Source organism: Ptychodera flava (genome assembly GCF_041260155.1).
Source record: "Ptychodera flava strain L36383 chromosome 23 unlocalized genomic scaffold, AS_Pfla_20210202 Scaffold_23__1_contigs__length_28996876_pilon, whole genome shotgun sequence".
Lineage (NCBI taxonomy): Eukaryota > Metazoa > Hemichordata > Enteropneusta > Ptychoderidae > Ptychodera > Ptychodera flava.
In genome coordinates this window covers 4,056,021-4,119,284 of record NW_027248277.1, presented here as the reverse complement: position 1 = coordinate 4,119,284, position 63,264 = coordinate 4,056,021, and the positions used below count along the sequence as shown (strand labels likewise).

General features: G+C 37.1%; 1 protein-coding gene and 1 long non-coding RNA gene across 2 annotated transcripts; both read left to right on the top strand.

The window, feature by feature from the left end:
- The first annotated feature begins 3,327 nt into the window (after window positions 1-3,327).
- LOC139123982 (uncharacterized) lies at window positions 3,328-8,465 on the top strand. Its single transcript, XR_011549814.1, has 3 exons — window positions 3,328-3,421; window positions 4,136-4,258; window positions 8,365-8,465. It is a non-coding gene; the product is annotated as an uncharacterized lncRNA (long non-coding RNA).
- Window positions 8,466-8,470: 5 nt separating this feature from the next.
- LOC139123981 (uncharacterized) lies at window positions 8,471-38,322 on the top strand. Its single transcript, XM_070690120.1, has 3 exons — window positions 8,471-9,515; window positions 22,373-22,686; window positions 37,224-38,322. Exons 1-3 carry the CDS (start codon window positions 9,137-9,139, stop codon window positions 37,926-37,928), a joined length of 1,398 nt encoding a protein of 465 aa, XP_070546221.1. The 5' UTR covers window positions 8,471-9,136; the 3' UTR covers window positions 37,929-38,322.
- The last annotated feature ends 24,942 nt before the right edge of the window (window positions 38,323-63,264 follow it).

Below are 63,264 nucleotides of genomic sequence, written 5' to 3'. Positions count from 1 at the left end.
AAGACACACACACACACACACACACACAAAAAAAAAAAAAACCCCAAGAGGCAAAATGTTCCCTGGACTAGCAAGAAGCACGGCAAACAAAACATTGCAATAACAATGAAGAACATGACGTATAACATCTTGGCAAAGAAAAACAAACAAACAAACAAAAAAAACATTTAACAAGGAGACAAAACACACAAAGACAAAACAAAACATTCACTAAAAATCAAAGTTAAACAGAAAAGAAAGAACCTGCGCAAAACAAAAGTAAATCTGTATAATACAGATGAACGTATGGATGGGTTGGTAAATGTACATTATACAATGCTATTTAGTAGTTGCACTTTTGGAAGAAGACAATATTGAAGCCTCACACCATGATGGTTCATCTTTGGCATGAAATAGGCAATAGCTTGAGATAAGGCATGGTTTACTTATATCACGTATCACGGTTTTATGCTGTTTACTTAATTTCAGTGCCTTAAGAAGTTGTAGAAGTCTGAGTTTATTGTCTGTTGTTATTTGGCCTCTCGACCCGACTACAAAACAAATGAGTTCAATCGAATAACCTTGAGCTTGTAAAGAGTTAACAAGATGTGAATATTTCATGCATTTGTCATTGTGATGTCTCTCGATATTAAATTCAAATGGTACTGTCAGTTCAAAAATGATTATTCTTTTTACATTACTGAACAGAATAACAAGATCAGGACGGTCAGGTGTACTTAAAACATTGCGCGGGATGGTACCTTTTGTATGACCTGGTAAATCGGCGTAAATAGATAATGTGTCCATAACTGATGACGAAGGACAAGTTTGAAAAATATAATTCAGAATATTATTATGTCGCAAAGTGTATCTATTCTGATCAAGCATGACTTTGCAGCCATTCAGAACATTATGAAGGGTTTGGGTATTACCGCAAAGTTTACACTTTGAGGAAATTTTCTTACCCCATCTCATTGAACGTTGGAAGACAGTCAATGGCTGCCATGACTGCGAAGCTGAGGATTTTTTTATAATGCTTCTCAATGTAATGTCAGACTTTTCTTCAGCAAGAAGCGCCAGGAATTTTCCCTGAACAACCAGAGATTTTATTTTATCCATCCAATGACACTGATATTTTGTTGTAACGATTTGTTTGATGTTTTCCTTCACATGGTCCCACTTACTACCTGTTGCTGCATTAACAGCATCTGCTATGGCAGCAGCTTCAATGTTGCCATATGATTTCCTACTATAAGATTCCTCCCGTGCTATTGTGACATTCATGGCTGCCATAACCCGGTCATCTGCCCTGATGTGACAGTGTGCTGCAGTATGTGCATGGCATTCATTGTACACTTGGGAGATGAGCAGAATGGCAAGCCCCTGTTGACTGTAAATAAAATTGCCGAAGTGGCACCATGAGAAGGAATATTTAACCACTTTTTGATATATTTAGTTGTAATACTATCTAGAAAGCTTCTTTGTGATTTTGTCAGATCATGTACAGTTAACATAAACCTAATTGAAGAAAGCATATACTTGGAATATACATGCAACTTATATTCAGGTCTTACTAATGAAGAATCAATATTGATAACATACTGGTAATTTTGTCTTTACTAAGGCGAAAGCCGCTTGTGATGTACCTGAATAAGTAATCCATGAACAAAGAAATTTTTCGGGAGCGTCTTTAACCAGATCTCGAGTTACTTGACTATCGTCAAATATGGCACATAATCTAAGTAATAATAATTTCCCCATGGTAAAGAGCTCTTTTTAGCCCTGCATGGTTACTTAACATGTTCTACTTTCGATGGTGACATACCTGCAAAGCTTCGAATTACAATTTGACGAACGCAGTTGTTAGCCATTATACATACACTTGAATTCTGAACCTTTGTCATGTCACTCTGGGCCAGGTAGCAGATAGAGAGTCAAGACACTCTTTTAAATCAGACTTGCAGTCATATTTTTAGCTAGACAGCGTATTTTTTTCTGTCATACTTGCAAGTTTTCACTGTTCCAAAATACGTACGGCCAGTTGTCATCATTGATTTTGCTTTGTCTATGTTTTGGTACAGGTACGTAGTCTGCGCCATGGACCAGACCTGATCGATAGTAGTCGTATAGTTCCCATGATATGGACGGTTTCCAGAATTACTCAAACGAATGCAATTATATCGCGGTAACAATGTTTGCTTTCAATCTCTAAAAAAAAATATTTATTTATTTACTCACGAACCAACAGGTTGCCCCAATAACGGGTTTGTTTGAAATAAAATATAAAAAAAAGTATATAACTAAATGAAACAAAAGACAAACAGGACATTCGGAACAAAAACAAATCAGCAGAGACATGACAAACAGACAAAGAAACATCCAGATAAAATTATTACTAGCCATTGTATATTTTTCTGGTGATGATGTTAAAAAACGTAGGCCTACGTAATGAGCAGTGAGCATCGTCCGCCCTCAACGCCCAGGACACTGCAAGACTTTCAAACTCTCCCAGAACGCACCTCGTCATAATAGGGTCAAAGTGCATTGCACGGATCACTCGTACTCGTGAGGTCCAGGCCAACTTAGTCTCACAGTACACCCATGTACCCATCGTGATCGCACAAAACCTGCAGAGATTCACAAAATGGACAGTCCCAGTGTGGTGTCATCGTTTGGGGGAAAAGACCACGGAGAACAATCAAGTTCCCGTATGCTGGCGCCCACTGCCGCCAAAGAAGTCGTACTGCTGTCAATGCCATCAAGTGCTGTGGAATCCCCCACACTTCCGAAGGCTTAGCTGCAAAATTGTAGCGCTACGGTGAGGCGGTCGGTGATTTTTGGTTTTTGCGACTTCGCTCACCAGTAGCGCTACAAGGCCGATGGCCCTGGAGAGTATCATATAAGCGCGTCGTACTCGACCAGGCGTTTTGATGTGGAATGCAACATATTTACTGCATTTGGTCGTACCGATTTATCACTACTGAAGACTAAACAGTATACTGCACTAACTTTGTCATTTATGGGGTTTGGAATTTGTTCAAACACGACGATCGCGTTCCGAAACATTTCTGGGAGCCGTCATTACCAACTTCCGGTAATGGCGGCTCCCACAAACACCGACGCCCCACGCTCAATGTTTTCAGAACGCGATCGTCGTGTTTGAACAAATTCCAAACCCCATAAATGACAAAGTTAGTGCAGTATACTGTTTAGTCTTCAGTAGTGATAAATCGGTACGACCAAATGCAGTAAATATGTTGCATTCCACATCAAAACGCCTGGTCGAGTACGACGCGCTTATATGATACTCTCCAGGGCCATCGGCTTGTAGCGCTACTGGTGAGCGAAGTCGCAAAAACCAAAAATCACCGACCGCCTCACCGTAGCGCTACAATTTTGCAGCTACCGAAGGCTGACCTGAAGACAATATGCACTCCACAAGGTACTGTGTCCCCTGTTTTCAATAATTGTATATCATCATTATATAGAATTTCTTTCTCCTCGTTGTCGACAGAATCATTAACAGTTGTCAATTTTGCCATGGCATAGGCGCTTGTGGTTCGATAAACAGCAATGTCTCCTGTAGTGTAAGCATACGGTAGCTCGCTGCATGGCAGGGCTGTGTGTTACCGGCGTTACACGGCCTCCCACCATAACGCCGGTAGCACACAGCCCTGCCATGCAGAGCTAGTGTAAGCATTGCTATATCTTTCTAACGTTGCGGGAGCCTGTGCCATTTCCTATGCTATGAAGCTCAGCTTTGTTCCCACCTATGGAATTGTAACCATGCTCAATATCACACAGGAGGGACTGTTCAATGTACGGTAATTATGTCATCAATCTGAGTAAAATCCGATGTGGCTATGGGGTTCAGTCTTGTACGAAATCGTGTTTTGGTCTTTGTTTCCGCTGTCCTCGCTTTATCTACATTTGATTATAATCTGATTCGGTAAACCTGCAGAACAGTGGACCCGGACGAAGAAAGTATCTGTCATTGCTACCATTGACATTGAACTTCCAATGCTACTTTCAGGATCATCTTTATCAGAAACAATATGATGCATGAGAATTTGTTCTGCTGTAAAAATATAGCTATTATACTACGGGCAGTAGTTTCTATGCTGTCTGTGCTGAAACATATTATGTCTGTTTTCAGAATGTAAGAAAATGTGGGCCACTCTTTCTAAAGGCAATAAACAGGAGATAATCGGAGAATGGTTTCAAAAGTCAACGCAGAAATTATATCATGGAGTGCTCAATGGAAATCTCTCTGAGAAAGGTGAGTTCTTTTCTTCACAAACTCTCTGTTATTGACACTACATGCAGTTATGAGAACTTGGCTTCAATCTAGAGAAGAGGACTGTGGATATACCTGCATAGTCACTGATTTCAAGATGGCTGCTGACAGATAAACAGCCTCTGCATGGTCAGCTTCAATTTCTTTCTTTGATAAAAAAGAAAAACCAACTGGGGGAATCTGACCAAAGAGCCAAATATCCTCTGGCAGTTCATATTTCTGTGCTCTCTGGATCTGGTCTGCAAAAAATTTTGTTTTGATTTTAGGTTGAATAGATGAGAACGTACAAAATCGCCCAGCACATTAATGCAGGGTTTTCACTACGATGTCTCTCAGGGGAGAATGGGCAAGAGGCCCAGGGGGAAAGCGTTAGATGTCCCCCCCTTGAATCGAAAAATTTTAAATCTTGATGTGTGCAATACTGCAATCTAGTACAATCTGAGAGGTGTTTTCAATTTGATTGCAGTGGGTAAAACATTTGAAAATGACATACATAGGATAGCCAAGGGGGAGAGTGCAAGAGTGGGGTGTCCCCTCCTCTCACATCGTAAATTTTGAGAAATTGATGTCTTCACTAGTGCAATCTGAGAGGATTTCAGTTTGTTTTGCACTTAGTAAGACCATTTGAAAATTACATTCAACACATATTTTTATTACATTTTTTGCATGATCAGTGCCCAAGTAAACATATTAAACAATCAAAGAATGGCAATACATTTGTACCCAGTAAAAACCAGCTCTCAGCTTACCAGAACTTGCAGATCAAAGACTTCGTAAGAATGACAATTTTAAAAAGATTAAAAATCAATCATCAAAATCAGCCAAAATATCAGTCATTTTAATACTACTCTACTCCATGGAAAACACTACTCTACTTCATGGAAAACACTACTCTACTTCATGGAAAACACAGAAATCTAGAGGTCTGTTCTGGTCAAAATTATTTTACATTAATTTTTACGCTCCCATATATGCATATGTATATATGCAAATGGGAGGTATTCGTATAAGGTGGCAGAATGGCGTCAGTGTGTATGTATGTAAGTATGTATGTATGTCTGTTAGTCCGTCAACATCAAAAACTCCTAAACCGTAGCACCTACTGTCTTAGTATTTGGTGTACAGGTGCACCTAGGGGTGGAGATGTGAATTTGTTCAAATGAGCATGTCAGTGCCAAAAATATGCAAATGAGGGGGAAAAAGGAAAAATCCTGCAAATGGCTAAAACTCAGTAAGCATTGGTCAGATTTGGTTGAAACTTGGTATGCAGATTTCTTTAGGTATTCTAAATTATGTGTGCAAAAATTGGGATGAAATTTGCATGTTTGTATTTTTAGGGTATTTTTTCCGTTTTTAGTCAAAAAATCTTGTTCTCTGAAATCACTCGTCTGATTGCTATGAAACTTGATATTCATGTTCCTCAGAATGACCTCAGTCATGCTTGTACAAATTGTATTGATATTGTCATATTTGTAATTTTGGGGCAATTTTCCCAATTTTTGATAAAAAAATTTTGATCAAAAAAACTACTGATAGCTGTGATACATGTATTTGGTATACAGGTATCTAAGATTAATCTCAATATAATTTATTGAAGGTTTGTTGAAACTGGCAATTTTTTTTTTTATTTTGGGACATTTTTTGCCTTTTTTGGTCAAAAAATTTTTCTCCTAAATTTCTGATCTGGTAGCTTTGATATCTAGTGTACAGGTTCCTAGGGTTTATGTTATTAGATATATTTAAAATTAGGATGAAATCTGCAATTTTGTATTTTGGGGGGCAATTTTTCTCATTTTTGGTCAAAAAATTTGTTTCTCAAAATTTACCTGTCTGATTGCTTTGATATTTAGTAAACCAGTCCTTAGGGTTTTTGTTAATAAGATGTATTGAAATTAAGTTGAAATCGGAATTTTGAATTTTTGGGGCAATTTTACGAAACTTTCAGTTTTACTGGGATAGTTTTCATTTGAATTTTTAAGATTTTTTTGGTAATTTTATACCTACTGGAACTAAGAGTATATAATGTGGTGATTTAGTAAGCATTTGATATGGTAAACTGTATTTGTTTTGAAATGCGGTAAAAAAATCCTGGCAGATTTTGAAAAAATTCCAAAACAAATGCCAATAAAAAATTCAGCCAGAGAAGGTTTGACAAAAAAGAAAAGGTGGGAGAGTGGGGAAAAAAGAATGTACAATGGATTGGATAAAAAAGATAATGTACCTCATCGATCTTCCAGACACCATCCCTTATCAAATGGTCCACCCCGATGTATTTTTGTGCACATTTCAATTAACCATGCAGTGTATTTTAGTTTAAGATGTAAAATTCGGTAAGGCTTTGAAAGGAATAGTCAAGCTCACCACAGTTTAACTTTATCCCTTGTGTAATTGGTTAAATTTGTAAGTTGTTCCAGATGTGGATGCACCAGCTGTTCTGGAAGAAAACAATGTTTTCCCTGTAGGGTTTCTGAGTTGATGATTGTATGTTGAAATTTCTCCATGTATCTGGTATATGGGCAAAGTGTAAACATTGGTTGCATGTTATGTATTTCAGTCTATGTCAAATATTGTAAATGAAAAATCAAGAACAGTTTACTGTGTGCTTGTAAAAGATAACATATTGTCAATACATAAACTGCCTTGCAGATTGATTTCTTAAAGATTATCACAGAAGTAGAAAAGGAAAAGAAACTAATCAAATTGCTGTAAAATAATCGCAATCATACCAATCCATAATCCAATAACACTAGGTCAAAATTTGTAAGACAATAGTTGTAAACATAGACACAAAACAGCACAGAACAGACAGTAAATAGACGGTACACAAACAAAGTCAAATTCATTCAAGAAAGATATATGGACCTCTGGCCTAAAGACCAAGAAGTGATGTCAGGTGTTTCGAAATAGTACGCGCATCCTGCCCCACATGTGGCACCCACCATATATCAATCTGTAAGTCAGATAGGTAGTGGTCACTAACTAAGGCCCCATGTCACCGATGCCATCAGTGATCATTTGTCGAAGAGAGATATCGTATTTATCAACCAGCTTGCGATACCTGCCAGTGCCTGTATAGGCCTATACTTAACTATTTTATCGTTACATTCAGCTGTTTGTTATATCTTTATCTCTCTCCATGGGCCAAGGCACACTTTGGGTCAATGTCATCACTCTGTACCAGTCTGTGTATGTCAGTCTGTCAGTATATGTATGTCCATGTTTCATACAATTGTTGACTTGGTTGATAACTATATGGGAGCGAACAGGATGTTGTCACTATTTTAATGTGTTACAATCATTTTATGTAGTCTCAAACTAATTTTACTAGTACTGTCAATTAATTTTTATATTCCTTGATATAATTAACTTTTAGAGCACCAAAGTCTATTTTTCTACCCTTTATAAAATAAACCCCAGTCAAATTTTTCTAAATTTTTACCGAATTTTGAGAAAAAACTGTAACAAATCCAATGTAATGTCCATGTGGTCCACAATTATCAATAAATGACAGGAAAATTCATAAAAATTGGTAAAATTTCTCACTTAAATTTTTGCGGAAGAAAATTACAGTGCTCAAAGGGCTAACCATGCTGCTTGAATTAATTTTCTATTTCAAGGAAAAAATTTAATCTGTTAAAATAAATTTATGTGTTCGAATTAATTTTGTGTAGTGAAGTATTAAGTTTTATCAGTATATCAAAATGATTTTCCATTTTCTATCTAATTTAACATGCCGAACTAGTTAATGTAGCTAGAATTAATTTTACTAGTACCTTGAAATTAATTTTATGTTGTGGCAGAATGTTGTGTGATCGTAGAATGTGACAGCTAATCCCATAGTCCTTTGCGCACACCTTATTTAATTTGGCAGCCCATTGCTGCAGTTGCTGAGTTGTCATCAGAGAAAGGAATCAAGGAGGATTCTACTAATTTCTGCTCAAACTAAAGTCAGTAGTTCAACTTTTTTCTTTCTTCCCAGAATTTAGACTTCAATTCAGCAATTTAGCAGTTGTTCAAGTTCCTATTACCTGCTTTGTGTCCATTTGCTGAAAGTAAATGTAAATGATTCATACATTGCTCTGTTACAGATATGACACTGTTGGTAAACTATTTGTGTCAAAGTGGGCGCATTATAAGGCTAGCAGTCAATAGCAGCCAAATAGTGACGACATCACAGCCTACCAGACCTAGTGACGACATCACAGCCTACCAGACCTGAATGATGACATCACAACCCAATGCACCTGAATTGATGACATCACAGCCGACCACACCTGAATTGATGACATCACAACCCACCACACCTGAATCGATGACATCACAGCCGACCACACCTGAATTGATGACATCACATGGTAGCACAACTGAATCACCCAGTGTACCCTATCCATGTGGGATTATCGAAGTCAATCAGTTATTAGGATCAGTGACTGATAACCATCTCCTGACAGAAACTGATATTCTGTGCAAACTTCAGCGTAATGCCCAAGCCCATGGTAGATTCTTTGTTGGTTCCACACAATGCAGACGTACGTCCGTGAAAAAAAATACATTAGAACCGACTGTTAATAACTTTTTTGACCGTTTTGATGCAACATTTATGGTTCCTAGACACCTAACGCAACGATACGATTATGTCACTCAGCAAAGAAGAGAGAATGACACAAATCATTTATACACAGAAGATGACATGGATTTCCAGTCATCCCAACCCTCACTGTCATTTCACCAAGACAGCAATCAACCAAATGGTACAATACCACAGATTGGAGTAACCGTGAAAGAGGAAAACGATAGCGATGAGAGTGGATTGGAAGATACTCAGCAGAACAGTTTAGTAACCAGGTAGAAGGAAAGACAATGAGTGCAAATCAATGCATTCAAACTATTAAAAATGAAACTGATTCACATTCAAGTACAGACGGCATCTGTGCTGACAGTAGAGCTGACAGCATTGATTTTGATGACAATGTTGGGGAAGTGTACAAGTGTTTGAAAACTGCAACGGAAAGAGGTGAGGGTGGTACACAGGGAATACATGGAGACAAACAGAGTGAAGCAAACAGCGTAGCGCAAGATACCGTCATTCAAGACCAGAGAGATGAAAATGTTGAAATGGATGACAGCAATCAAGAGTTGGAAGGAAATGGAGATCATAGAGAGTCAGATGATGATGAGACACACGGACAGCACGCGTTTCTATCTGACAAAGATGATGATAATTCCATGGCAAAGGAAGGTGGGTAAACATGCAAATTGTAGGTTTCCGAAGAGTTCCATTCATTTCATAAAAGTTCAGATATCTCAGAACATGACGCTGCTAACATCCTGAACTACTACAATATTAAACCATGTGTTATTTTTTCAGTATTTTTGCTACATGTGTTATTTTTTCAGTATTTTTGCTACAATGTAACAATGTTGACATAATACATGTTTGCTTTGGGGGGGGGGTTATTTGAACATACCGGTACATGTACTGTATTTGTTCATGTAGAGGTGTGGGCTTTGAAATGCTTTTGAGAGTATTCACATGGCAATTTTAAGTTTCAGGGAATTTTTTTCCTCAAAATTTGCTTAATTTTGTTCAAAACTATGGTTTGAAGAAACTTTAACCCTTTTCCTGCCAAGTCCATATTTCACCACCAGGTCAAGATGGTTAAAATTAATGAAACACAACGTATTCCATATGATGTATTTTAACATAATACTGTACATTTGAAGGCTGTTGAAAACATAATACTGTAAAGTTGATTTTTTTGGGACAAAAGATGCTATAACATACCAAGCCAAGTGGGTGAAAATACGTCATGTTTTGGCTCAATACCGCTTTTTACTGACTTGGCTAATGGGGAAGTGATACAGTTATTACTGTCTGGCAGGAAAAGGGTTATTACAAACTTAAATTATATTTTCAATTAAGTTCACAGGGATTACCTCATTTAGGTTTGTTGAAATGATAGCTTATGTTTCTTGAAACACTGTTTCTGATCCACTGGCGTAATAGATCTTTGAAATTCAATATTTAGCTTTATGGTTGCCTTCATTAATGCTATGGTATCAGAATCACTACTTTATCATTTGGCATAAGAATATACAAATTTTTGCATTTTCTGAGTGTAAAGTTCATTACGAAATCTGTTAAATTTCTGAGTGTAAAGTTCATTACAAAATCTGTTGTCTGCACTGCATTGCATATCGTAATTAATGCATATCTGGAAAAAAGCTCAATCTGGACATGTAAAACACACCGTAAGACATATTTGTGTCACAGAGAAACTACATCTTTCTCAATTAAGCCATGACTTTTCCCGTGAATTTAGTTTTAGAGCACTACACCACAATTCTATTGTATTCTTAGCAAAAACAAACAGTAGAATAGTATCATTCACTTGGTTGTTTCAAGAAAGTTTTCCCAGGGCCTGAAAATTACGCTTGCCCGATGCCCGGGACACACTCATACGGACTAGCGCAAAACTAGCCTCCACTTGCCCGCGGGCAGAAAGTTCAGAGTCAACTCAGTGTTTTGCCAAGAGTGCGTTCTTTCGTCTTTTGACGCAAATTAGAAACAATGTCCCCCAAAAGTACCAGACATGAGTCACTGGAACGCACTCAAATCAGGGCTTATTTTTTCGTCTCAACGGAAACACTAAAGAAAAATCAGTTACTCTGTTGCAGTTTGCGATTCATGGTATAAGCAAGTCGATTTGCGTCCACTAGCCACTGGGAGCCTGGGGCAAATGCCGGGCCCCACGTACTTCTCCACTCATTTTACATGTAAAATGTAACGAGATAATAACCAGACAGTGATGTTTGAAGCGGAAGCCTAGATCATTTCAAATAGAACAACTAACTTTTCACCTAACAATTAGGACAGTGAAACAGTAAAGCAAACTTTATTGACAACCACGGTTTCTCTACCCAACTAACCTGCTAGCTACAGTACAGTACACAGTGTGTACGGAGAATGAAATTTCTAGCCACACTCACACTGCACGGAGCATCAAAGTTCAACGGCACTTTGTGGTGTGATGGAAACTCACAACTTTCCCTAAAAATGTCAGTAACTCCAAAATTTTGATGAAGCACTATATCCCTGTCTTTCAAAGTAGTATTTTGCAGTCAGAAATTTATCCAGAAGGAGTCTCATGCTACTCTTCAATCGTACGCAGCATGCTTGTGAAGGTCACCATGCTGAATTCCTTATATGGTCAAGACCCCTATCTTGATTGTAGCGGACGTTAACAAAAGCCACCTAGCTTGTCAAAGCCGTGGTATGGCAAGTTGCTATTGCTATTATGAACAGAAAGGAGTTTCTCTCAGATATTAAGTGTTTTCAACCTATTTTTTTGCAATTTCAATGAAAAAGTATCAATCATTTGGGCAATTATAAAAATGAAGTGATCTTTACAGCAGTAGTGAAAAAACCATGTTAAATGTCTGCATTATTAGACTATTGTCTTCAATCACTTCTACTTTTGTAGTCATAAATGTGATGAAACATCTTACTACTTACTAGTATTTATTTCTGTTAAACACATCTTAATGCGGTAACTGGAAAGAATTCCCATAAACGACGAAAGCATATTAAATAATTTTCATTATGGTAATGTACTTATTTTACAATTATAAACTGTAAATACCACCAATTTGTCACAAACCATGGTAGGAGAGGTCCCACAATCTGGGTAAGAGCAGAATCATTTTTTTTTGAAAATTTTCAGGGCAAGTGAGTTTCTGCTACGGACAAGTAGAAAAATAGAGGCTACTTGTCCGGGGACAAGTGGATAAAAATTAAATTTTCAGGCCCTGTTTCCTTTTCCCAATGTAATTGTTTAAAAAAAACATAAGCTTGGTGAATGGGAAGGAGTGGAAATGATTAATTCTGAAACTAACTCCTCTATAACATGGGATGGCTTAAGGTAAGTTGGCTAGCACTACATGTATGCAGTACTGTATATGTAGTTCTGAAACTCAATCCACTGTACCACATGGGGTGGTGTGGTAAGTTGGCTGACAGTGTTGTAGTTGTAATCCTGAAACTCAATATGTTGTACCACAAGGAATGGCTATTGACTAGGCAGTGTTATACCAGTAGTTGTAATTCTGAAACTCAATCCACTGCAGTGTTGGCGCTAGGAATTTTTTCATTGTAGCCACAGTGTTTGATCTAGGACTCCAAAAATAGGGGCCATTGTGGGCCCACTCCCTTGAAAAAAAAGGGGCCATTGGCAAAAATAGGGGGCCATACTGGGCCCCTTGCAATTTTTAAAGAGGGCCCTTGTTGATCCTAAAGAGCGAATAAAAAGTGGTCCCCCCCCCCCCGGAATTATTAATCAAATTAAAATTGTAATCAGTTGTTTTTAAAAGGCTTATAATGGACAGACTGGGTTGCCAGGCAACTTATGCAAAGACAGATTCCACTTTGTGCTGAAGGAATTGAGAAAAAGGTGCAGTAGCTGTAATTATTGATATTTTATTTCTATGTGTCATTCAACAACGGCAGTTTTCTATTGAGCTACAAGTTATTTCACTAGCAATCAGTTTGTCAACTACGTTTTAGTTATACACGTTTTAGTTTTAAAGTAAACCTTTTTGCTCACAATCTAATTTAGATTCGATTGTCAACAATAACACAACTATAAATATTGGTAGAAACAGAGTGGATATACAGACTTTGTTGACAAACTTGAATTTTTAAGAATTACAAAAACCATTTGATACTCAGAATAAAAACACTGAAAGCAGCCTATTAAAAGTGACAGCTACTGTCCCTTTAATCAAATAATATGAAGTTACTGCAGTGACTGGAAGTTCACCCACAAGAAGGATCTCTACAAAAAGACAGGCGTACAGGTGAGTCAACATTTAATAACACACTTTTATTCAGGTTTTTTTTCCAAATGTTGACCATTTCTCAACTCAATACTGATGATTATGCATATGTTTTATTGCAGACATGTATCATCAGCTACCATTCATCATGTCCATAGTACAACCAGTACCATTATGACAGCCACTTCACCTGAAAGAAGAAAATATGATTTATTTTTTGATTGAGCTGTAAACACTGAAATGCCAAATCTGATTTTAATAAAGATTTTACTCTAACACGTACCATTTCTGAATTAATTTAAGTAAGGAGTAAAGGAATAAAATAAAAAGAGGGGGTAAATAAATTTAAATAATAAACTATAAAAATGTTAAATACTAGATTTCGGTATCAAGAGAAATAGTAAACTTAGATTTGAGAGTGTTTCCTTTATTTTATATTTCTCCAAAATTTCAAGTTTAGAGTAAAAGACCATAATAAAATTTGGGGTTCACAGTAAAAAGTTGAAAAAAATAAATTATCAAAACTGGAAAATACTAGATTTGCATATACTAGAGAAAAATTAAAATGAGACAAAAAACACACTCACGCTCTTCTCTATTTGTTTGATGACGGAAATATGAAACTGTTTTTGTACGACTGGAAACCCCACGTGGCTACCACGCTGGTATGCGAGTCACTGCCAAACGAATAAATAATCAAGTGACTTGTCCTCGGAAACTCGCAGCTAGTTTACAAACATACCTATTCTGTGCCACTCGGATATTTTGATCAACCCGAGAAATGTCAGAAATTAGCGTCCATAATGCACTGAATACCAGTCCCGGCCACTCGAACTCCATCGTGTAAAATAGTTATACCATATAAGAATTGCTTGCTATTTGATCATAACGTACTACAGACTTGCATAGTTACATATCGAGGTCAACGGTAAAATTCCAAAAATTTATTCACCTGCGGAGTGCGGTTGTGTTGCGTACCGGCAGTATTGGTCTGCGTGTCAGTTTCTGACTCTTCCATCGTTGTACCTCCTCATCGTCGGGCGCGGGTGAGGGGACAATCCAAAGGTTTTATCAGAAGATCACTCAAGATACTAGCCCTGCGTACGATGCTGTGTGTTCCGCTACAGCTAATCGCCCCGCTCAGTGGTGAGCGGGGCGATTAGCTGTAGCGGAACACACAGCATGCACAGCATCGTACGCAGGGCTATCAAGATACACATACAGTCGAAGTCACGGCATAGTAGCAAGACGCATGGCCTTCTGCACACGTCCCGTCAAAGCCGTCATGCCAACTTACGTTATTGTCGCAAAAATGTCGTGATTGAATATATACCACGTTACGGTATATCCTCGTGTTGTCGTAGCTAGCATGGGCGGAAAACACATAGCGGCCTGGCGGAAACAAATGTCCAGGTACCGGCCTTGAATTATTGCGCCCGAAATGGCGCCATGGTCTGTGAAAATAGCGCCATAGCTGATTTTTTTGCGCAAAATGCGCAATGGCGCACTCTAGATCAAACACTGATTGTAGCCACAATCTGTTAGTGTGGCTAAAATGATCAAATATTTTTTAGCCACAAGCAATTTTTATTAGCCACATCCAACAATTCAATTTCACATACAAAGTTCACAAACCCTATTTTCAATAACGTTTGTACCGTACTTTATTATCCACATGTTTGGCCAGGGCTGTTGTACATACACTTTAATTCCTCGACAGATAAACCACTGAGCACATTTTCTGCCAATTTCTCTGCAGATAATAATGACAAGGAGCACAGTAAAACTCCAGGTCCATTGTGAAAGTTTTATCTACTTCAATTAAAAAATATGTACCGGTATTAAACAAAAATTGGTCTTAACTCTGTTCAGATCTATATTTCATGAATGCTGGTGAATAAATTGACCCCTCTCTTTATAGACAGGGACAAATAAACTTCTGTTTATTTTTAACTTTTATTATGACACAAACAACAAAGAGAGTTCTTGGAAAAATCAAAGTCTAATCCTTGGCCACAATTGTTCCTCTTTTTTATTTTTTACATGATTTACAAACTGCTGTATATACTGTAATCTGGTGATCTGGATAAAATTACAGTGATTGCCTCACTATGTAAAGCATTGTCCATAAAGTATCAAAGATTAAAAATTAAAAATTACTTAGGTTTTCCAAACACGTGTGGCGAAGGCGTAGCAATTTTTTTTCGCCACATCCGACATTTATTTGCAATTTGCGACTGTGGCTATCGTTAGCGCAAGCGAACCCTGCACTGTACCACCTAGGATGGCTAGGTAAGTTGGCTGACACTAGGCAGTGCTGTATTTGTAATTCTAAAATGCAATTTGCTAAACCACCTGGGATGGCTAGGTAAGTTGGCTAACACTAGGCAGTGCTGTATTTGTAATTCTAAAATGTAATTTGCTAAACCACCTGGGATGGCTAGGTAAGTTGGCTAACACTAGGCAGTGCTGTATTTGTAATTCTAAAATGTAATTTGCTAAACCACCTGGGATGGCTAGGTAAGTTGGCTAACACTAGGCAGTGCTGTATTTGTAATTCTAAAATGTAATTTGCTAAACCACCTGGGATGGCTAGGTAGGCTGGCTGGCAACATGCTGTGTTGTATTTGTAGTTCTGAAACTCAATCTACTGTCCCACCTGGTAAGGATGCCATTGCAGTGGGTGCAGTAATTAACACCCTGGGTCTAAGTAGTCGCTACGCTAAAAATGATGCCAACGCAGGATTATCTGGATGTTTTGACCAAAGACCAAGTATTTTGATGAAAATTCTACCGTTTGCGACGCTAACAAGCCAGGTGCTATCAAAGGTAAGAATTTTTTGCTACATCTATGGTATTTTGTGTAGAACATTGTATAAAGTAGTCCATACTGTGTAGAACATGCTAGAGAGTGTACCAGGAAAGGTTCTGCAATTAATTTAGGCCCAGGAGACTTATACTGTACATGGACGTGGCTCTGTCCATCCATGTGTCCATCAGTCCCTACGTCAACACAGGTACCGGTATATCAGACAATTCCTTTCAAACTTGGTACAAGGTAGACTCTCTTACAGCGTCTCGTCCGCTACGCAGCTCTATCCTCAACCATATTGTCATGCGCCCTCAACAGTCTTTCCAGCAAGCGAGGCTTACCTAGCCAGAATTAAATGAAACCATGGTGAAAATAAATTAATGGTCATGACCATCAATTCATTTTCATGATGGTTTCATGTATCGTGTCTACAACTGGGATCGAATATATGCATGGTTACCCAGTCATTCAGTATCTTTCAACATATCAAATAAAATAAGTAGTATCTCTTATCAAACAAAATTCACGAAAAATGGCCGACTTTGTCCCTTTAACATTTTCACCAAAATGGTTTAGACCAATTCTGGACCTCCACACTGGGAAAAATGTTTGTATTTAGCGATCTATTTCCTGAATAATAACGGTATTAAATCTGATGATACTTCCTCCACATGTTGTTCATTCAAAGATTTAAAATTCAAGAAAGTCAGCTATAATTGCTAATTATAACAAGACTCTTCTGTAATGAACGTTTTGGTTCTCATTTGGCGTTCTGATTTTCATCTTGTCAAGAGCCACCACTCAGACATGCCTGGACAAGTTTCTTGCAAACTTGATGAAAGGACATATCCCTACATGTATGTCATTCATACTTACTTGTTTACAATACATTCCAATATGGGCAGAGATAGGTCTTTGGTAACCTTATTTCTTTTTTCGTATGAATTATATTGACTTCATATTGACTTTTCATGGCAACTCCCATACATTACATTCGTAACAATGAAGGTACAATGCAGAGGATATTGCTGTGTACTTTAATGCTTTAAAGCTACTCTTTGAATAATTATATGGATGAAATGTGAAGCCGTAGAGAGAGTAATTTCATATCAAGTCCCAGTAAAACTCATCCCTCTTCTACTAAGTTCTCATGTATACAAATGCATATTTTTATTTTTGTCATTATTTATTGAATTCAGGAATCAATACATCCCATATAAAAATACATATCTTACTATGGTATAAAATCATAATTAAAAAAAACAGAGACAAGTAAGAATAATTGCAAATTACAGACAACAAACTAAGCATCCAGACTATAGTAGATAATGCAGTGTGAAAAAAAGATAAAACCACGAAACAGGACTCTTTAAAAGTTAAAAGGAATTAGTTAAAAAGGACCAAGCAGATACTCCCAATTACACAGTATACATTGACTTTCTATACAATTCATTATATTTAGAGATGACGAATCCATGAGAACTCGCATTTTATATTTTCAACAAGTGTTTCTATCCCTGACTTATAAATAATCATTGAGCAATCATTGAGCACTTTTGATTTGATAAACTTGGGGTCATGTCCCACTATTATATTCTGTCAATGTTTTACAGTGTAACAAACATGATGATAATGGGCACAGTGTGTTAATTGTTGGTAATTTTAATTTTTTCCACTTAAATTTCCAGCCCTATGCGATGCTTGATGCAGCACGACATGTACATAACCTTGATTTCAGAAGATTGTTGTCAGTTGTATAATTCGACTACTTTTGTTTTTTTTTGTTTTCCATGTCATATCAGATGCTACAAAACTATTTGCTGAAATTGAGAGTGATGCTGTCAGGAGCCCAGTGAACTCTGCAGAAGGACACACAGACAGAGCAAAGACCAGAGATTGTTCAGATGTGGCGGTTGCTGGAACAAGTGAAATCAAAATTTTGGCAGAAAGAGTTGAGGGGGATGACAAGAAAGTGTCTAAATACAGCTGCACGGTATGTGGAAAGGTCTACCAATCAAACACTGGCCTCAGGAAGCATACACGGAAACATACTGGAAAATTTCCTTTCAACTGCTTCTGCGGGAAGGGATTCTCTGAAAGAAGACTCCTCAAAGAGCATAGTTGTACACACAGCTGGAAGGGCATAAAGAAATGCAAGGTTTGTGGTTTTGAGCCAAAAACTTACAAAGGAATGAAGTGGCACGAGGCTTCCCATTCTACAGAGAACCATGCATGCAATGAATGCCCCAAGAGCTTCCGCTCTAAGTTGTCTTTGAAACAACACAAACAAGGATGCCATACAAGGAAGTATACTGCACCTGTGGAAAAACTTTTGGACTGAAACATAGATACACTGCCCATTTAAAAACACATTCTGGCAACAAAGAGTTTCAGTGTTCATCCTGTGACTACCAAACTTACAGAAAGGGAGACTTGACGAAACACCAGATTCACAAGCATAGCAATGTACGAGATTTTTCCTGTGTCTTGTGCGGGCGAAGTTTTAAAACCAAAGATGCACTTGCAAGGCATGAAGCCAGAAAGAAGCCCTGTTATAATGCTTATGACTCTCTCTGGAAAGACACTTGACTTTGTGTCAGGTAGCAAAGTTCAAATTTTCATGGCAGACCTTGAACCTGAAGGGAACCGTCAGGAGTGGCAAATCTGTTGTTGAACAGATTGCTCCACTGCATTTCATACTTGCAACTATTGATCGTTGACATCCTCTACGGAATTTACTTATACATGTTTTTGCTCCTTTCCAACCTAGCTCAGCCTTTTGGCCCATTTGGCTGCTGATGAGCTAGTGATGAATGGCCTCGCTATAAATGCTTGCTGTAGATTTTTACTCGTATGTTTTTTTTTGCATGGCTTTGCGAAACAGGTGGTTTTTTTATGGCATGGATATGCGAAACATGGTGGGTACATACAGTGAAAATGCATAGTAGTCCTCTGTGGGCAGTGGTCCAAAGTTATACTTATTAGCATAGGAAAGACAGCCCACTTTTCACGTCATCACATTCCTGAGCAGTTGGTTCTTGCCAGACCTCTTAACCTGAGGTTACTCATAGCTGGTGGCTGCGCCACTCATGGCACATTTTGTGTGCTGATAATGATAATAATAAAGTACATTTGTAGTGCGCCTAATCTCTGATCCAGCGCAGATGCAGGATTGAGGTCTGGCATGCAGGACTATAGTTTTAACTGCAGTGTAACAAGTGAGCTGATTGCATTTATTCCAAAACATTTCAATTACAATTAACCCTTTGAGCGCCAAAGTCAATTTCTGTCACCTTTATAAAATATACCTAAGTCAATTTTTGTCAGATTTTTGCCAAAATTTTGCTAAAAACTGTAGCCAATGAAATGTTGTGTTCCTTTGGTCCAAAATTATCAAGAAAATTACAGAAAAGTCAATAAAAATTGGTAAAATGTTGCACTGAAATTTTGGTGGAAAAAAAAATACAGCACTCAAAGGGTTGAGCAGAACTGCGCCAAAAATTACAACACACTAGCACAAATCATGGAGTTTCAATAAGTTTTCTTCCTCCATAACCAATGTTCACAAATGTAGAAATAAAGCAGTCTTTATTGTAACTGATTGATAATTAAGGTATTTCAAATGAACACCCAGTATGAAGAACATTCCAAAACCAATGCTATCCCAACATGTACATTTCATTTATATTAAGTGGCTTTCAATGATAAGAATGATATGTAAATGTAAAACCAACCTGGCAGACACTTCTTTCTTCAGCACTCTTTGTGAATTGCTTTATACATGGTTATTTCATTTGAACTTGAAGAACACAATATTTGAGTTATATTGTATTCTATGACATTGTGAAAGTTGTTCAAAAATTACTTGTGTTTTAATAAATTTATCATCATGCTCAATAAACATTAATGTTGTACCGTGTTGTTATATTTCAAGAGAGCTTTGTCACACCCAGCTCTTGGGATTTCAAATTCACATAATCTTGGTTTTTAGCTCACATTTGGTATATGTATACATACCAAAAAGGGCTTTAATGGCAGGTCGGTGGTGTCTCTATATCTGTATGTATGCACTATCCTTTGTTGTAATTTTGGGACATTTGACCGAATACACAGTCACAGTTGTGGGACACTTTTAGGTTCTGTGACCAAAATCCCAGTCCCAAGATATTTATGGGCTTAAACAGCTCTCAAGGGGTCATTAGAGGTTATGGCGCAGTTTGAAGGCGGTCCTAAAATTTGGCATGTGTTCGAATCTGTGTTTTTGCAGTGGTGCGTCAACTTACACACTTTTAAATCCCAGGGAGTTGCTAAATGTCTACATCTAGTGGCCAAGAGTAGAAAGTAAGACCACAAAATGATACAATGTATCAATATGTGACTCATAAAGAGTAAACAAAGTGATAAGGCCATAGTACCAAGCAAAAGCGGTCAGAATTGACCCAAATGTAAACGAGTGCGGCATTTTATGAGTGCAGCTTTCGACTTTGCAACCGCAAGCAAGGCTTTTTATTTTGAATTTATATATTTTATTCAACTATACATGTGGCAACAACCGTTACAGATATGATTACACTTTACATTGTGTTTCTGACTAGTATGAAAATGTCGTGTATTTTCGAAAAATATTTCTGACTATTCATTTTACCGTTTCGTTATATATTGAAAACATGAACTACCGGTATACACGTTTGAATCACAGTCAAAATGAATTCGCCAGAAAGACCACCAGTTTGGTACAGACATAGTCAAGATTAAATCATTAATTGTTCTGAAATTCCTCAGAAAGCTTTGAAATCAAGCGATAAAAAAAATCAATTTGATTATGATTAATATTTGAAGTGTCAATTAATAGTGGAAGGAATAGTCATTAAATACAAATGACTCTAGGGTAAGTCCCAGTGTTTTTAATGATTTAGTCTGGTAGTAGGTTAATCATGATACTCAAACTTTTTGGCTTTGATTTCTTTTGAATTCCATTTGACTGAAGACTGTATTGATTTGTGCAATGTGTCTGTCTACTTGGTTATCAATTCGGCTGAAATTCGCTATATTTCTGGAGAGTTTCAAACAGAGGCCGCAATTCCGGCATGTTTAAAAACATATCCAGCAAGTCGGGGACATTCCAAAAACAGGCATCAAGATTGGGGCATTCCAAAAACATAAATCCTGGGACATTCCAAAAACATACAGTAATACTGGGACATTCAGGAAAAAACTTGCAATATATCTGTGACATTCCAAAACCATGCACTAATTCAGCTGCAGGGACACTCCTCAGACATGTAGTAATTTTTGACATTTGAATATGGGTATTATACAAATGTTATTTTAAGGATCGCGGGCACACTCTACTCTGGTGCAAGACATGAATATCTCTTTGTAAGCGTATTAAAATTACTGTGAAAATTTCTCGTGTGTGATATCCGCTGTCGCCAAATTGCAGGCATAGAAAAAATGAAACAAGAAACTGATAATGCCATGCTGCAATCAAAACCAGACAGAATTAACCAAAATGTGACAAGTTCAGCGTTCGATTTTGCCACCGGTTGCCAGCCGGGCTCTCTTTCATTTTGAATTTCTAAATAATTTTACGAATGCGATGTGGCTGATATTCAACTTTACTTGTGGCATATGACACAAAATTCATAGTGATATTCACACACTACCAAAGTCTTCAAGCACATATTTGTCTGCAAATCACTTTCTTGAAATTGTTGCCAGTTATTACTGAGCCTGCTGAGTGTACGTGGTTCATCTCTTTTGGTTGGATAAAGGTCATGACCTCCGACGCAATCTATGAACGTGTCTAAGTAAAAAAAAACATCGAATTATAAACGCGATAATTTCAGTGCCGCACGGGTAAAGCAACTTCAAGAGCCTGCCAATACGTATATTCAATTCAATATTCTGAAAATAACTACTTTGTATTTTACTTCAGTTCAAACACATTGTCTATTTGTCTCTTGGCAGAAATTTACCAATTGCCAGGAATCTTTCATTCTAGCCATATTAGTATGCCAAGAGCATCTGGCTTCAGTTCAACCAAAGCAAAGCCGAACATTCTCATCACACTCAAGTATGGACTGTGCCTGGCTTTGGCTTTGCTGCACACTGATGACACAACGAAAGCATTGCTGGACACTCACCATATACAAGTGTGGCAAGAGTGTCTTTTGTGTGTGTTTGTGTGTGTGTGTGCATATATATATATACTGGTATATATATATATGTACATTTAGCTCCTGGGGGATCACCCAGTTTTCAAAGTTGGCATGGGGGTCACCATGTTTTTTTGAATGGGAGTTTGGGGAGTCACTTTTTGATATCCACAAAAAAGAATCCAATGACAAACACACGACCCGCCCAAGCCAAAGAAACTGATTAGTCCCTAAGGTTTGTTGATTGTGACATACCGGTACATGATACCATGCATGATAATTAATTTTCAGAAAGAACACGCCAGCACCATGACGCAGTATTACCAGCTCTACAGTTTGCATGTGCCAATATCAGGGGAAATGTGTCAGCTGTAAGACAGATGTCGAGTCATACAGCATCAGCTCCAGATGTTTGTGAAAATATGCCATGTACCAGTAAAAGAGGATCTGTATCAACTGGAGGACACAGCAGTGCAGCATCAAATCCAGAATGTGTTGGTGAAAATGTGCATTTATCAACTTCAAGACAGAGCTGTGGACAGAGCTTTACTGTAACAGATCCAGAATACGTTGGTGAAAGCATGACAAGAGAAAGCTCGTCAAGTGTGAGTAATAACCTTTTTATGATACTTAATAGCTAATGGTTATGCTGTATTTAAAGGTCTGGTGAAATGGTCCCGTTCGTGTGACTGAATATCTTCCAGGAGGTCAATACTATTACACTCGCAACAGAATTGCATCCTAAAAGTACGCGCAAGTGTTGATTGTTTTGATATTTCTATGCGCGGCTTTCATGGGGTCATTTTGCGACACTCAGGTCACGCCCTCAGCGGGAGTCAAGGTTGGCCGTCTGTGACGTCACAGGTGTGTTCATTTACATCGAATAGCGGTCCAACACCGCCTTATCTCTGCCCGGTATCCGCTAACAAAACAGGCTGAGCCAGTGTTTGCGCTGCCAGTTCGCCACGTTCGCCAATCCGAATCGAAATCCCAAGTGGCAAAAAAAAATCGATCCTAATTCGCCACAGTGGCGAAACTGATTTTTGTTTTAAAAATATGGTAAAATAAAGGAAAAACGTGGGTTTTTTAGTCTTTTGTTTAATCTGCGCTTCTCTCTTGGCGATTCGCAAAAACTGTGTCTACTTCCGTATTATTGCGTTCTTTCCGTCGTACGTATTTGCAATCGAGCCAAGTCTCGCGAGAGATTTGACGTCATTTAGTCTAGTGTACAGCATGCATAAATGGCTCTCGCGAGAATTGAAACTAAGACACACACTATCGAGCCCCTGCGATAAATTTGACGTCATTTTACCCAGTGTACAGCGGGCATAGGAACGCTCGCTCGCGAGAATTTAAACTTTTGCTATACATAGCAGACATACGCATTTTAATCGAGGCAACAAGGTTCGGTGTTATACCCGGTAGTTGATTTACATTGCGGTCTAGATGTTCTGTGTTGTGCATTTTAATCACGGTCTTAAACATTCCATGTTGTGGTCGATTTGCATCGCGGTCCTCGTGGTCCGGTATTCCCCGTTGTTCTTCAATTTAATTGCCGTCCCAACGACGCGTTCCGTGTTGCTGTCGATTTGTATCATGGAGGACTCTACCTCCATGATTTGTATCGCGATCTTTACGTTCCGTGTTGTTGTTCGTTTTAATGGTAGTCTCAACGTTCAGTGTGCTGTTCATGCAGCTGATTTGCATTGTGTCCCGGCCAACGTTCCGTGTTGTAGTTGTAGTGCATTTTAATCACGGTCCCATTTACGTTTTTTACTGTCGATTTGCATTGCGGTCCCGACGTTCCGTGTTGTAGACTTGTGCATTTTAATGGCAGTCACAACGTTCATTGTTGGTGTTCATGCAGTTGACTTGCATTGCGGTCCCAACCTCCTACTACCTCCATGCTTCTGTGTAGCGAGTAGCGAGGCAGGCTCAGCCAAGGGACCGTGGCCGATCTTACGAACCAGCCGAGACAAGCACATTATGGTTCAAACACTCAACACTTGACAGGAACTTGAAAAAGTTTACAGTTGAGCCGTTCATGTTCTTGCCGCTGTCACAGCCACCAAAAGAACAACGTCTTTCCATAGTGAAGGAGGACACTGTCCTGACCATGTAAGCGGAAACCCTAGTAGTCAGGTGGCTTAGCAACAAAAAACAGCAAGATCGTTACACGGATGACAAAAGTGCCAAATTTGCTACAGAGGTTCACATATGTGTGTAGATCAAAATTAGCTATTGCTCCAAAAATTCGGGCCACCAGAAAGGCTCGATGACGTCATAAATTCAAAATGGCCGCCATTATATTGCTTAAAATGGTAAAATACAGTTTATTCGGCCAATTTTCAATATTTTTTTAAATAAACTGACACAAGCATTATAACACATTAAATTGACACAAATCAATTATTATGATGACGTCATAATCTAAAATGGCCGACCAAATTCAAATGTCCGCCGTGACATTGTCTAAAATGTTAAAGCACTGTTAATTAAGCCTGTTTCAGCATTTTATCGCCTGAACTGAAATTAACACCACAAATTACAGACAAAACATATAATTGATGCAAATTAATTATTGTGATGACGTCATAAACCAAAATGGCAACCGAAAATTACAAAATGGCCTATTATGAAGTTAACTATGCTTGGTACAATAGCCCATTTACGTGACAAAATGATAGTTTCATGGTAATGTACAATTTGTATTAATATTCCATAAACTCAAAATAAAAGATAAAAGTATCAAAACTTAGCCGATAAGTTCAACGCAAGTATCATACTCTTATGACATTATATTTATTATTAAACAATGATCTGTGTTTGAAAAATCGAATCGATATAAAGGAAATGAAGGCAACTTCACACACTGGTTCAACCTTGTTTATGATACGGTATAGTGAGTAGATCAATGTGGTTTCGTGATAAGGGAAAATGGTGAGAAACCAGTGAATCGATAGTGTTTTGACCCTCGTAATGTGACCTTGGTCTCAGAGAAAAGGTTTTATGATGTTGATTCCTCCTAGCGGCGTTTCGGGCCAAAGTGGGGTCCCTTCTTCAGTCACTTGAATGGTCTTGTATTCCAACATGCTTAGTTTGATGGTAGCCATCAAGTAGAGATGCTAAGATCATTATGTTGTGGTCTGATTGTTGCGTGAATTGTTGCTCAGACCGTTCATTTGTACTCTCCTTGTGTTTGAATTTTGCTTAAAGGAGGATATCCTGTATGTTTTTCTTCCTTTTATACGTTATTACAGGTTTCTGGAAAACCATGGCCAGCATTTAATCGCCCTTCATTATTTCCAGTTTCTTATCACATTGTTTGATAGGCTGGTTTGATGAGGTTGTGCTGACAAGTTTTTTGTTGCATCATTACTCTTATTTTTGTTGTTGAAGGATGGCTTACTTTTCGTTACATTAACTTCTTTTCGATACAAGGTATGTCTTTCTTTTTCTAATCTCGTTGTTGAAGTTTTTGCGTTGAGAAATTGACCTTTTTTTATGAAGTCCATATTGTTGCTGTATGTACGAAATATCTGAGTAAATCATTTGAAGATTGGCGGGAGATATCGTCAGATGGTTTGGTGTGGGTTTTGCAGTCGAGCAATCTCTCTCAATTGCGTCTCTGGCATTTGAAGACCACAAGGTAAGGGTATGAGATTTTGTCGATAGAATTTCAATTATGAATTCCCAAGTTGAACGTAGGGTACATGGTGTTGCACTCCTCGACAAATGTTCTGAATGTTATAGGTTTATGTTCTGTTCCTGAGTAAATCATGGAAATGTCGGCTTTTAAACGTTTCCATACGATTATTTGACCGGATTGGGATTTAATATAACTTTCTCCGTTTCATGATATGTGATATCAGATATTTCTGGTGAGCCCATGCTGCATCCATAGATATGTTTGTAATTTTTTCTGTTGAATTAAAATATGTTGCGTTTCAGAATAATCGACAGTAAGGCTTTCATGTACATTGTTAGCGGGTTTCTGTATCGTATCAGTTGGCTGGTACTGTTTCAGAGTCCAACGCTATGATCACTGCATTTATGGCTGCATTTTGGCATGTTTTTTCTACATCGATACAACGTCTAGTGTTACCAGAATAGAGTTTGCTTGTATTTTATTGATTCTAACTAGTTAATGAAGCTTCTGTGTCCCTGACATATGTAAGACGTCTTTGCGTGATTGGTTTTATGACAAAGTCTAGAAATTTCGAGATTTGGTTTATTGGGCTCGAGCAGCCATTTCTATTGAGACTTTGGATGATGATTGTTCCTTCTGCTTGGGTTCTGTGTATGTTTGGCAGGAAATACTATCGTGGTACGTGTACAAATTATTTTACTTATGGGAATGAGGAAACTGTAAATCACCTCGTCAAGGATCTTCGTGTCGCAGATAAATGATTTCATATACAATATCCAACGTATAGGTAATGTCGCCAAGTGTTGCCTAATTTTCTTTAATGTCATTTGTCGTATTCACAATTGCTATGCCTCGTCCTTTATTGATAGGTTTTATTGCGATTTGTTTGTTTTCAGTCAGATTGTTCAGAGCAGTCTTTTCTATTAGAGTTATGTTCTTTCTGATGTGGGTTGCAAATGGAATTTCCTCTATCGATCTAAGTTGCTTCGAGACAGTTTTACAATTTTTGGTTTTCCGCTGTTAGTAGTGTCGACATTGGACTTATCTTAGAACAGATGTCTGATTGATTGATTGATCGTTCGTTTCTCATGATATTGCACAATCTTATGATGCGAATAAATTTGTTGATATCTGATAGGACAATTTTTCTGTATAGGCACTTTGGAATTGAAATAATTTCAAGCCTTTGTTTAATGCTTTGATTTCAACATTTGGTAAGGTTTGATTTGCAAGATTTTTTATGAATCTGAGAATCTTTCTGAGTTCTTGTTTTTGTTTAATCTTCGAATTTCTGTTTATGTTCTTCCTGGCGTTTTTTTATGTATTTGGTTCCAAACAGCAAAACGATGGCAAACACGAAAGGCAAAGACGCTTTTCATAAAATTCACGAAAGCTGCAAAAAAAGCAAGGTAAACTAACTTCAAAAGGCAAAAAAGTATTGCCTATTTGTTCATATAACTCTGACGAAACGGTCTTTTTAGGGCAGCATATCCTCCGAAAAGAGAAATACTGTAGTACAAAATTATGTGTCTGTCACCACACATCGAGATATAAATAACAGAAAATTCAACAAACGAAAAAGGCTTCTCAAACACAGGAAGCAAAAGACCCAAATCACAAACATAAAACCTTTTTTTTCGGGGACCAAGGTCACATGACCAAGGTCAAGGAATGATTTATTCACCGGTTTCTCGCCATATTTTTTGTTATCATGAAATCACACTACTATGATTGATCTACTCACTACGTCGTAACACTTTCAGAGGTAGAACCGATGCGTAAAGTTGCCCTCATTTCCTTTACATTGATTCAGTTTTTCAGACAGAGGCCATTGTTAAATAATCAATAATTTCATAATAGTTTTGTAACTTGTGTTGAGGTTATTGGCTGAGTTTTGGTACATTTATCATTTATTTTGAGTTCATGGATCATCAAGACAAATTGTACATTACCTTTGAACTATCATTTTGTCACATAAATGGGTCATTGTACTAAGCAAAGTGAACGTCATAATAGGCCATTTTGTAATTTTCAGTTGCCATTTTGGTTTTATGACGTCATCACAATAATTAATTTTCATCAATTATAGGTGTTGTCCGTAATTTGAGGTGTTAATTTCAGCTCAGGCACTAAAATGCTGGACACAGACTTAATTAAGAGTATTTGAACATTATTACATGATATTATGGGGGATATTTTGAATTTGGTCGGCCATTTTAGATTCATGACGTCATAAAAATAATTGATTGCATCAATATTATGCTGTATTTGTAATTTGGGATGTTTCTGTCAGTTTATTCAAAAAAATATTGAAAACTGCCTGAATTAGCCGTATTTTATCATTTTTAAGCAATATAACGGCGGCCATTTTGAATTTATGACGTCATCGAGCCTTTCCGCTGGCCCAAATTTTTGGAGCAATAGCTAATTTTGATCTACACATATATGCGAACCTCTGTACCAAATTTGGCACTTTTGTCATCCGTGTAACGATATTTTTGTTAAGCCACCTGACTATAGAAGTTACCCCCCGTGGGGAGCTTACGGAGGTGTGAAATACTTTACTTCCCGTTATTGAGATACGGCGTCGGGCAAACTTCGGAAAGTCGAAAAAAGTCGACTGGAGAGGCTGGGGGACACGCCCACATTGCATTTTTCTTTTGCCATATTTCATAATCACGCGCGCTAAACGAAAAAAGAAATGAATGTAACTGTTTTACAGACCATTAACTGTATTTCTGTGATTTTGCAACATGGGCATTTCACCAGACCTTTAAAGCAACAGTAGCTGTATTTGTGACCATGTTCTTCGCCCAAGCTGGTCAACAGAAACCAAGCCAGATTGTACTGAATGTCGTTGATGGGGATAAAATTCTTCCCATATGTATTATATCAAATACTAGTACATTGCACTTCATTTGTCAATGTATTGAATTTATGTGTATGCAGAAATTCATTTTGACAAATTCTTTTAGCACAAGGAATTGAAACAGTCACATTGTGCACTGAGGTTGGTGACTCTCCATGATTCTATAGGATAGTGTGACATGAAATATTGAAAATCTCTCAAAGTTACTGTGGTGGCATTAAAGGCAATTTTACTCCTGGACCAACATTTTGCCTTAAAAATTTTAAAATGTATGTCACAACATTGTAATGTACATTTTCAGTAAAGAAATATCATGCAATGATATCATATTAAGATGTGAAAGTAAACAGCTTACATTCTTTGCACTTCAAGTTCCTGAATATCATGACAGTCATTTCATGTATTAATCATAACAAATGTTTAAAAATGAAAACCATCGGTACAGGAATTTCTTTTATGACAATGATGGTGATGATGATGGTAATTGTGTAAATAATAAAGGGTATCTTCATTTAATACACGTTGCTCCGTAAAAGAACTTTATAAACCAGACACCTCTGTAACCAATCACTGTCATTGAACGATCTAAGGCACACAGTGATTGAATAAGGGTTATTTTCTGTGTTGTTCAGGTTCTTCTCTACTCCTCTGTATTTTCTAGCTCTGTTGTCAGTGATGAGGAACTTATCAAATAGACTAATTTTCTGTCATTGTTGTCCATCCATCCGTAAACAATTGCCTTCTCTTCTGAAACCACTTGTCTGATTGCTTGAAATTTGATATGCAGTTCACTTGGGGTGACTTCACTCAAGTTTATTCAAATCATGGTGAAATGTGCATATTTGTATTTTTCGGGCATCTTTTACCGTTTTTGGTAAAAAATAGTGTTCTTTGAAACTGCATGTCTGATTGCTTTGAAATTTGATATGCAGTTTACTTAGAGTAACTTTAGTGAGTTTTGTTCAAATCGCGGTGAAATTTGCATATTTGTATTTTGAAGACAATTTTTGTCATTTTTGGTCAAAAAATCTTTAAAAATCTTCTTCAAAACTACAGGTCAGATAGCTTTGATATTTGGTACATAGGTCCCTAAGGAAGATCTTTTTAAGATTTGTGCAAGTTGTGCAGAAATATATAAATTTGTATTTTTAAGGCCACTTTTGGTCAAAAAATTTGTTTCTCAAAAAGTTTTAGTTTGATAGCTTTGATATTTGGTATGCAGGTTTCTACAGATAAACTAAATGTGATTTATTGAAATTATGATCAAATCTACAATTTTATATTTTTGGGGCAATTTTTGATATTTTTGGTAAAAAAATTTGTTGCTCAAAAACCTCCTCATCTGATAGCATTGGTTGATATGTCCTCAGAGATGATATTAATGTGATATATCCAAATTATGATTAAATCTTAAATTGTGTATTTTTGCAGCTATTTTAACCATTTTTTGTCAGGCTATCCTGAAATGAGCTATCAAAGATTTCCACCTTCTTTGTCAACACTTGTCACAAATAGTTTTTCTCTACATAACGCAGTGGGGCTCTATGGCCTTAGGTCCCTTTCTGTGTGCCCTCTAACGAAAGAGATTTCTGAAAACTTTGAAATTTTCTTAAGTCACAATGTATATTTTTGTATTCAACTGAAAATATTCCTGCGTCACAGAGAATATTCATGAGTCATGGCGCGCCCCATAGGCTTAGAGGGCACACTGGTCCCTTTTATAAAACTACCCCTCAGAAAACTTAAAGTGCACTTTTCATAAAACTTCCCTGCTAAAAAACTAAAAAAAAAATTATTTTGTAAAACTGCCCCTCAGAATAAAAAACTATGTGCACCTTTTATAAAAGGACTTATCAAAAAACTAAGTCAGAGAATCAGATCGTGGACTAACATGTTTCAAACGTGCAGTATGTATACACAGCACCAACAGATATGTCCTTTGTGAGAGATTTCCAAAGTGTCTAGATTATAAACTAAAACTGTCATGCATTGTCCGAATGCTGCAAAAATTAAATTGTTTGTCATTCTTGAAATGCACGATATTGTGCCATCATGAAATTAGGCGAAGTAATAAGTATGATTTAAAGTAGTAGTTATGAAGGCAGCCTTCAATAAATTAAATCAAATAATCATGCTTTTAAATATCATGATATGGTAAATTCACAGAATTCTAGAACTGCTTCTCTATACAATCAGAATGCTGTTGATATGGTAGATGCACAAAACTGAACTGCTGCATAGGCTTAGAGAAGAAAGAAATGCAATTTTTTCAAATAAAGTTCTGGCTGTTTTGTTTTGTAAAGTTCCCCAAATTATATCTGTCATAGTTTGAGCAAGAACAAAGCACAGCGTTGCCTCTCTGAGTAAATATGATGACGATGACACCAAGATGTACCTTTAAGTTTGATGCAAGGACTTGTGGTTATTTTATTTTTGTTATAATTTTTCCTAAATTATTTCTTGCTTGTTTTATTCTTGTTTAATTCATCTTTTTTTAGCTCCGCTGTCAGCGACGCAGAGCTTATCAAATAGGTTGATTTTCCATCGTTGTCCAACATCGTCCGTCGTCGTCCGTCGTCATCGTCCGTCGTCGTCCGTCAACAATTGCCTTCTCTTCTAAAACCGCAAGTCCGATTGCTTTGAAATTTTGTTTGCAGTTCACTTGGGGTGACCTCACTTAAGTTTCTTCAAATTGTGGTGAAATTTGCATATTTGTATTTTTGGGGCATTTTTTGGTGTTTTTGGTAAAAAAATCTTCTTCTCTGAAACCACTTGTCCGATTGCTTTGAAATTTGATATGCAGTTGATTTAGGGTGACTTCAGTCAGATTTGTTCAAATCGTGGTTGAATTTGCATATTTGTATTTTTTAGGCAATTTTTGTCATTTTTGGTAAAAAGATCTTTAAAATATCTTCTTCTTCAAAACTACCAGTCAGATAGCTTTGATATTTGGTACATTTGTCCCTAGGGATGAACTTTTTCAGATTTGTTCAAATTGTGGAGAAATATGCAAATTTGCATTTTTAAGGCAATTTTGCCATTTTTAGTCAAAAAATGTATTCCTCAAAAGTACTGGTCTGATAGTTTTGAAATTTGGTATACAGGTTTCTACAGATGAACTAAGTAATATATATTGAATCTCAGATGAAATCTGTAATTTCATAATTTTGGGGCAATTTTTGCCATTTTTGGTCAAAAAATGTGTATTTCCAAACCTTGTCATCTGATAGCATTGCAATTTGGTATACAGGTTCCTACAGATCACCTTAATGATATTTATTGAAATTATGATGAAATCTGCAATTTTGTAATTTTGGGGCAATTTTTGCCATTTTTGGTCAAAAAATGTGTATTTCCAAATATACTCATCTGATAGCTTTAAAATTTGGTACACAGGTTTCTATAGATGAACTTAAAAGTATTTATTGAAATAATGATGGTATCTGCAATTTTGAATTTTTGGGGCAATTTTTTCCATTTTTGGTCAAAAAATGTGTTTCTCAAAAAGTACTGGTCTAACAGCTTTGAAATATGGTATACAGGTTTCTATAGATGAACCAAATTTAATCTTTTGAAATTATGATGAAATCTGCAATTTTGTTTTTGGGGGCAATTGTTGCCATTTTTGGTCAAAAAATTTTACTCTCAAAAAACTACTCATCAGATAGCTTTGGTTGACATGTTCTTAGGGATGATCTGATGTGATATATTCAAAGTATGATGAAATCTTCAATTGTGTATTTTTGCAGCTATTTTAGCCACTTTTTTCTGGCCACTGCATTGAGCTATCCACCTTCTTCATCAACATGTATCAAAAATAGTTATTCTCTACATAAACACAGCGGAGCTATATCGGCCGCTAGGTCGCTTGTATTTTCTTGCAAAGATCAGACAAATGCATTTTAGGTGAGCATGATGAGAAAAATCAAAATGACTTTTCTTTGTGTAGACTACCTGTCATTGGACATGCAAGCAGACAGGTGTTCGCTTTTTGGAGTGATCTTTGGCTCTCTCATTATTTTTGGAATGCCCATGTTTAAATTTTTAGTGACTTATTTAATTGTGCATTAGGTGTTTAACATTGACAAATACAGGATCTTGTGTCTGCAGATGCTTTTTTTCACATTTTCAGAACAGTCTGATGGTTACCAAAGTGTGAAATTTGATGACAGTACAATTTGTGGAGGTATTTTATACTCAAATCTGCAAAATAGCTCATTAGTTAATATGAAAAATATTCAAAGGAAATATCAATGATGTATTTTTCACACTGCATGCATTTCGTTCATGCACTTTTTCACTATAACCTGATCCAGAAACGATATCAACATTTACATGTGGTAATGCCAGAGAAGGTTTGTAGATGTCATTTTATAAGTTAGTATTCATGATATTGTAGGTCAGAAAATACATGTTTGTACTGGCATCTTTGCTTCTTGAATTGGTGCAGCAGGTACTTAGTTGGAATCTTAACAAATCAAATAAATTTCTGTCACCAATAATTACTTACCTGCTTGAACTTGTATTTAAGAGATTTGTCCCACTTGTCCCTTGACCACAGAAAATGAATTTGCATATTCCACTTTAACCTCGACGACACCCTTATGAATCTCATCACTACTGTACCTGTTTTTTTCTTTGCGGAGTAGGGGAAACAGCCTCTCATCACATCCCCACTTGGTTGTAGCTTAGGTTGTTACCTCCTGTTGAGCTCACTATGTAGATACATGTAGATAAGTGTACCTTTCCTTATTGTTCATTACTTTGGATTTTTTAGCAACCCTTGGTTAGCTCACTATTATTTTTCTTACATTTTTTCCACTGCTTTCCAGTGGCAGCTGTATTCCTGCCGCTTGGTTTTTTCCTACTGATGTTGTTGGTCTGGCCTATCTTTCTTGCCTTCTTCAACTATTTACTGATTATATTTTTTTATTTTGTTCAGTGTTGTTGAAATTTTTTCTCATTGTTCTTGTTGTTTAGTTTTGCTATTAAGAGTGCTAGTAATAAATGCGTGTATCAAATGTGGGTCATTTACACTGTCTGCTGGAAAGTGCAATTAGTAATCTGCTATGTATGATACACTGTGAGTAGCAGTAAAGACATTGACCATTGTGTTACGTACAGTATTGTGTTAAACCTATAAGGACAGACACACCCTATATGACTCTCCAACTCTCAAAGAAAAGCTTTATAACTTCCAAGTTCATGTAGATACTGCTTCCAGAAGTTCAGTGTTAGTCACATACGGTAATGCTGCCTAGTGATATACAAATCCACCAGTTGTTTTGACCCCTGTATAAAAATACATTCAGCATAATATTTCATTGTAGGAGAAGGAATGCACATTAGCTGCTCATAATATTTACATTGAAGATAAGAGAGGAAAATGTAAAATATGCAGTTGTGTAATGTGCAATCACCATATTGTATCATTATAGTTTCAGCTATTTTTCTTTACTTGCATTACAAATTGTGGTCAGTAACTTCATAAATAACTGAATTTGTCTTTCGGATGCTGAAACATTATACATTGTGTTTCAATTCCCTTTGGTCAAAACATAAAGAGCCAAACATTGTGACTTTCCAACACGGAAAAATTTAAGAACTTCACCGATTTGTCTCGACTTACTCGTTGTCAAGAACTTGAAACAAACAAATACGATTTTGTGTCACATTGGAAATTCATGGACAGTAGTATTAGTTTACATGTGTATGTTCTTTCCAAGTATCAATAGAGATTAAAAAGTAAAGTGATTAGGCTTTCAAACACATTAACATTACATGTTTGTCTTTTGCCCCTCCATGTCAGTATTGTGAAAAGCTGACATAAGTTGAAATGCCAATATTTAAAGGGTGAGTCCTGCCACATTTTGAGAGTTTTTCGTTTGACTTGGGGCATATACTATAGTTCTGGTTGTCAATGAAATTGGTATTAATAAAACAAACATTTACACACAAACTGAAGCTTTTTGAGCGGTTTTTAGACGGTTGTATTATGTTATTTCGACGAAAACACGGGAAAAGTTGCACTTTTCGATTTCCATCATGGCGACATTTTCCGGAAATTGCCGAGCTCGCCCCGTTTTGGCGTAAGTAGCTGTGACGTCACTAATAGAATGGGTGATGGTGACTTCGTGCATTGACTATGGAGATAGTGATAATTTCATGAGTGAATTCAGTGCAACTGAGAATATCATCGTCACAGAAGATATGACAAAGCTGTTCAGAATTTACGGGCCTGCAATTTTAACAGTCGGAACCTTAACTTAAACGAGAACAAGAGCGGAACTCTTGTTGACCGTCGCGTCAGTGACAAGCCCACCGTGACCACAGTCAAACACACCAGTGCACTACCGTACACACAACCGCAAGCTAACAAAATATAAATATAAGTCTGGAGTTGCCATCCCACCTTATTATTACTTCTCAACACAAAGTGCCTCGTTCAAAATCTGTATATAAAAATTTGAATTACACCATGACGCTTGTAGATAAATGTAGTAGAGATCAAGTTGAAAATTGTCCACCGTTCATAACACACATCTTTCCTATCATTCAACAGCTGGAAGTGGAACAGGCTGAGGGTCACGTTAGCATAAACACCAAAGGTAGTATTCTCGCCGCAAAATCTTCAGTTTGGCGTTATAAAACCTCACATGAACATTGGCACTTTTAAAAATATGTGACCGTAAAGACATGTCTAGCCAATTCTCGGGAAGAGATACATTAAAATTGACATGATGTAAATATCGGGCACACTGGCACCCGAGGCCGGGCGGCTCAGCCGGCCATTTCTGTGACGGAGCATCCGTTTTTAGGGTCTATGGACGGAGTGATCAGCTACGCTTCCGCAGTTTTTTTTCTTGATTAAGTGTCAGCGATATAAAGCACAGTGTTCATTGTTTCATGACTGCGAAATTCTCAAAGAAGCTAAAATATTTTAGGGGAGACAGTCGAGCAGAAGGGAACAGATGACGACAACGCGACTGCTTCGTCAACAGTATAAACTTCTTTGCTACACGTTGTGTCACTGTTACTGGCAGCACCGTGCTGTATTATACACAACCTATCGTTCAGTCTCGCAAAGAGTCAGTCAATCACTACGTAAACTTTTTAGGAAGATAAAATTAGATATCTCCTAACGTTACTAATTATAGAGTCACACATGCATGGGATCTAGTACTTGTATTCATTTATTTATTTATTTACAGTCACTTTCGTAAAGCATCTGAATCGGCGATCAGTCTTGGGGATGTAAACACGGCCATACTTCTCCGCGGCCCCCCGCATCCTTGACATGTTTTGGGCAACCTGTCGCAGTCTTGCTGCTGTTCTCGCACTTGTCCACAGTTGATGATGATACACGCGAAGCTTTCTGGTGACAGTGGTCGTACTGGTACGGCATTGCAATTACATAATCGATGTAGTAACTCCAGGAATTAATGTCTATCTTACCGTACATCTGGCTTCCAACCGTGTTTATTCTAAGTCACGGCACTCGAAAATGTGCACCGCAGAAAACGCTTGTCTGAATGCCTCTTTTCTGACCCTTTCTTGTAATTTTGTCAAATGCGGCTAATACATCATCCTAAAATGCAATAAACTGACAATGGCTGCAGTTACTTCAGCCACCAAAGGCGTAACTTCTCAGATTGATAGATTGAAAACTATCCGTATTTTCTATCCTGGGTCGGTAACACTGCTGGTGGACAGAATTGTCCCAGAGGTTATCGTTCGCCCAGTTAAAGCGATGAAATTCGTTTCTTCGCTTCGATAAAGTGTGTATGTGCGATGTATGATAGTGAGCATGCGTGCGTGAGTGCTTCATGAACTCTACAATGTGTTGAAAGTTCTCAGTCAGAAAAATGTAACAACTTAGCCGGCTATTGAACCACTCTTTAATGGGAGTGGAGATTTAGCCGACTGGTTCTGTCTCAGGCCTCTCAGCTAGGCGACTGATGCCGTATGTTGTGGGTTCGAATCCGATTGAAAACTATCCGTATTCTCACCATGTTGAAGCCACAGCGGTAAGCATTCGCTATGGCCGAGGTGAACACACTCACTCGTACATTCTATTAGTTATGTCATTTCCGGTGGCAATGCCCGCGAATTCCGAAACGACCCGAATGGCAGCTAACTTCAAAGTCGCACAACATATTGCATTTTAATAATATTTAACCGCGTCGTTTCATTAGGGTGATGCATTTATTTGATAAAGTAGGGGTGGCAAAATCATATAGCATGGCTCATTTTAAGCAAAATTAACTTTGAATTTATGCGGGACATACACTTTAAAACATCCACATTCTGAACAGCCATTGCCACTATTGGGAGGTTTTTGTTTTATTTTCAAGAATTTTACATCAGGCCTTAGGAATCAGTGGGAGCACACAAATTATTTGTACCAGTAAAACTGTGGCATAGGTCGCTCTCAGACCTCAAAAGTAAAATAATGAGAAATAACATTAGATACATTTATAGAGGTTGAAAATGACTCCATAAATACTGACAGTGAATAGTTCATTCAACTTCACATATTGTTTATGTATCATCTGTTCAGTATAAGCAATATGAATGCTCTGATCATAAAATCACTAAAATTGTATCTTTCAAATGTTTTTCAGATTACACTGGTGAGAGGTAATCCCCAGTGTGAGTTCCAAATGGAGACTGTGTTGCCAGATGATATTTGTAATTTGTCAGAACATAACATACCTTCAAGTGACGTGACATCCCTTGATGATGACTTTAATTCAAAAATGGATGCCAGTGTTTTGAAGATAAAAGAGAAACTCTTCGTTGAATCTAATCCCACCCATGATGTTGAATTTTCGTCAGATGACACAACTCATGATCCTGACTATATTCCATCCAGTGATGGAGCATGCAGTGATGAAGTCAGACAGTGCAGTTTTGAAACACAGATCACCGAGAACTTTCAGTCAAAGATGGATGTCAATGTTTTGAAGATAAAAGAGAAACATTTCCCTGGATCTAAACCCACCAATGATGTGGAATTTTCGTCAGATGACAAATCTCATGATCCTGACTACATCCCAGCTAGTGATGAAGCCTGCAGTGATGGAGTTAAAGAGTGCAGTTTTGAGACAGAGACCACAGTGGAGCAGACAACAAAGAGTTGTCACAGTAAACCATATGTAGTAAGAAGTTCAAACCCACCTACCGGGAAAAGAAAATGGGACAAATATTCTTACTGTCTGTACTGCTCAAAAAAGCAGGCAAAACTGGTCAGGCATCTGAGAAGGCGCCATAGCACAGAAAGATTGGTCGCTCAAGCCATGGCGGTACCGGACAGAGAAAAAAGTTGAAAAACAGAATGTGGGCCAGAATAAAAAATAAAGGGAATCATGACCATAATAAGAAAGTCTTCAGAGGAGAAGCTGCAGATCTGATTGTTAGACAGAGACCACAGTTTGACGAGAAGAAGGGTATCGAACAGTTTTATCCATGCCCTGATTGTTATGGCTATTTTAGTAAAAAGACACTGAGAGTTCACTGCAACAAACACTGCACAGTAAGAAATCCATCTGCCAGACATGTGGAGCTTTCAAAGAGAGCAAGAATGCTGTTGCCAATGAAACATCAAACATCTATCAAACTTGCTGAAGTCATCAGCAAGATGAAACAGGATGAAATTACACTCATAGCCAAAAATGATGTAAATATTCTGAGGGTGGGACAAAATGAGCTGGACAGGAGCAATTCGTTAACAAAGATGCCCGGTGCCGAGAAAAGATGAGAACTCTTGCCAAAGTGCTGAAACACGCTAGGGCAAAAGATCCACGCATGGTATATGCTGCAGACCTTGTCAGAGCCAAGTCATTTGACACAGTTGTAAAAAGTGTGAGGGTCATGTCAGGTTACTGTGAAAAAACACAGACTCATGAGACATACTCAAATGCACTACGAGTTGGACTCGCCCTTGGTGACCTTGCAGTGGTTGTCCAAAATCACTACATCATGGAAGAGTCCCGAGAAAAAGCTCAAGAAGTTGATGAATTCTTAAAGTTGAAAGATAGTGATTGGAGGGTCAGAGTTACGTCTTCTGCTCTGCGACAAAGAAGAGAAGTTGGATGGAGTAAGCCGAAGTTGATACCCAATACTTAAGATTGCATGGCATTCAATAAGTACCTATCAGACACAGAAAAAAGCATCAAGAAAGACATATGGCGACAGGAAAATCACTGCTGAAACTTTAAGTAGAATAACTCTTGCTCAAGTAATATTGTTCAACAGAAGACATCCACAGGAGGTGGAATCATCCGAATAGATGATTATGTACAGCAAACAAGTACGGAAAAATCACTACATGATGAAATCCTTAAGGTAGCTACATACCTCTTAGACACTTTCAAATTTTTATTTTTTCTCAGTTGAACACGTCCCAAACCCCAATAAAGTATACATTTTCTGAAAGCCCTGATATAGAGCTATCCGACCAAGCACAGTACACGGTCATTATTTGCACAAGAGTCACGTGACAAGCGTTTTGCTGAACCTTCCAAAAACTGGTTTTTCCCGCCTTATGCGAACACGCTGCAAGATTTCCGGTTGGAATTTCTTCATTGACAAGCCTTGACAATATCCTTCAAAACCTTGTCTGGGATTTTCTTTATATGCCTTTGTTTTTTTTTAATGCGCTCTTAAAGGTGTTAGATGAAGGTGCTTTTCAAGGAATTTTAATTATCACGCCATATAATTTGAATGGAGCCTCCGGGAGAAAATCGCAGACGTGGTTTTGAAGGATATTGTCAAGGCTTGTCAATGAAGAAATTCTAACCGAAAATCTTGCAGCGTGTTTGCATAAGGCGGGAAAAACCGGTTTTTGGAAGGTTCAGCAAAACGCTTGTCACGTGACTCTTATGCAAATAATGACCGTGTACTGTACTTGGTCGGATAGGTCTATATCAGGGCTTTCAGAAAATGTATACTTTATTGGGGTTTGGGACGTGTTCAACTGAGAAAAAAATAAAAATCTGAAAGTGTCTAAAAGGTATGTAGCTACCTTAAGTCGCTGACACCATCAGAGAAAGCTGCAATGGATGGATGGATTAAAATTTGTGAGAGTAAGAGGGAAGAGAGGAGGCGGAGTAATAGTCTTGTTCACTGAAAACACAAAGGAAAGTGTGGACATGATAATAACATACCACAGAATGGAAAATACAAGTGATCAGTACATCTTTTCCAGAGTCACTCAGGGTTCCACTACTTCCCTCAGAGCCTCTAGTCCTCAGGGAGTTGTTTAATAAAGCCAACGTGAAGAATCCTGAAACAATCACATGCACAAAGTTTAGGAAACATCTTGCAACTATCTCCCAGATTTTAAGCCTAAAAAGGCACCAGCTGGAGCAACTAGCAAATCACATGGTTTATAACACTGGGGTCCATCGCGAGTTTTATAGACTCCCCGGAAGAGGCGATGCTCTTGGCAAAAACTAGCAAGCTTCTGTTCCTAGCTGACAGTGGAAGGATTCGTGAATTTCATGGCAAGAGTCTGGATGAAATACACATTGATCCAAATGAGTCAGTTTGTAGTTTGGAGGAGGAGGAGGAAGAGGAGGAGGAACAAGAGGAGGAAGAGATTATTCACTGTGAAGTCAAGACTGATGTGCGGCCAAAGTTGTCAGAAATCAAGAACATTTCCTCTGTAGAACCAAGAGCTGAGAAGAGAAATGATATGGTTGACAAGTCATTCAACAGTGTTTTTACCAGCAGAAGTTATAATAAGTGGAAGAAACAAGAAGAAAAGTTCTTAATAACACAACCGGAAATAATGCGTCATTTGAAGGAGAAGACTGTGCCTGGGAAGGGGACATGCCTCAGAGTTATCAAACACAGTGGTGGTTTGCTTACAAATAAAACATGGGAAAATGTGAAGAATAAAGTTCACAATATCAATACTGCTGAAAAATTTAAACGTAGAAAAAAAGAAAAATTTGGTACCTAATATTCTCATTTTCTAAAATGACTAGCGATGACCTGAAAACCAAATGTTAGATGTTAGACTTTTAATACCAAAGGCCTGCAGGCTGAAGTGCCATTGAAAAAGGCAGTAAGAATGCATCATAGACAGGGTTTTGGTGTCAGATAGCAGTTTCTTATAAAAGCATATGATCCCTCAGAAATACAATAATTTTTTAAATATTCTAGACATCCAAATACCAAGCTGAGACAGTCTCATCTGTAAACAATGGCATATCAAGCTCTATATTTGAATGTCATTCAGGTCTTATCTATGTTTAGCAGAACTGCGTTAATTAAATGCTAATTTGCATATTTAAAGAACTTTCATAATTACTGTGATGTCTAGAAATACCGCATCAAATTTGATGCAAAGTGGTCCAGATGTTGATCTTACAGTGCTGTAATAGTGTGCAAAGACACTAAGCAGTATCATGTCAATTAATTGCTGATTTGCATATTTAACGAATTTTCATAATTAAGGTGAGATGTCTAAAAATACTGCATCAAATTTGATGCAAAGTGGTCCAGATGTTGATCTTACAGTGCTGTAATAGTGTACAAAGACATTTTAACAGTTTCATGTCAATTAATTGCTAATGTGTACTGTCCAGAAATACTACATGAAATTTAATGAAACCTGGTACAGATGTTGAACTGTCAGTACTTTAAGAGTGTGCAAAGACATTTAGCAGAACCATGTTAATTAAATGCTAATTTGCGTAGTTGATGAACTTTCCTAAGTAGTGTGATATGTCTAGAAATACTGCCTCAGATTTGATGAAACTTAATAGAATTGATTTCACAGTGTTGTAATAGTATGCAAAAACATATAGCAGTATCAGGTCAATTCAGTGCTTATTTACATATTTGATTAATTTTCATACATGTAATTTGTGTGATATGTCTCGAAATACCGGTACAGCATCAAATTTGATGAAGTATGGGAAGATGTTGATCATACAGTGTTATAATAGCCTGCAAAAACATTAAGCACCATTGTCTCTTATTTGCAAAGTTGATGAAATAGACTGTCACTCGTATCACCAGCATTGAAATAGACTCACTTGTATCACCTGTCATACGTGTTACAGTGCTGTTTTAGTCTGCGGACAAAATTTTAATGACTACACCCAGAATAAAAACAGAATATATGGAAAAAACTGAGATTATAGGAAAAGATCATAGTCATGGATCCTGGGTAGCCTTACATACTGTCAAGTTCTCTCCCTTTGGTGACTGTTTCCAAGTCAGAAATCAAACTGGTGAACCCTTAGTACTGGAACACCACTATGTAAGGTCACAGAAGGATCTTGCAAATTTTTAATTCATAATATTGACATGCAGCTATCATATCAGTCTCACTTTGGATATTGCATTTTGCTTCTGATTATGACATACTTTTAGGTTTTGTATTTATCATGTTTGCTTCAGCATACTTTATATGTTATATCCTCCTCTTGTGCTTTCATGCAATTAAAGTGTATTTGAAATTAAGATGTTTTTGTTTTAAAGGAGGTGTGATGAAACCCATTTACACTTGATCATGTGGAAACTGTTAACCACACTCACATTACTCCTACAAAATGGTCTCCTGTGTTAAAATTTGTATGCATTGGCTCTCATCCGCGCAACTGAGCTGTTTCTCAGATATGCCAGTTCTGTTTAAATTTCAATGCAATATGGCCATCCAGACTGTGTTGTATGATATGCTCAAATGCATCACTTTTTAATTGAACATAACGCAAGGCAGTCAGTTTTTTGGGAGTTACGACTGTTTTGATATCTTGCAGTTTATAACAAATTTCTCGTGAGTAAGTGAGCATATAAGATCTAATCAAACTACGAATAATCATGACGTTGTTTCTGCCAATAAATCTAAAATCATTTACATTTGACGAAAATTAAAACAGAACATTCAGTGCACTTAAGGTAGAACGCACCTCGGGGACAGACATTTGGACTCTCAAACTTTTACAATTCTCTTCTGATATACCACATGTTGGGGTCTATGTTAAAGCTCTTGATGAAAGAAAACTTTTCATTGGATTAGTTTTTCAAAATTCGAAAATTTTTATTTTTCTCCATAGAGTTAACACAGGGTTTGGCGGCCATTTTGAATTTCTAATATCGGTAAATCTTAGGTCATGTGTTTCTATGGTACCAAAATTTGCACGGTGACCCCCTATTTTTATTCTTGATTTTGACAGAGAATGATTGAGATTCCTTGAGGAAAGTTAGAGCAAAAGATTAAGTCTTTCACTTTCAAGGTGCATATTACCTTAAGATTGTAATTGTTTAACACCCATATGTTGTCTTCATACAAAAATAGTTGCAGTATATGTGTAGAAAGATGATGTTTAAATCATGATGGAAGTTTGCATATTTTGAGGAGTTCTGCCACATTTGAGTGAAAAAAATGTATAATTATATAAAATACTTGCTCAGTTGCTTCCAGAGGTGGCGTTCAGGTTCCTGGGGTGATCCAGGTAATACTTTTTCAAATCACGATTAAACTGAATTCTCATATATAGTTTACATATGTTCCAGTTTGTCAAAATCACAGAGCAGCTAAGTATTGATTTCCACCACCATTTGTTTATTGATGTTGGTAGGTATATATTTAAAAGTTGAATTTCAGAAGAGTAACAACTTCAATATATGTAAAATGAGAAAGAGAATTATAAATCTGCATGTCATAATTACAGCACAATAGAGTCTGATTTAAACTACATGTACAGGGCTGTGTCCTCTTTGTGTTGTTGGGTTTTTGCCTTCATCTGTCATTAATCCTTGCCATACACTATCTACGCCATAGGAAATCAGTATAAAACAATTTTATGTTCTAAATCAGTCGAAACTAAACGATCTGTGTACATAACATACATTCTGATCCGCTATAGCAGTTTCAGATGTCGGGTCGCAAGGACCATAGCCCCGAGATGAAAGCAAAGAATAAGGCGAAAGGACACAGATAAGCCAGTCCTTGCAGCTGGTTTTAATCAGATTCACCTCCCAGACTATGTAGAAACACAATTTAAAAAACTGAAAGTGCTTAAATAAGTTTTCACCACAAAAGTCAAAGTCATCAGTGCGTGCCAATTTGATGAGATCATGGCATAACACCCTTGAATATTTTAATTAGTCACATGACCTAGTGGCAATATAGTATTTTATATGACCTATTAGTGGCTTCTCAAAAACCACATGGCAAACGATCATGAATTTTGTGTGTGGCATGCTTGCCCTTTCAAGTTGGGTAATAATAAAGTGAGTAGCCATGTGACCTTTTTTCATATTGTATTTTCAAAAAATCTCATTAAAATTTCAAAACTTTTCCAGAGAAACCAGAGTTTAGAGCATACTGGGCTTTGGTACACATACTCACCTAACATGTCTACCAAGATTGCTCACGGAAATTAATATATAGCCACTTTGGACTAGAACACCTCAGATGTTACAAAAAGATGCTGCATTTCCACATTTTAAAGACATGCAGTTATTTTTATATATATATATATATATATATATATATATATATATATATATATATATATATATATATATATATATATATAATATATATATATTAAAGACATGCAGTTATTTTATATATATATATATATATATATATATATATATATATACAGTAAATTTATTAAAATTTTAAAGACATGCAGTAATTTTGGGATATTTCAAAGATATGCAATAATTTTCGGGACATTTAAAAACAGTATTTCTGGGATATTCCGAGACATGCGGTATGTGTAGAACACTGAAATTTCAAAAACGCGTACTAACTCCAGGAAAATTAAAAAAATATGCAGTATATCCAGGATAATACATACAGTATTCCGGGACTTTTCAAACACCTGCAGTGCGTTCAGAACATTTGCAAAACATGTAGCAATTTTTGGGTGAATTTCAAAGACTTGCAGTAATCTGGGACATTTCAAAAACCTGCAGTAATTCTGGGACATTTCAAAAAGATGCAGTAATTCTGGGACATTTCAAAAACGTGCAGTAATTCTGGGACATTTCAAAAACATACAGTAATTCTGGGACATTTCAGTAACATTGCAGTATTTTTTTTTAACTGACATGGAATAATTCTTGGACATTTCAAAAATACGTAGTTAATTGTTTTTGAATTTCAAGACATGCAATAATTCTTGAACATAAAGTATTTTTTTGTGAAAATTCATACACATGCAGTATTGGGTATTTTTTTATACGATATTTTGTTGATTGTTTGGTAATACCCGCATTTAATCATTGATATGCTAATAAAGACATCACGCATTTGAAGAATGGGAACAAAGGCAGAGTTTGAGGGTCAAAGTCCGCTGCCGGAGTGTAAAATCATTTGATATACGCAAACAAACCAGAGATTTTGTTTACAAAATGAATTTGGGGATGAACAATAATCAGAGTTCAGGCAGGTATAGGTCATTTTAATGAATTACGCTCACTTTGGTTTGCCGTTCACAGTCCTGATCAAAGTTGAGTCGTAATTTTTCTAAGTTCGGAATTGTGTTTTTGCCATGCATATTATTATAACCTACGTCAGCTTCCATAGGAATACATATAGTTTAGAAATAGCCGTACGGAAAAAACAGAATTAATCACCTTACTCCGTAATTTACCCACTTTCCCTCAAGGCTGCCTGCTGCATCTCTCCTTGGGGGAGTTAACTTTATGATGACTAAGCATAGACGCTGCCTATACCCGGCACAAACAGTTGGTGTAATTCATTTGTGTAAATCGCCTTTTGTTACAACTTAAGTAATGTGTAACAGCATACAGTTGAACCATCACGTTCATTCACACTTAGCAACTTTGGGACTCCCAACTTTGACCACGGGGCTGCTATTTTACAGTGATAACCTGGCTAAAGCGGTGTGTATTAAGTTTAATGTTAGATTATACTGAAACAATTTGAAGCAATGTTGAAAATGACACATTTTAAAGCTGTAGAAATTTGGTCCCAAAATGCGCGCTGACATGAAAACTGTCCCACAAGAGTACGGCTAAAACGATCCAAGTGCCTGGTTCCAAGAAATCAGCAAAGGATTGACTGTATGTATGTGTGTTTATGTAAGTATGTACCCCCAAGTGCTGGTAAACCAACTTGGTATGTGAAATGAGTATTTATGTACGATATAACTTGCTTGGGTATCACACATTGATCAATTACAGTAAACCAGCATGGGGCAGCTATCTAGACCAATATCCAGTATTATGTCTGACCAGTTGATGACACTCTGTTAGCTCCACTGTCAGCGACACTGAGCTTATTTCACCATTTCATTAACACTATTTATGATACTAAGATTATGGTTCTTCAATTTGTACAACTCTTTTCATGACTAAAAAATTCTTAATTTTTCTCAGCTATTTAAGTACGACGGCCCTTTTTTGATCAACACTGCTAATATTACTTGAAGTGATCGCCGTGATTGATTTCTGAAACTTTATGTGAAACAAAAGTAACCATCACTATTTGACTGTTGAGGGCGCCCTGATACACTTGCTGCCAAATCATTAGGCCCGCGAATTCCATGTTCATACATGTTCTTTCCATCAAGTGACTGTTGCTCACAACTCAAAACAGTAGGTTTTTTAAGTGGAAATGTAGGGAAAGAAACTTTCCCTGTGTGAAGTGTTTTAAAGTAAAATACTTTCCACATATTCTATGGTGTAAAAATGTAAAGGCTTATGTCTGGGGTCGGAGACTTGTTTTCAGGGAGAAGGTTGCCCTGATTTTCTTGAAGACAGTTTTTATGTTAATCTTTGCCAGGATGACTAAAGTAACAAATCTGACCGCAAATTATAAAAACATGCGTGAACCACACTCCAAATTTACTATCAAATCACCCCTCATTTAAAGGACCGTCGCAACAAATAGAATTGGACATGGTAAGGTCTAGTCGAATTACACTGTAAGTCTTTGCTACCAATCAGAAAATTGGAAATGTTTTGTTCATTTAAATCTGGCAATCATCGCCCCCAATGCATTGGAATGTAAAGAGATTATAATTATATATGATAGGAACAGTAAAATTTATTTATCAAATGAAGATTGTGTCTGATTCTTTCACAAGTTGGTTATAAATGAACAGCAAAGGTTATGTCCACAAACATTACGGCCAGCGCGAGCTGTGTAAATCATACGCAAACTTCGAACCTAAGTTTACGCTCTTTGTGATTCACTTTGCACCACGGGCGGCTTGCGGCGGATTTGATTTGCAAGATTTCTATACTCTGCTGATGAATATTAAATACGAGCATGTCAGTATCTCAGTATTAAAATACTATGTTTGATATAGTTTCATAAAATCTTACTATTCAAATTTTATCACATTCAAATAATTTCCACCTGTAGCCATAGCCCTGCGTACGATGCTGTGTGTTCCGCTACAGCTAATCGCCCCGCTCCCACAGCCCTGCAAAGACCCGTACGTAGGGTCGGTGACTTCAAATCCATTTTGGGACTTGACGTAAAAAGCCAAATTACTGCCGAAATTCAGCGTTCTTGGGCCCAAGTCGTATCCCTGCCTACCTCAGCTACTCGATCGCTTCCAAAAATGCCAGTCTTTTATTCACTTCTCGTAAATAACCGTCGATGTCGGCAACTCTCTCGCTAGCCCTGCGTGCGATGCTGTGTGTTAGGTGCTACAGCTAACACAAAGCATCGTACGCAGGGCTACTGTAGCCACAGTTACACTACAGGAGGCCCGTTCACATCAACACATTGACTGTGTATTAACACTGCAATGATCGGTGTCGCTGATTTTAACTCAGCTTTCATCTTTGAAAAGAAAAGAACAGAACTCCGAGCAATATACTGCGTGATCCCAGGCTATCAGCCACTCATCATCCGATGTGTTTTCTGCAAGAATGTGACAAGATTTCAAATTGCACCGTGAGCGGAAAACGGACGTGACCTGAGATGACGCCTGTCCATGACCATGAGGAACATACAGCATTTAAAATTACAAAAGTACGAACGTTTCGCCATTTCAATAAAACATTCCGAAGTTTGAAAATTAACAATGAAAACATTTTTATTTCAGATCATTTAAAATAGAAGGGTTTAATACATGAACGTGTACAAATTGACATCTGAACATACTGAAAATAAACCACTATTGAGTTACATACATTATCTTGTAAGATTATAAAATATTTCCAATCAAACACAAAAGAAATATTGCCGCTACTACTACATATCTGTAAAACTGTTGAATACATTCAAACTACACTGCAAAATTTGTAAAAAATATACTTCTCTCTAGTGTTGAAAATACAATCGAAATGTACAAAATTTAAGTTCAAATTGTTCTGGTCGATAAATGAATCTACAACACAGTCATTCTATGATATAATTTTAAAACGGTACAGCGCATTGAAAACAAACGTGAAATGTTTTTGTAACTTACCGACAAAATGTCTGAAAAAATCTGAAGAAACACAATTCATTATATAAATATATATCTGTGAAATTCTTTATTTATTTGAAACAGCAGTGATGTTTCTCCAAACAAAATATTTATGTAGGAGAGTACAAAGTATTTAATTTTCGGATCAAAACTTGATGCTACAGTCAGTATAGATAAAAGTACAATATCATCACATGGCTGTTGTAGATATCAAAATCACGAGGTGACGCTCACCTATTCCTGTACATGTAGGTAAAAGTTGGGTTGAAACCTATAATGTAAAGATTTGTTATCATGAACTTCACGAGAAATAAACGACAATGCCATAAAATCGTAATCTACGCTGGCTGCAATAATTGTAGCCCTGGTGTAGCTCTGCATGGCAGGGCTGTGTGTAACCGGCGTTATAACACACAACCCTGCCATGCAGAGCTAGCCCTGGTGGAGCTAGGCCGTGCGGCTTTGGCTTCTGTCGTGCGGCTCGTGCTATGGACAGAAGTCAAAGCCGCACGGCCTTGCTCCACCAGGGCTACAATTATTGCAGCAAGATCTACGCTGTTGTCACATTTCATGATTGTTTACATCTTGCACACGTCTGGGTTGTAAGCGTCCTTAGTTACTCCTGTAAATTTGATACAATGTTTTAGGAACACGAAAGTTATTTCATACGGTAACAACCACTTTTCTCAGAAGGGATAGTACTGGTTAAAGCCCTTTGTAAAGATCACGATTAAACTGTCTAGACATTATTTACAATACAAACAGACAAACAACACATTGATGTAGAAAGAAAGCACTGTGAATATTTCAAAACAACCGTATAAAAGTCTGTAGAACCAAGAAATGCCCTTGCTCCACCCCTCTCTCGACATAGTGAGATCGACCTAGATACAACGCCCTCAACGGCTCTGTTGAACTTAGAATGGCGGTGATCGCTAAGGTTGAAGTCATTGTTTATAAACCATAAGGGATGGACCATTAGATCTTGGGAGGGGGGGTGGTCAAAAACAGAAAAAAAATATTCAGAGCAGAAAGTTAGGAAAAAAAATCTTCAAACTAGTTTGCAAAATAAAAAAAATAAATAAGAAGACAAAGGCGTAAAAAAAATCTGCAAAAGTCTTTAAAATTTTGAATTTTTTTTAGATTTTACCGACAGAAAGCACTTTCTGTATTTTTAGTAGATCCTCCCGGCACATTTTTCATTTTAATTTATACATTTAGAGTGACTGTATCCCTTATACTGGAAGTTGTGATTATCTTATCTTTTCAGGACTTTTGTATTCTGATCACTTGAAAATTATGAAATTATAGAGCCTGTGTTCTACTTGTTTCCTGCGTAGAAACCAAGCAGGTACACTAGGTAAAACATTGAAACTATGGTATGGTTGTCAAGACAGAAAGTTGTATTTGCCTTTTAAGATAAAGGTAAACAGATGCAGGCCACATCAGTTTCATTTTTTTCACAGCATTTTATTGCAATGATGTGTGCAAGAATGGGTGAACAAGTAGATACACGTCAATAATGAAAGAAGAACATATCAAGTCATTATGTATTATTTTGCTTTTAAAAGGCATTTTCAATTCTTTTTTCTCAAAAAACAGCCTCAAAAAACAACAGCAACACATGTTTTAACATTCAACAATACACTGCGTAGAATGCCATCTATCAAACAAATCCCAACACAAAAACACACAAAAGGGTTGAACTTTGAAAGTTTCTCGATAGCAAATACTGAATAAATCTGCATGAATAATCGTTTTTGTGTAGCAAATTTCAAAGAAATTGGACAAGCCCTTTCAGAGAATACAGATTTTTTGACCATGAATGGCATAAATTGCCCTAAAAAGACAAATATTGAAATTTCAACACATCTATACACATCCAATCAATTTGGACATGCTGCTACAGAGAAATAGATGTTTTGATCAAAAAGGGCAACCATTGCTCTAAAAACACAAATATGCAAATTTCACTATATTATTTAGCTTATTTTAGCTTCTCAGCTTGTCAAAATCAATTGTAAATCATGAGATGCATGATGTTTGGTGGGGTGAATGTAGGCATTTCACCACGCAGTAGAAAGGGAAGCCAGGAAACCAAAATAGTCAATTTTCAAAACTATAGGAAGCTACTGAGGAGCAAGAAGACCATGTTTCAGAAGAAGATGTGTAATCCGAAAAAAATGCTCCCAAAGTGCCACCAAATAACACCATTTTTATCTCTATATTTCAAAAGCTCCAACAGCAGGAGGGGGACACCCCCTCCTGACCACCCCCCGCAAAAATACTCCCCAAGTGCCACCAAATAACACCATTTTAATCTCTATTTTTCAAAAGCTCCAACGGCAGGAGGGGGACACCCCCTCCTGACCACCCCCCGCAAAAATACTCCCCAAGTGCCACCAAATAACACCATTTTTATCTCTTTTTTTCAAAAGCTCCAACGGCAGGAGGGGGACACCCCCTCCTGACCACCCCCCGCAAAAATACTCCCCAAGTGCCACCAAATAACACCATTTTAATCTCTATTTTTCAAAAGCTCCAACAGCAGCAGGGGGACACCCCTCTCCTGACCTCCCCCCCGTGACCGCTTGTGTGGCCGCTTGTGGTGCTTGGCACCAAATCTTTGCCCTCTTTATCTTAAGACAGCGACGAACTAAAAACAAATTATAAATCTGAAAATTACTCTGAAAAAAAAAATTGCACAGCTAATCTCGATTGGAAAAAAAATCAGAAATTTAAATTCACAATTTCATTGTGACCACCCCCCCTCCCAAGGTCTAATGGTCCATCCCTAAATCGGAGTAATCTTCTCCATCGGATGGAAATATCGACAGATTTGAACAAAATTTACATCATCAGATATGCAGGTATTTTATCTCATCTTATTTTGCACACACAATTGATATTCCGCCCGATATTTTACGGCGATGTGATGGAAGGTGTATCTGTTCTGTTGCCTGAAGACATCCCCTTGTACAAGTTGACCACAATTTCGGCGAAAATTTCACAAAATGTGAAAGAATGTTTCATCGGAATATAAAAGAAGTGAGCGACTGCATCTCTGAGATTGTCCGATTCAAAATTTCAATTTCAAAATGAAAAATAACGCCAATATTTAAATATCAACAAAACATTTTTGACCAATGTTGTCATTGGGGTATACCGTGTACAACGGCAGTCAAATACCTCCATGACAAAATTGGTCAAAATTGTTGATGATAAATTCACAAAACATCTTCGTTTTGGATTTCTGACATCCCTGAGATGAATTGACTGACAAAATCACAATTTTTGACAACAACCATATTTCTAAATTTGTAAAAATAACCTTGCAATCAACTTGTTGCCATGACATCCTTGTCAACAATGCAGTCAAGTCAATAATAAAATAATCGCAATCATACCAATCCATAATCCAATGACAGTAGGTCGGAATTCGCAAGACAATAGTTGTAAACATAGACACAAAACAGCACAGAACAGACAGTAAATAGACGGTACACAAACAAAGTCATATTCATGAAAGAAAGATATATGGACCTCTGGCCAGAAGACCAAGAAGTGATGTCAGGTGTTTCGAAAATAGTAAGCGCATCCTGCCCCACATGTGGCACCCGCCATATATCAATCTATACGTCAGATAGGTAATGCGTTCAAAACTTCAATGCTCACAAAATTATTCTTTTCAAAAAATTCCTCCAAATTTTGACATTTTGATGTCATGTAGACATACACTTCATGTTGGTGTATTTTATCTACTTGGAAAATACTTTGATTTGGTGACTGTCCTCCTCCACAACACCAATTTTATCACCCATGACTGCAATGTACCTGGGTCCATTTACATCATATTTGAATAGATTACAGATAAACTTTCCATCACATCGATATCTTAGGATCTTATATCCAACGTCACAAACATAAACATTATCATCTTCATCCACAGCAATGTCTCCCACAATGATCCCTGATAGCTGACTTTGTCCGAATCGATATAAATAATTCAAATCGCTGTCAAAACACTTGATGCATCGATTGCCACTGTCATAAACCATGATGATATTGTTGCTGTTTACAACCACAGATAACGGCCAGTGGAATTGTCCTTGGCCACTAATTTGACCATTGACTTCTTTAAGATAATCTCCACCTTGAGTGTACTTGACCAGTCTATCACCTCTGTCCTCAGGTCTCACCCTGGTGTCCGGAGAGGTCAAACGCAAAGTGACAAAACAAAGTCATCCATCAGAGCTATGTCCCAGACTCTTTCAGTGTTTTTAGGTAGAGTAATTATTTGGATAACTTTACCATTTACATCAAAAACAACTATTTGTTTATTTTCATCATCAAGTATGAAATAGTGGTTGAGACGTGAGATGGCTACACTCAGTGGCCGGAATGGCTTTGTAAACTGACCATCAAAGCTTCCAAGGACTTTGTCACAGGTATAATCTTTGTTCAATATCTGTACAATATTGTTACCGGTATCACACACTACAAGTTTATCATGGTGGAAGGCTAAACCTCTCGGTCCACGGAGCTTTTGGCCTTTGTCTTGATGTTGACCATTGACCAATGTCACTGACCAGTCACCTGAAAGGTCAAAGGTCAAATTTGTGAATATTATTATGTACATTGTTGCAAAGCTTACTTTTTGTTCTGCTGTAAAAAAGAAACATAATTTACTTCACATAAAGTTTTCACTGCCAAAGAATTTTTTGAAAACTCACATAAATTCCTTTCAGTATAATTTGTATTATTTTTTGCAAATTCCCTTAGTTATTTGTCATTTTGCAAATTTACCGTAGCAACATTTACAGCAGAAATGGGCAAAATAAGTATATTGTGTATTTTGTACAAGTGTATTTTGTCATAAATGTTAACTTGTTATGCTAAATTCAAAATTCTTCTCATTTAGTACATTTCATTATTTTTTTAAGATGTAACTATCGTGAACCAAAACATAAAGTAATTCACTATAACTAATCACTGTAGCCATGGCAACATTTACAGTACATTGTGTATTTTGTACAAGTGTATTTTGTCATAAATTTTAAGTTGTCATGCTAAATTAAATTTTTTACATCGAGAACATTTCATGATTTTTAAGATGTAACTGTCGTAAACGAAAATATGAATTCATTCACTAATTACTGTAACCATAGCAACATTTTATGATGACAATGGCTAAAAATATAGATTTTTCTGTAAGTTTTGTATTTCATGGAATAGATTGAAAATTTTTTCGCAAAAGTTTCTAGACTGACATAAGCTTTTTTATTATGTATCAATGTATTAGTACATGTATGCATAGCAAGTAACCATGGCAATGTAAATGTAAATAATTAGCTATTCTTCATTATTATCTGTTGTTGTATTACCCTGAAAATTTTTTCACAAACGTTCAAGGACTAATACACACTTGCTTATTTTCAATGAATACATTGCTATACTTGAGCATTATTAGTCACCATGGCAAAAAAAATTATTCAATTTGCTGAAAATTATCTTTTCCTGATAATATGTTGTGCAATAAAAATATAAATTCTCCAGGAATATTATCAGACTGTACGTAACTTTCCAATGATTTGTAATGAATTGAAAGACTAATAGAATGTATGTCGGGTATCGATGGCAGCGTTCTATTATTATTGCTCAAAATTCCAATTTTGTTGATAATGTTTGAAATTGTAGACACACAGTGGAAATTCTGTTGTATTTTACCGGAGGTTTCTAAGTGTGAATGAATATGTTGCTAAGTTTGAGTGATTTGTTTGTTGGAATTTGCAGTCATTTTGACAATGACTTTGTTCTATACATAGATACAATTGTACAATAATGCCAACAAGTAACCATGGCAATGTAAATATTGCTTTTCTTCATAACTTATTTAGAGGTCATAATATCATAAAAATTCTTTTACAAAATGTGAAATACTGAAGTAAGCTTTGTAATCATATGCCAATATATTAAGACACTTGTGTGCTAATGGTAACCATAGCAACAGTGTTCATTCTATGTTTTTTAATTTCTAGTTTCCTTGAAACCTTTCTCTAGTTCAAAATAAAATGAAAATTTGAATTAATACAATGAATCAATACAATGATTGAATACATGACTGGTATCCATAGTAACAGTTTGATGATTGTAACCAAAAATTTCTCGTTTAGCTCACAAGTTCACACACATGAGCTTTTGTTGCAGTGATGTCAGTCTGTGTGTCTGACTGAATTAATTCAGGTACTCTTCCAGTTACTCGCATAGTATATTATGAATCTGTGCGTGTATAGTCAGGAAACTGCTTGCACAACTATTAAGCATTTTTACACCGCCCAGTTCCTAATTAGCATATTTAATGAACTTTCCTAATTAGGGATATATTTATAACTTGTTATGTAGGTCATTTTCCCCCCACACTCATCATGACCTGAGTTCAATTAGTCTAGAACATTCTCAAGGTCACTGCCCTTAATGACCTCACAACCTTGAATTCAATTAGTCGTGTTTGGAATAATCTGGAAATCTTCTGAGTTTTGCAAGAGAGATAATTTTAGAACAGTAATTAGCATGTCAATAAAAGTTCTAGATTGTTCTTATATGCCCTTATGTAAGCACATGGGTATAAATAGGGACGTGCACAGCTAGCAGTCAGACATTTTGGGATCGTGTCTCTTGTGTGTTACTTCAAGTCTTTGGAAACTCCAGCAGTATTAATTTCAAGACTTTTTAAGACCTTCACTGCCACGCTGGATTTATACTGTGGACTTTGTGCAACTTCAAGCCTGCAAGCCAAAAGACTGTTCATTCATCCGACTGACTGTTACAACTCTGAGACTAGAGCTTTGCTGTCCCAGCTGAGATAAGTAGTCTGTACACTTTTACAGTCTGTATTCTATCCCTGACCTAGCAATTAGTTTTATTTTCGTAATAAATTTTGTTTTATACGGAAACTGCTGAGTTCACCTTTTGTTCGTTTTTTGTCACGTAACAAACTTAAGGAATTGATGTGACCAGAGTTGACGAACCATGCTATGTACATACTGTGATACCACATAATTGATAGTTATTTAGCCTTTTTACTTTAGGCAATTCTTAATTTGCATATTTAATGAACTTTTCTAACTATGGATATGTGGATATATATCTCGATTGACTTGACCAAAGTGGACTAAATTTGCTCGGATATTGAAGATACTAAGATACAAAACAAGTCACTGTCATTTAGCATTTTTTTCAGCAAATTCCTAGTTTGCATTTTGAATGAAGTATCCTAATAAGGGATATATACCAGGATTGATCAAAGTTGGTGAAACATGCTATGTACATTGGTGACACCAGATTAAAACAATATTGAAAGTCATTTCACATTTTCATGTCATGTAATTAATAATTTGCTCATCTAATGAGGTGTCACAGTTTGGCACACTGAGCTTAAACAGTGTTTCATCGTGGCTAAAATTATCTGTTCGCCATTCTGGCTAATTGAGACAAAAATTGATTAGCCAGAACTAGCCATCCAAATTTACATGTATTCGGCATTTGTGATTTTGGACAACTGACAGTTGAATATTTAGTGACAGTCATATTCACAATAATATACTCAGGCAAGGTCCTATCAGTTGCTACAGTACTGGAACAAAAAATGGCAAAACAAGTTAAGAACAACTTTTACAGAACAAACTGCTTTCTTTATTACTTGTAACATTCAAAAAACCCTTATTTCCTGGGTGCTTCACACTTATGCAACTTCTGTATCACAAGTATTGCATCATTTACAGGGTAACTTCAAGATATTCTCTTTGAAAGATCCATTGCCTCTGCCTTTTAGTTCTCCAATCACAGAGTTTAATTTCTGTACCAATTGTTCACTTTGAGAAAGTTTACTGGTAATTACATGTTGTACACTAGGTGTAAACAGATTCCTGTTTCTATTGGTAGTCCAAAATAAATCTGCTCTATGGATGGGCCCTTCACTAGCTATTCTCAACAGTGTGTCAACGTTTTCTGTCTTACGTTTATTTCTCACGGATGTTTTTTATCAAATTGAACTGACTCATATCAGCGGCTGCTTGCGGTGTATTCATGGCAAGTCCTGATGTTTTCTCAGGTTTCGTGAAATTGGCCTTCTTTTGAATGTCTCATCGCCTACTGGATGTAAATATATTGTCCTGTCTGGCCGCCTGACACTTCATTATGTGATACAGAAATAATAGTGACAATATTACAGTTTGCTCCCACATAGTCATCAAAACAAGCCAACAATTGTATGAAACATGGACATAAATACAGACAGACTGACATACACAGACTGGCACAGAGTGATGACATTGGCCCCAAGTGTGCCTTGGCCCATGGAGAGTGATAAAGATATAACAAACAACTGAAAATAATGATAAAATATTTAAGTATAGGACTTCAGGCACTGAGGATGAACATGTTATAGCAATTTGATTACATTTTCTTTTCCTTTTCTACTTCTGTGATAACTTTTAAGACAATCAATCTGCAAGGCAGTTTATCTATTGACAAATATGTTATCTTTTGCAAGCACACAGCAAACTGTTCTTGATTTTTCATTTACAATATTTGACATAGACTGAAATACATAACATGCAATCAATGTTTACATTTTGCCCATACAGCAGATGCATGGAGAGATTTCAACATACAATCATTAACTCAGAAACCTTACAGGTAAAGTAAACATTGTTTTCCTCCAGAACAGCTGTGCATCCATATCTGGAACAACTTCCATGTACAAACTTAACCAATTACACAAGGATGATGACACAAGAGATAACGTTAAAAAATGTAACTGTGGTTAGCTTGACTATTCCTTTCAAATCCTTACCTCACTTGACATTTTAAACTAAAATACACTGCATGGTTAATTGCCTGCAAAAAAATTCATCGAGGGGGGACCAATTGATAGAGGGAGGGGGGGTGTCTGGAAGATTGATGAGGTACATTATCTTTCTTTATCTGACGCATTGTACATCTTTTTTTCCCCACTCTCCCACCTTTTCTTTTTCTCAAACCTTCTCTGGCGGATTTTTTATAGACATTTGTCTAGAATTCTTTCTTTTCGAATTCTGCCAGGAACCCCCTCCCTCACTCTTAAACATTGAAAAAATTGTTGAATATATTTGTTGGAAACCAAACTTTCTAAAATCACCTCATCTATGTTTTCTAATGATTTTTTTACCTTATTTCGACACCAAATACAGTTTACCATATCAAATGCTTACTAAATCACCACATTATATACTTTTCTTTGTATTTAAGTTGTTTTATTGGTAACATTTTCTTTAGTAACAGTAACTTAAATTTAAATTAAGTACAGTGCTAAGTTATCTACAATTTCGTGTAAAATTGAAATCCATTTGCTGCAATGTCTCTCTAATTTGTCTTTTTCCATAGCGATTTCATACTCTAGCTGGTAGTTGAATTGCACTTGCGACATAAAAGCTGCAAAGTGTGATTTACTCTGTTTTATTTTCATGGCATACATATGTCTTTTGGCTAACAGTAGCAAGTGATTATGAATGTCAGAGTAACCATCAACACCAAAGAGCACTTCATTTAAGTTATGTCTCGTGAACAAACTGACCATTTTCCTCAAAAATGTGTGAAACTCAATCCAGAAGGTCTAAGTCAATTTACAGGTGTAGAAAAGATGATCTAGTGTCTCGTTGCTGTTTTTGCAGAACGAACAGAGCGGTGATTGGTCCATGCCTCTTCTAGATAAACGTAGTTTTTGTACAGAATATGATGAAGAAGTTTGAACTGGAATTCACATGTTTTTGTGTCCATGGCTACCTTAAATGGTAGGCTATATGTAGGAGACCATGGTCCAGTAAAGTGATATTCTCTTTATAATAGCGTTCATTAATTGGATTTAATTCTTAAAAGCACACTTACTTCCATTCTGTTGGTTTTACCTTATTTTGGATAGAATTGTGAAAAAGGATAAGAAAAGGACAAAAGAGAAAAAACAGTTCCTACTAAATCTAATAAAAAAAGTCCTGACAATAGTTAAAGATAGTTATTGTCGCATGACTTGAGTGAAGATGATGTGGCAGTGTAGCTCTCCAATCTGCTGGTCTAATGTTCATGCAGTCGCATGGGTGGTCTGAGGCGCAGTTCTTAAACCACATCGAGTGTTGGTGGGGGTCCTGAGTACTTGACTCCGTCGATGTACAGCATTCCATTCCGGCAGATTGGTTTCTTTCCGTCCTTGTAAGCTTGCGCCATGATCTTGTGGTACAGGCATTTTTCCTTGTAATCTGCGGGGAGAAGGTCTTGTTTGATGTAGATTTCTGTTCCAACTAGGGCTTGCTTGGCTTTGCGTAATATCTGTTGACTTTTCGCCAGTAGAGTGAATTTCATAATGATAGGTCGTGACCGATTGTTGGTGATGCTCCCTCATACTGGGGCTCGGAAGGCTTTTTCTATTCCGTGATCACTTACTTGGAACTTGTCCATTAGCAATTGTCGGGCATCCTCCATTGACTTTTGGTTTCTTTTTTCCTTTACACCGTAGAAGTGGAGGGAGCATTTTCTTAGTCGACATTGTGCTCGAGTACTTTCCTCCTGAGTTTTTTAAGTTTTCTGTAAGTTGACAGACTTTCTGTTCGAGGAAGTCGATCCTATTTCATTGTCGTCGGCTTTGGTAGCACCATATTCACACGATTTGTCGAAGTCGTTTTGCCTCTCCTCGAGTTTTGTTACTCGATCTTTGATATCTGATAATACCAAGAGTTTGGTTTTGATCATGGTGACATCTGCTCGCAAACTTTCCAGGCTTCTGTAGAGCATTTTCATGGTGATTTATCTGGAAAAGGTTCGTCCTCGTTGCTGGCCTTGTGTTTGTGAAGCTGTAGGTGTCCGGTTGGTCTGAATCAGTCTAGTGAACGCTGTGATGCTTCTTTGCTTCATATTGCTGCCTGAGGGTGGTTGAATATTCGGCATTTTCGGTCTGCAGGGTGACTGGGTATTTACGGAGGTTATGATTGAGTATTGTACGCAGACTTTCTGAGATGAGCTGAAAACTGTGGCAGATTTGGAGAGCTGAGGGGTTAACGCACTTGCCTAGTCGTACATGGTCACGGGACTCCCCACATTATATACGCTTAGTTCCAGTAGATATGAAATTATCCCGAAAATCTTAAAAGTACAAATGAAAGATATCCCAGCAAAATTGACAGTTTAGCAAAGTTGCCCCAAAAATTCCAAATTCCGGATTTCAACCTAATTTCAATATCATATTAACAAAACCCCTAAGAACCTGTTCACTAAATATCAAAGCAAACAGACTGGTGAATTTTGAGAAACAATTTTTTTGACCAAAAATGAGAAAAATTGCCCTCAATCAAATACAAAATTGCAGATTTCATCCTAATTTTAATAACATAAACCCTAGGAACCTGTACACTAGATATCAAAGCTACCAAATCAGTAGTTTTAGGAGAAATATTTTTGACCAAAAAAAGCAAAATTGCCCCAAAATTAAAAAATTGCCAGTTTCAACATAACTTCAGTACATCATATCAAGATTAATCTTAGGTACCTGTATATAAATATCAAAGCTATCAAATCAGTAGATTTTGGATAACTTTTTTTTAATCAAAATTGGGAAAATTGCCCAAAAATTATAAATATGACAATATCAATACAGTTTGTACAAGCATGACTGAGGTCATCCTGAGGAACATGGATATTAACTTTCAGAGCAATCAGACGAGCGATTTCAGAGAAAAAGATTTTTTGACTAAAAACGGAAAAAATAGCCTGAAAATACAAACATGCTAACTTCACCCCAATTTTTGCACACATAATTTAGAATACCTAAATGAATCTGCAAACTAAGTTTCAACCAAATCTGACAAATTCTTACTTAGTTTTAGCCATTTGCACAAGTTTTCTTTTTTCCCCTCATTTGCATATTTTTGGCACTGACATGTTATTTGAACAAATACACATCTCCACCCTAGGTGCACCTGTCCACCAAATACTAAGACAGTAGGTGCTGCAGTTTAGGTGTTTTGATGTGGACGGACATACATACATACCGGTACATACATACATACATACATACATACATACATACATACATACATACATACATACATACATACAGACATACATACATACAGACGACATTTTGCCACCTTATAAGAATACCTCCCATTCGCATATATACATATGCATATGAGGGAGATAAAAACTTATTCTTCTCATTGTCACACACTAACCATTGAAATTTAACAAAACATTCCAATGCAGTTTCCTCATTTTTTCATAATTAACTTGTCTTATCTCGCAACTCGGCGGATGAGCTGCAGTCACAATGCAATTTTCTTTTCCGCTGACTTCGAAGTTGTACTTGGGCATGCCAGCGTAGCAGTGCTGCATGTTGTATGTTAGCCCTGCATACAGGTCTGTGTGTTCCAGGCGTTATACGGCCTCCACCACAGCCCTGCAACGGTCCATAGAGAGGCACACAGTCCATGTAGCCGACAATGAGATGCAAATGATATGCGGTTAAGGTCTCCTCTACTAAACTTTCAACTGGTTGCTCACTTTCTACTATTTTTATAGTATTTTATACAAAGGCACAGATTTATTCTACCTGCAACTTAAAACTGATAGTGATTTTGTAGCTCATTCTTTACTATTTTTCATAGTTTTTGGTAGCCGGTAACAGACACTTCGTGTTCGTGTCGGCTACATGGACGATCTGCCCATAGAGAGAACTGGGGAATCTGCAGCGAGATTCAAAATGGCGATCACACGATCCTTACAAATTACGGCGGAGAAATGATCGAGTATGGCGGCATTTGTTTAGGTCCCTTTGAAGGACCAAACGTTGAATAAATGGTTTTATCTGCCACTTGTAACCAGAGTCTTGCCTTCCTATCAAACCCATTGACGTTTACTTCAAGCCTTGGCCTCTGATATAACATCGTAGAGTGCCTATTGCTGTAGTTGGACTGACCTAGTTTATTTACCAAACCATATATCCGTGCCAATATCTCTCCACTTTGGTGAAATTTACCATAAAATATTAGCTATATTTTATGTTAAACTTTGTGGCATGCACACTGAATGTCATCAGTTTTTGAGTCTTCCTAGGCTATGTTTTCAAAACATAACAAAATGTCTGCCACTGACTCTTCCTAGATCTATTAATCCACTGAGTAAAGACAGTACAAACCCTTGAATTTTCTCAATTTCAGTATTTTACAAATCAACACATTCACGTCATATGTAAAGGTTGAGCCATTCTTTGTTTTAGTAGCGTAGATCGCTAAATTTTAACATGCAGTTTTCTTTTATTTTACCAACAACCATTGAATGAAATGGTGAAAGTATATGTCAAAGTGTGAACACTGCAGTGCATGCAATGAGGTCAAAGTTCAGAGTGAGAGTTTGACAAACACTGTCCTAGTTCGGTCACTTGTGCTAGTAGTAGTGTTTGAATTTAACACAGGTTCAATGTGAACTACGTTGGGCAGTGATTGACTGTTCACATCCTTCAACACAGGGTTTATAGCAGAGTAAATTGTAACAGCTTGTGTTTTGAAGTGTAACAGAACACATGATACAAACATGACAATTCCCTCAGATTCAACTCTTTAACTGTCTCTGTTAAATTCACAGACCCTCACATCGTCAATTTGGGTGTTTTTATCATGGTGGTAAATGCTCCATAATTCCAGCATTCCTATCGTTAACTTTAAAATTGCTGTGAAGTCACCTCACAGTAAAATGTCTCCCTCTCTCAAGAAAGTTACTCTGTTTTATTTTCAAATCTGTAGTGAAAGGGAAACTGAATCACATGCTATTGCTGAAAAATTAAGTGATGTGTCATGAAATTTTGATAAACCATGAAATGTCCATTTATTTTATGAAATGTGCACTCTGACCTCAGGTCTGTCCCAGAATGCATCAATTCTGATAAAATGGGTTTGTACAAAATTCTTCCTACAACTGATTAAACAGAGACAGGATTACTTGATCAAGGCAGATATTTATAAAATTTAACATATGATAGTATCAATTAGACTGTGTTCCCATGTAATCAGAATTGATACATTTAATAATAATTATCATATGCCCATATTGCTACATCCTAGTGACGTTCAACGTAAAATATCAGCCGTGATATTTCACGGTAAACGTCGAGATATGCACGATGAACGTCATCAGTTTTAGAGTTTTCCCGAACTACATTAGCAAATTGTTGGTAAACAACGTAAACAACAAAATGGCTGCCGCTCCCCGCCTGCGAAGCGATGTCGCCGACGTAAAAACTTGAAGGGCTTCGAGGAACACGGGTAGGCCTATTTCTGGTTGCAAAATACGGAAATATCACGTTGAGTCTTGAAATGTTTTCCCATGGTATTTTTTTGGTCAAGTTCTAGCAAATATTCATGAAATCCAGTTCAACCGATTCATTCTATGCGGTGATTTGAATATTCACCTGGATGACCCATCGTCCTCAGAGGGTAAGCGTTTCCTGGATCTACTTAATTCATTCGACCTCGTCCAGCTGGTCAATGGCGCAACACATCGCAAAGGCCATACACTGGACGTGATCATTGCTCACTCTATTGATGCTGACCTGTTGGCAAATGTTTTACCAATAGACATGTGTTTTCCCGATCACTATCCAGTATTTTGCGTCATCAATTTATCAAGACCAACCAGAGCAAGTGGAAAGAAATATCGTATCGTCAGATTCGGAAAATAAAACTTGATAACCTGTCAGCCGACATCGATCGATTTGTCTCGGAGACAGCATCAATTGATGACCTTAATCACCTTGTGTCTGAATACACAACGTCCATGAAGAGCATTGTTGACAAACATGCCCCAGTGAAGACCCGTGTTATCAATAAAAAAATTGAGGCGCCATGGTATAATGATGACATCAGGGCTGCGAAGCAAGTACGGAGACGATATGAAAAATTGTGGAGAGATTCTGGACTTATGGTACACCGTCAGATGTTTGTGAATCAGCGTGATAATGTGAATTCGATGATTGATGATGCAAAAACGAACTTCTACACGGGCATGATTGAGGACAGTACCTCTGATTCGAGACGTCTGTTTCGCGCCGTATTGAATGTATTAGGGTCGGACACTCGGGTTGTACAACCCCGTCTGAGAAGGTTGAGGCTTTGCCAAATTCTTCTCGGATAAAATCAAGAAAATTCAGCTTGGATTCCCGGCT

Bases quoted from the DNA above. Each gene is read 5' to 3' on its own strand.
- LOC139123981 (XM_070690120.1), top strand. From the start codon at position 9,137: ATGAGTGCAAATCAATGCATTCAAACTATTAAAAATGAAACTGATTCA. The intron at 9,516-22,372 runs GTGGGTAAACAT...ATTAATTTTCAG, and splicing joins TAATTCCATGGCAAAGGAAG to AAAGAACACGCCAGCACCAT. The intron at 22,687-37,223 runs GTGAGTAATAAC...AATGTTTTTCAG, and splicing joins CAAGAGAAAGCTCGTCAAGT to ATTACACTGGTGAGAGGTAA.